General features: G+C 33.7%; 9 protein-coding genes and 1 pseudogene across 11 annotated transcripts; 9 read left to right on the forward strand and 1 right to left on the reverse strand.

Moving 5' to 3' along the window:
* Positions 1-766: 766 nt before the first annotated feature.
* Positions 767-4620, forward strand: LOC114762210 (thymidylate kinase-like; annotated as a pseudogene).
* Positions 4621-9048: 4428 nt separating this feature from the next.
* LOC114762213 (uncharacterized) lies at positions 9049-12241 on the forward strand. 2 transcript variants are annotated; one of them, XM_028951674.1, is made up of 4 exons: positions 9049-9304; positions 9430-9538; positions 11259-11354; positions 11497-12241. In XM_028951674.1, the coding sequence occupies exons 1-4, from the start codon at positions 9249-9251 to the stop codon at positions 12043-12045; spliced, it is 810 nt and encodes a 269-aa protein (XP_028807507.1). In that variant the 5' UTR covers positions 9049-9248; the 3' UTR covers positions 12046-12241. The 2 variants fall into 2 exon arrangements, with proteins under 2 accessions (XP_028807507.1, XP_028807508.1); XM_028951675.1 differs by having other exon boundaries at positions 9051-9304; positions 9430-9529.
* LOC114762212 (putative ubiquitin-conjugating enzyme E2 38) lies at positions 12052-14931 on the forward strand. Its single transcript, XM_028951673.1, has 5 exons — positions 12052-12617; positions 12698-12761; positions 13122-13261; positions 13425-13736; positions 14385-14931. The coding sequence occupies exons 1-5, from the start codon at positions 12327-12329 to the stop codon at positions 14703-14705; spliced, it is 1128 nt and encodes a 375-aa protein (XP_028807506.1). The 5' UTR covers positions 12052-12326; the 3' UTR covers positions 14706-14931.
* A 2805-nt stretch (positions 14932-17736) lies between these two features.
* Positions 17737-20515, forward strand: LOC114762211 (uncharacterized). The gene is made up of 2 exons (XM_028951671.1): positions 17737-19707; positions 19791-20515. Exons 1-2 carry the CDS (start codon positions 18345-18347, stop codon positions 20270-20272), a joined length of 1845 nt encoding a protein of 614 aa, XP_028807504.1. The 5' UTR covers positions 17737-18344; the 3' UTR covers positions 20273-20515.
* Positions 20516-21807: 1292 nt separating this feature from the next.
* On the forward strand, positions 21808-22817 carry LOC114762219 (translation initiation factor IF-1, chloroplastic). The gene has a single exon (XM_028951681.1). It carries the CDS (start codon positions 21928-21930, stop codon positions 22360-22362), a length of 435 nt encoding a protein of 144 aa, XP_028807514.1. The 5' UTR covers positions 21808-21927; the 3' UTR covers positions 22363-22817.
* A 2333-nt stretch (positions 22818-25150) lies between these two features.
* On the forward strand, positions 25151-25633 carry LOC114762214 (prostatic spermine-binding protein-like). The gene has a single exon (XM_028951676.1). The coding sequence runs from the start codon at positions 25151-25153 to the stop codon at positions 25631-25633; it is 483 nt and encodes a 160-aa protein (XP_028807509.1).
* A 1380-nt stretch (positions 25634-27013) lies between these two features.
* LOC114762215 (prostatic spermine-binding protein) lies at positions 27014-27496 on the forward strand. The gene has a single exon (XM_028951677.1). It carries the CDS (start codon positions 27014-27016, stop codon positions 27494-27496), a length of 483 nt encoding a protein of 160 aa, XP_028807510.1.
* Positions 27497-32082: 4586 nt separating this feature from the next.
* On the reverse strand, positions 32083-32999 carry LOC114762221 (dynein light chain, cytoplasmic-like). The gene is made up of 2 exons (XM_028951685.1): positions 32691-32999; positions 32083-32594 (listed from the first exon to the last, which is right to left on the reverse strand). The coding sequence occupies exons 1-2, from the start codon at positions 32946-32948 to the stop codon at positions 32418-32420; spliced, it is 435 nt and encodes a 144-aa protein (XP_028807518.1). The 5' UTR covers positions 32949-32999; the 3' UTR covers positions 32083-32417.
* A 1654-nt stretch (positions 33000-34653) lies between these two features.
* Positions 34654-37528, forward strand: LOC114762217 (thioredoxin 1). Its single transcript, XM_028951680.1, has 2 exons — positions 34654-34972; positions 37053-37528. Exons 1-2 carry the CDS (start codon positions 34717-34719, stop codon positions 37364-37366), a joined length of 570 nt encoding a protein of 189 aa, XP_028807513.1. The 5' UTR covers positions 34654-34716; the 3' UTR covers positions 37367-37528.
* Positions 37529-43800: 6272 nt separating this feature from the next.
* On the forward strand, positions 43801-45886 carry LOC114762216 (E3 ubiquitin-protein ligase RMA3-like). Of its 2 annotated transcripts, none has more exons than XM_028951679.1 (2): positions 43801-43892; positions 44987-45886. In XM_028951679.1, exon 2 carries the CDS (start codon positions 45016-45018, stop codon positions 45766-45768), a length of 753 nt encoding a protein of 250 aa, XP_028807512.1. In that variant the 5' UTR covers positions 43801-43892; positions 44987-45015; the 3' UTR covers positions 45769-45886. The 2 variants fall into 2 exon arrangements, with proteins under 2 accessions (XP_028807512.1, XP_028807511.1); XM_028951678.1 differs by lacking the exon at positions 43801-43892 and adding an exon at positions 43981-44348.
* Positions 45887-63776: the final 17890 nt, after the last annotated feature.

Genomic DNA, 63776 nt, shown 5'->3' on the forward strand with positions numbered 1-63776 from the left:
ATAAATTTTTTGGGCAAGAGCCCAACTTTTTTGAGGCTGGGAGAGCCCAACTTGATTAAATGCTAGTTGCCCTAATTCTCTTGCCATTTGTTGATCGCGGGAGTTCTTGAGAGCGTTTTAAATGATCGCGGGAAATTTTCATTTCAAGACAAGGCGCGAAACACAGGGATTTGGTTATTAGGCGTTAACACTAAATTGTGATCAGCTCCTCACAATATTGATGTCGATTGTTTGTCCCTGCAGTATACACACTACTCCCATTTACCGAATGCTCTTCATTTCTCTTCTTTCTCTGCTTTGTTCCCCTTGTCTTCTTAGCCGATTGGATCGCAATCATCACCGTTTTAATTTCTTTGTTTTATTTTAGTCCAGTTAATGGCTTACTGAGGGTATGCCCTGTTCATCTTATACCATCGTTTCTAAAGCACTGTAAGATATTTCTTTTGGGCTGCTCTATAGAAGTTGCTGAAGATCAGTTTTTGATCGTGGCTCTCCTGCCAGTGTCTATCACACTGTTGTGTTTGAGAATTATCCAAACCCAGAATCAGTGTTAAGTCAAATGGGTGCAAAACTTTTCTTTTGTTCTCTTCCTTGGCTGTCCATAAATCAAATGCGAAGATATCTAGTTTCAATTTCAGTGCTGCTCTATTGCTTCTCAGTAATTGAGCAAGGGATATATGTCCTAGTATTTCAGCTTTTATAATTCTGGATTTCTTGCACAGGAATCTTGGATCTTTAGCTGTGCGAAGGTCACTGAGTTTCAAAGAAATTCTCGTACAAGTATTGTCCTTGGAAGATAAGAATGGAAACGAATTCTAGTCATAACATAGAAGACAGAAGAGTGGAACCTAGAGGTGCTTTGGTCGTCCTAGAAGGCTTGGATCGTTCTGGAAAGTCATCTCAAAGTAGCAGATTAGTTTCATACTTGGAGGGACAGGGATCTCTGCTGAATTATGGAGGTTTCCTGACAGAAGTACGAATGTGGGGCAAATGATATCTTCCTATCTTACTAACGCGTCTCAATTGGATGATCATACCATTCATCTTCTCTTTAGTGCAAATCGTTGGGAGAAGAGGTTGGTCATTCTTCTTCTTCTTTTTAAATTGATCCACAGTCCTTGTTATCTAATTAATGTGCAGGACTTGATGTTTTTCAGTCAGGAAATATTTTATGCTATGTGTGTAGATTTTATTACTAATATACCGGAAAACATTTACCTTGAGGAAGGAGGACTGGGAGCAGAAAACTTGGTTGCAATGGTTTCTGAAGCCATAATCTTCGTATGAAGTTGGTCACTTAACGAGCCCTTCTTCCTCGACCAATCTTCCTTTTGGCACTTGGGTCCATGGCTTTTATATTAGGAGAATGGAATAGCTTGAGAGGAATAGAACAAATTCTTGATTCATGAAACTGGAATTGCTATATTAACTTGAAAGCTTGTGAAAGATTCTATGGAGAGTAGAATAGCATGAAAAGGAAGTCCTCTCTTTTGTTGCTAGAGAACATAACTGGCACGAGAATCCCACCTGTGACAAGGAGAAATGTTATCATAATAACCTTAGAAGTCAAACAAGTAATTCTTTGTGATAACCATTGACCATTGTTTATGTAGATGAGAGCATACTTTGTTTCGTCATTGTTAGCATGACCCATGGTGTTGCAATGAACAATTTTGATCATCACATGCATGTGATCTATGATCATTGCAATGGATGGTTGGGGATGAGCTGGGAAAAACATTGCATTTAGTTGGCTACATGGTTCTAGTGATCATACAGCAAAATTGTTGTGACGTTGATGATATCTGTCTAGGTACATTTTTTTGGGGTTGGGGGGGGGGGGGATATTAACTCATTGTTTTGAGCTTGTTAGGTGTTTACTTCCAGTCTAACACTTAGTGAATATGAAGCATAAAATCAAAGAAAGAAAGGGGGAGCGGGGGTGGTGAGCTATGAAGGGTTGAAAATGTTTTTTGTTTTTTGAACACTTCTCTAAAACTCTTGCTGCTTGTTGAATGTTGATAATGGATGAATATATGAAGCACGGGTTAGGCCAAAAAGCTGCACTTATGCTAGGATTATATGGGACATGTTTGCATCGTAACATGCTTAGATATGTACCTTGTATTTATTTAATCTTCAATCTTAAGTGGTGAGTCAGCACTGGCACAGAAGTAAGGGGACATGAAAAACAATGAGGAAATGGAAGCTTGAGGCATGATGATGGTAGGCATAAGCATAATGGGAAAGCAGGCAGCAATGGCATGGTAGGAACGACATCTATGCCATTAGCCTCAAAATGGGAGGAACACCAAAGTAGTAGTGGCAATGGAGGCAGCATCATGCACAAGTATCTTTAACATCGTGGTAACACAGTAAGGATTAGGAACTTGAAGCATGATGATGGTCATTATCCTTAAAGAAAATTCCCCTACAAATATCCTACAAGATCAAACAAGCTTTTATATTTTTAATAGGTATTAGGGATCAACAGAGAGGATATTATGGCAACCCAACAGATAAGAGAGTATGAGATTAGTATTATATGCATATAATAAGCGGTTAGTAGCTCGAAGAAAATAGGAGCTTAACATTTAGCTGAAGTAAACATATGTGAGGAACGGCTAGCAGAGCAAAAATAGGAGAACAAAATCAGCCAAGGGATTTTGGCATTTAAATTGGTCCATTGTACTAGCTCAAGTAAGCGCCTGAATTAATCTTCTAACTTCCTTGTCCTCTGAAATTCAAAAGGCGATATAATTTAAAATTAATTCTTGCGCTTGTGAAATCTAGTCCGATGACTGGCATGATAAAATGTTAAGATCCCCCTACTACTTTTCTTTCCCTATTTGTGCATCTTTACCAGTTCATCTCCTATATTATGATATGCTTATCTAATGAACTAAATCCCAAAACCTGGCTTTTTTGGCAGATCACTGATGGAAACCAAACTGAAAGCCGGAACAACCCTCATTGTTGACCGATATTCTTATTCTGGAGTGGCTTTCTCATCTTCCAAAGGACTTGACATTGAATGGTGTAAGGTGAAAAGTTTACATGACGATTAAGCCGGGCAGCAATCCATGTTAGAACAGACTAGGTAATGGCTACCTGTCTGGAAAGAAAACTGAATTTTATGTTTTGCAGGCACCTGAGGTTGGCTTGTTTGCTCCTGATGCTGTAATATTCCTTGACATATCACCAGAGGTGAGTATCTTTTCTCATGATCTCTAAATAGTGGTTGTTAGGTTATGTTTTATTTAGGTTATGTTCGATACACCATCTTAAAGCTGAAGTCTTAGAATTTCTAGGTTTCTTTTTATACAATAAAAAAAATTCAAGCATCTATTTATCTCATCACGTGAAACCTTGCTTATTTTCTGAAGTGTATATGTAATCTTCCCAGGCCGGATTTTTCCCCCCTGCTTTCCCCTCAAATACTACTGGTACTTTATGCTCTTGCCCCTACAAGTCTATGGGGGGCCAAAAGGTGGCTTAAGTTAATTATTAGCGGTCTTCTAACTCTTGCTTGATGTCGACTGCGTCAGCCGATGGCACTGCATTTTGTGTAGATGATTTTTTTTTTTTTTTTTGGATGTCTTGTTTCACTGTTAGTTGGTTAGCATGTTGGATCCTGGTCCTTGCATGTAACTCATTTTTGGTTTATTTGTACTCCCTGTATACTGGAAATATGTCAGAAAGCTGCAGAGAGAGGAGGTTATGGGGGTGAGAGATATGAAAAGCTGGAGTTTCAAAGGAAAGTTGCTGAAAGCTACAAAGCTCTCCACGATGCCTCCTGGAAGGTAATTTACCGTTTTACATGGATTTCCCCCCAAAGCAAAATGCCTCTGTTTTTTAATGCTTTTCTGTGGCTGTCAATCTTGCACTATTGGCATGGTCATTTCCTTCATTCAGTTTCTTTTGGCTTGTATGTCTTGTATGCTTAGAAACAAAGTTAAATGTAATTTTTGACATGTGGAAGAGCTCTTTTGTAAGAGTCCACAGAATTTAAATAAATACCCTTGTATAATCATATACTTTTGTTACAAGACTTGATAACAATACCAACAGCATTTTGATCGGCTGGAAGGAAATCAATGCTTCTTAAGATAATATCTTGAGTCTTGTAAATGGAACCAAAAAAAAAAAAAAAAAAGAAGAAAGACTTGGGAAGGATAACCCTCGTTTGGGATTTGATAATATTTGAACCTGAATCTAGATTTATAAAGTGATTTATTTATAAGTAATGAATAGCGCAGCTCACTTCAAACTCTGGGTAAAGCATGTGATCCAGATTATTCTTATTGGTTGGCTGTATACCATATAGTTCTTTACAAAAAAATAAAAAAGGAAAAATGATGATGATGATAATTGCTTAATGGATTGTTGCTTGGAGTCAGTTTTTGTTTGGTGCGGGGGGGGTCCATGCAAGTGTTTAATTTGCAAACTGAACTTGTGTTTCTCATGATGCAGATTGTAGATGCTTGCCAATCCATAGAAGATGTGGAGAAACAGCTGCATGGTATAGTACTTGAAAGTGTCATGGAATGTCGGAAGGGGAAGCCCCTTTCCATTTGTGGCCTCTATAGGTGTCTCTCCTCTTGGCAGCATACCCGATAATTTCTGAAAACCAAATCCAATCAAATTGTCCAAGTATATAAAATTTCTAAAAGACGTGGTTTGATTCTCTGCACAAGGGGATTGTTGTGCAGAGCCTACACAGTGGGATCCAACGGCCATAAATTATTTTCTTGATCCAATGTCCACATAAGTGTTATGTAAACCGCATGATCTTTAAATCAATGCAGACCGTTGAATTTCCACTGCGTAGACTCTGCACGCAAACTGAACTCACACATACTGATGCACTAATCTCAGTCCTCGAACGATTCACTGAATTTATTTTGAATGCAAAAAGGTGTAATCCTTAATGTTATCGTCAAGAATTTGTTTGCTCGGATTAAAGGCTTATTAGTATGTGATCTTGTTCATGTTTAAAACTATAAAAGGATCCTTCAATTTTCATTCGAAGGATTCCACTGAGTCTTACTTTTTTTTTTTTTCCTTTTTGGGAATGAAACTGAATAACAATTCTCAAAAGAAGAAAATACAAGAGATCAAGAGCCTTAATTTGATATGCAGCTTATGCTGGAGCTTTTGGTAAAAACCAAATGATGGCAGCTTAAAACGTGTGGACTGCTGTGCATACACATTCTTTCTTTCTTTTCTTTTTTTTTTTGGGTTCTCCCATACCTTTTTTTTTTTGCCTGATCTCCAAAACATTTCTTTTAATCCTTATTACAAGGTGATTCTAATTATTTTATTGGAACAGCTTTGATGTTAAGCTATTAGTTGTCTGAAAATGAAATAAATTTTCTATTTTATCCATAATTAATGAAAATATTCAAATCGACATTTTATTTTCTCATAATGAATATATATATATATATATATATAATGGTCAAAATTGTTAGGGTATAGACTTTCAAAGTCATTTTGATCCGTTTAAGTTCAAACAGCTTTTACTTTTTCTCAGTCAGTAATGTGAACGTTTGAATTTCATGGTCTGAAGGTTCGTCCGAATAAAGCGCATGTGGATAAAGATGATATTGGTGTTTGGGGATTATCGGCTGCATGTCTTTAAAAATAACAGGGTTAAGAATATTTTATCCTAAAATATCCGCAAAAAATTTGTCGGTATTTGAAAATATCCGCAAAAAACCAACATTGATTACATTTTTTTATAGAAATGATGACATTGCCTGTTTTTCATCACTCTCTTTCAGATGCCTATGACTCCTTCATGAATTATTTTAGGACAAAAAAATTCTAAATCCAAAATAAAATGATTTAAATGGGTCTTCAAATATTTCAAATTAAAATTGTTTTTGCTGTTAGAAAACTTAATCAATCCTTTTGATCGACTTTAAACGGTTTTATTAATAATTGGACAATATTTGTAATAGAAGAATTTAAGATTTTTATATTTTATTATTTAGGACCAAAAGGCATTTGTTTCTTAAATAACGAAATTGAAACGCCTTTACTAGCCTCTTCAACCAATCATTTCGCATTTGGTCATTTAATTTGTATTATTGATAAATTCGTTAATTTATAGGTTGAAAAGTGACATCTAAAACTAATAAATCTTCAATACGCGTGTTGTTGCATTTTTTTTTTCCTTTAAAATTTTTCCCTCTCCCTTCTGAGACTAATGAAGTGTAAATTCTCTATGCCCAAATTGAAATAATCTATTGCTTTAAATTCTTGCTTTCCTTCTTAGTTTGACTTAACGAAATTTTGTCCCTTTCATTTCCTGACGAGCCGACTAAGTTGAATTAGACTGACAATTCATTTCATGCCATGGATACAATGGATCGTAATTTTAAAAAAAAAAATTCCAAAAATAAATGGTAAATAATATTTCCAGCTTATCCATAAAAATTGTAAAGACTCATAAATAATATGATTTATTTCAATTGACAAGTTTTATATAATGAACCATAGAAAGATGATGAACAATGAATATCTTTTCATCTTGATGACCAAACATAAGTTTATAATAAACAAATATTGATGAATAGGCACAGCAAATTATCAGCATAACTTCAAAAACACTGCATAATTTTTCTTACCACAAAAAATTGTTATACTAAAACCCATAAGAAGAACGCATTTAAAAAGGGATTAGAGATTGAACCTATGGCTCGTCTGGATTAGTGAGAAAATAATTGTTAAATAAATTTAATTTATATTTACTGTTTTGAGAAATATATTTTGTTGAGTTGGTATACATGACTTAAAACTAAGGATTTAGGCTAAAATTAATTTTAACATTTTAAGGCGTGTTTGAATTTTTTTTGAAGAAAACCATAGTTTTGTTAATTTTGAATAAAATCCAAACAAATACTTAATCGAAATTTGCTGATAGAGCATGTGTCGTGAGTTTTTGGGTACCTATTATCAATTGTAACTCCTTCCGATATAACCAATTCGTGCCACAATATCTTATAAGCATGTGATTAGGAGAATATTCTTTTTGAAAAACTGGAAACTTGGCAAAAAGGTCTCTCTTAAAAAATTTTACTAACCAGAAAAACATGATATATTTTTATACACAAAAAGTACAAGTATTTTATAAAATTTCATATGCAGAAAGTAACAACATTCTAATTCAGGGCCTCTCTTACTACTACTAAAATTACCAAATGGGAATTTCTTACCAATTTTTTCAAAATTTATTTGGTTCAAATAATCATACTTAGTAGGTGTTTGAAAGCAGCTAAAAAAAATATTTTTATATTTTACAAGACAAAACACGTCATATATACTCAATATAATTTGAAATAAGTTAATCCAAGCATCCTTTAATCTTTTTTTTAAAAAAATCATCTGTAAAACGATTGTTTAACATTATAATTCTAGGACTTCTTGAAATTTCTTTTCTAAAACAAATATATTATTTTTAATGTTAAATATAAAAGGTTTAATAATGAAGGGTATTATGGGAATATTAACATAAAGTGTTTCTCGGTGCTTCGGAGTCCTGAAGTTAGATTTCCAAAACTTATAACGCTCGTTTCATTTAAGATAGTTGTTACTACTTACCAAATTAAGTTTACTCTGCTTGTTTATAAGATATTTCTAATTATTTCAATAGTTAAAAAGAAATTATATTAAGCCATTAGCTTTGTTTGAAATTGAAAAAAATTGAATTTTGCTCATATTTAAACCCTTGCATTGAAAAAATAATCGATGAATTTTTTTTTCCATTTGTATTAGATTGTTTCTCATAATTGATGAGTTAAAATACAGGCAACATTGTAGTTTTGCTTGTTTAACATTTAATACTCTAAGAAGATGAAATTATTTTTTAAATAAACATTTTAATTGCATCAAAATTGGCTAAAAAATAATTTCTAATGCCAAAAACATTTTCCCAGTAGTTACATGTTTATGAGATTGTTATTTTCAGAACATTAATATAAAATATATGGGGAGTTCACCTTTCCAAAAATCATATTTTGAATTTTTTGGGAGCTGGTCCGTTAGGGCTAAACAGGGAGATTCTCGAGGAGCAATAAATATAAAAGTCTCTGAGCTTAATTCACTGAAAAATTAAGTTCCCGAAGAGTTACGAAAAATTTGGCCAAAAACAATTTCTCTGAAAAATAACTTTTCTTAATATTTATTGTATATTTTAAAACTTAGCCCTAAAAATTATAAAATAAATTCAATAAAAAAGCTCTATTTTAGCATTAAAAAATAATATATTTATTTAAAAGCGCTCTAAACTTTTTAGGAAGTTGAAAAAAAAAACAAGTATAAATTTTGTTGCTTTAAAGAAAAAACCCGATAGATTTTGCTGAGAACCAAGCTGACCCCTTATAATTTTTTTAACAATGTTAAAATAAATCATCTAACTCTTTAAGTTTTACTTCCCCATAACTTTCATCACAGCAAGCAATACTTTTTCAAACAAGGATCATAATTTCTTAACAAAAAAGTGATTTCTTCATCAGAAAAAGCTAAACAGGCAATTTTCTAATTAAAAAAATCCATATAGTATTTAATTTGTAAACATGCATTGATTTACCAATTCAAGCAAGTGAATCCAAATCATTAATACACACACGAGTGCATTAATAATAATTGGAAGAGGGGGCAATATTCATAAGTGATAAATAGATATTCATGCAACTAATTTATGTTTCATTTTAAATGCATGAACTATCTCTTATATTAAGTAAAATCATCAATATATTCATAAAAAAATAATAAATTACTGAACGCGCCACCGACCGGTTTCATGCAAAACCTTAACGAGGTGGATCACAAATCATGAAGAGTATAATTATAATTAGAATAAATTGGGCCGAAAACAAAACTAACCGCGGAAGTATCGGGCGCAATTGATCACCATGTAGTGGCACGAACGTAAATTATTGGAAAGTCGCGCCTTTTTTCTGAAAATGACAATCCGGTTTCGTCACCATCTATGTCGATGCACTGCTTCTTCATAAATCATACGGTGAAGGCGCGAAGCCATAAAAGGCTGTTCTTTGCTCTTCCTATGCTATTTCTCACTACGAGTGTCGTTGTGTCTTTTTCTTTCTTTTCCTGCCCGAAAAGATTTTTTTTTCCCCCCGCATGAGATCAAACCGATTTACCTTTAAATTTCAGCGGCTAAGTCGCTGATAGTGGGGGTTGATTCCTCCGGGAAGAAACTTTTCACTTCAAGCTCTATAATGAGCCGATCAATCGAGCTGCCGCCGCTGCCCCAATATTCGTTTCGGAATTCCAAGTCCTTTTCTCTCTCTATTATTGTTGTTTTTGTTTTTATTATTATTTCGTCCCATGAAACCCGCATGAACACTCTCTCCTCACACTTTCGCAGCAATCTTTGTGTTTTCTTTTCGCTCTAAGCAGGAGGAGAGTATATTCAGGTAGCAATTCGGTGTTGATGGACCCTGAGGTTGTGGAAATTCCTCCCCCAATTCATCGCCCTACGAAACTGATGAAACAGAAGGTAGAACCGGTCTGTAAAGTACATGTTTTCTGACAAATTTCGGATGTTTTTGCTTCATGGGTCTGAAAAATTGTGCAAATATTTTATCTTTCTGTTATGGGTGTTCAGAATTTATGTCGATTGCTAATGCTTTGTGTTGACCCGTAATTCATCTTTGCTATGAATTCGTAGTCACGGTCCCCAAATTTTCTCGCTTTATATTTATGGTCGCTATGTGTGAACTTTGTTTAATCTATTATTGCCAGGGACGTCTTGAAATGAGTTGAATTAGTGAGTTGAGAATGCTTGATCGTACCACTGGAAGTTCTGGGCATTTGTTGAAAGTTCCCAGTATTGTTCGCCTGGTATATTAATCTGGGTTGTTTATTTCAAATCTTGAATAGGGATTGCACTATTTTCCCTTAAAGTGGTCGACGTTTAGGGACTCTGTGGCAATCCTGGACTCTTGCTGTAGTGAGGATTTACTATACATGTCACTGTACCTATGATAATAATTTTTAAGGGTTTTGCTCGCAATCATGTCCATTGGTAAACATTATGTTTGGTGGGCTATATTTCAACATGAATTCCTTTTCTTTTGAAATAAACTTTGTAGACTGTGCTACTTGATACGATTAACTCATGATTTGTTATAGATGTTGAGGACATATGAACTTATCTCTGTTATCCTTGGATGATTCAAAATTTCCTTATATGGTTGTTTCTTTCTTCTTCCTGCATTGTTCTAACTTCTTATGCTGGGAATACGTGCCCCACAGAAGGCAAGGCTTGTATGACTGCTAATTTAATCACGAACATTGGCCAAGTTTTTGTTTTATGGATTCCTCTATTTGAATGGGAGAGTAAAACTTGCAGAAGGATGCTATATTAGCAGTTCAGTTTAGCAGTGTAGTGGTGTTGTGGCTGGATTTGTGTGTAGCCTCTTGGGATCTTCGAGGGAATTTGTTTGTCACTGTCAACTTACTGTAGTGGTGTCTATTAACTAATTCGTGATTACATGCTGAAGGGTTTCTCTTTACAAATTTGATTTGATCATTATCAGTGGCCTTGTTATTTCGATAGCTCTTTTTTTTTTTTTCTGTCCATTACTCAATTTCAAGGCAAAACAATTTCTCTTAGTTTGTTGAGTTTGTTGAATAGTTATTCTACCATGAAAATGCACGAGACATTCTGCCTCTAGGACGTAGCTTGGACTTTCGAGTTCTGATCATTGCTTATCCTCATATTTATAATTAAATCTTCAAGTCCAAAGGTTTTGGCAAAGGGTGGTTGCATTAGAGATAAATTAATAATGCTAATAACCATTTACTTTCGTTCTCTTTAACAACTTAAATGTATGAAATGAATTATTTCTTGACGCAGTTGATATTTTCTGGTTTGCTGAGGACCAAGAACCAACACAAAATATTGGAATTGCAATATTCCTTTGTATCCTGTGTTCAATATGATATTGGAGACTATCATTTGATATATAGTTCCAAACAGCACTGGACAGTTTCTGGTGAATGAAACTTGCCCATAGAAAGCTATCGTCTCTGATTAATTACATAATTCTATTTCTGAAATTTTTCCTTCACAAGTTACAAAAGTACAAATGTTTTCTGTATTGCTCATTGGATCTATCTTGCTTGCTGCCTTGTTTGTGTAAGATTCCTTGGATGTCTCTAGGAGTCTATCTCTTCTTTCTCAGATATCTCTGACTCTTAAATGTTTTCTTTGACTTCTCTAGGCTATTATTAGTGATGTGATTGACGTCGACAATGATGAAGACTCTGCTGATTTAGTGTTTATTGGTGAAAAAGTTGGCGGAAGCAACAAGGGAAAGGTAATTGAAGTTGTTCATAATAATGGCTATGGTGATCATCTAGCTATGGTTTGTCAATAAGAATTTCTACTTCATGCGCCCGCTTCATTTATCTTCACTAAAATGAAATATGGTTTAACATTTTGCTTGGTTTCCTTTTCAGGAGATGTCTGATGATGTTTGTCCCCCTCCTACTCTGGAACAATTTGGGCCAGCTAGTGGGCTTGAGTCCTCCAGTGGTTATGCTTCAGTATCACATAATATAATCAATGTCGATGGTCACAGTTCTGATCTATCAAATGATGATGATGACTACAACGATCATTTTGCTGATGATTTCATGGATGTAGATGAGTACGCCATGTTACAGGCACACTTTGACAGTGTGAATATACCTGCTGGAATTGAGGCACCCATACCCTGGATGTCAAATTTTGATATAGATTTGAAGAAATCTGGAAGTAGTTCTTCGAATCCTTGGGGTAATATGCAGTTAGATGCTAAAAGTTCTCATATGACAGACTTATCTCAGCTTTCGTGGGCAATAGAATCTTCTGACCTCATCCAAGAAACTCCAGTATGTAGTTCTAGTTCACAAACAAAAAATGCTGCTGTCAATCCTCCTCCTCAAAACTTGTCTTCTCAGTTGCATACTGAAGCTGCTCTTGGTAAAAGCAATCAACTTTTTCACAACTTGATGGGCTTAAGCTGAACTTGAATCTAGCACTAGGGGCAGATTCATCTAAGCCTCATTGGTTCAAAGGACCTTTCAGTCGCAAGAAGAAGCTTTCTGTTTTAGGTGATTTTCAAAGTGATTCTTCAGCACACAAGTCAGAGCCCTTGAAGCTGCCACCTGGAGGTGAACCTCCTCATTGGGGCAAAGTTAAAAGTGCAAAAAAGGCACATGGGAAAGATGTTTTGTTCCATTCAAATTTCTTTCCACCTTTTGAAGGGTCATATCATATTCCTGGATTGGAATCAGCAAACTCTAATATGTGGAAGAAACCTCCTAACCCGCCTTTTACAGACCATTCAGATAATTTAGGCTTTTATTATCCATTTGATCCTCTTGATGGCCCTCTTCCGCCAATGTTTGGTAATGCTTGGATTCACAATTATGCCAATGATGAAAAGAATGAAACTACTACTACTGCCCCGGTTGTTACAATATCTGATGAAGATAGGGATGAAATCTTGAGGAAATTCCAACATTTTAAACAGTTTGACACAGTTGAAGACACTTCAGACCATTACTATAATGGCAAAAGTTATTCCTTGAAGCAGGTAGTTTAGTTTCCAAGGAACAGTCTCTTTCAGTTCTGATCTTAATATTTTGGTTTTTCATTAAGTGATTTTTCTGACAGCATTCAAAGAATTGGTCAAAGAAAATTCAGGAAGAGTGGAGAATTCTTGAGAAGGACTTGCCTGGTAAGTGTATTTTAAGTGTTACTGTTAGTTACAAAATGTAACTGATATTTTTCTAATTGTATATCTTTTGTTTCTGGTTTTCTTTTCAAGCTGATGATCCTCGGACACTTGTATGTCTCTGGTTTCCATCTTTGTTGTTGAGATTGAAGCGAGAACCTTTTAGATCCATAAGCCACTTGGAATGTATGCATTTGAAATAATGTCATGTTATTATTATAATTGAAATACGCTGGGTGCCTGAAGCAGTGTTAAAAATAGCTGTAACTGGGTATTGTAGATTACAGTGTGCAACCTTTTACTATATTCTTTGCAATATGTCTCACTGTTTCTTCTTCGTCGTCTCCTCATTGGTTTCGTCAGATACAATATTTGTTAGAGTTTATGAGTCAAGGATGGATCTTTTGAGAGCTGTAATGATTGGAGCAGAGGGAACTCCTTATCATGACGGTCTCTTCTTTTTTGACGTTTTCTTTCCCAATGGCTATCCCAATGTGCCACCGGTATGGAGTTTAAGTTACGCAACTATATCTTATTGACATCAGTAATTCAGTATCATGTTTTCTCCCTTTAAGTTACGCAACTATATCTTATTGACATCAGTAATTCAGTATCATGTTTTCTCCCTTTATGTACAAGTCTTGCTTATGGGAAATTTCATGGCAGGAAGTCCACTACCACTCTGGTGGTGTTAGGATCAACCCAAATTTGTATAACTGCGGCAAAGTATGCCTCAGTCTGCTTAATACTTGGTCTGGCGATAAGAATGAGAAGTGGCTTCCTGGTGTTTCAACAATTCTACAGGTTCTTGTTTCTATACAAGGTTTAATCTTGAATACAAAGCCTTATTTTAATGAGCCAGGGTTTGCTCATACGAGTGGTTCTGCTGCTGGCGAAATGAGGTCCCTGCAGTATAATGAGGATGCATTTATTCTATCATTGAAGACGATGATGTACGTGATGAGAAAGCCTCCAAAGGTATGATTCTAGTGACTATATCAAGCTTAATTTTTAAACCTTAGTCAATTTTTGTGCATATTCATACTATACATGTGCACACAAGTGCTTATATCAAGTGAGAAGAGTGATCGTATGTGACATAAGTTAAAATAATGACTTTTAAATGAGTTTACTGCATCGAACAAGGTACATTAGTTGTCACTAGGATGGTTTTTGCATGTGGCGAAATTCATAACGTCTATAGTCTATCCACATAAGCTTCCTAGGAAACATGGATACTGACATGGATGTGGTGATTTGAGAAAATCTGATGTGTTCAAAAGTCTTTTAAAGTATTGCATTGTATCTGTTATAAGTATCAGGCACGTTTCAGACAGATATAACTCTATGAGTGCATCCATGTTTCGTAGTAAATCTGGTTTTAGATTTCTATACTTTCTTTATATGGCATAGCATCAAAAGGGCATGATCCCGTTATGTAATTTATTTAGTCATGAACACAGAACTAGTTGAAGATTACATAGATCCTTGAAATCATGGATGTAGAATGTGGCAAGTGCTAGAACATGCAAGTGTTTTTCTTCATTATAGCCATAAACTTCTTACTGTCTCTTCTTCTTTATGGGGCTCAAAATCTAACTGTTATGGCCTTTTTTTTTGCCATAGCATTTCGAGGACTTTGTTGCGGGGCATTTCTGCACCCGGGCTCATGATATTTTGGTGGCGTGTAAAGCATACATGGATGGTGCTCAAGTTGGCTGTTTGGTCAAAGGTGGAGTGCAGGATGTTGACGCAGGTGACCGGAGCTGCTCAAGGCAGTTTAAGGAAACCTTAGCTGGATTTGTGAATAGGCTTGTCGGAGAATTTTCCAAAGTTGGAGCTAAGGAGTGTGAGAAATTCTTGCCGCAGGCGGCTACAGCAGGTAACATGTCAGCAGGTTGTAACCCTGATGCTGCTGGTGCTGCTGCTCCTGCTACTGCTACTTGAACTCTCCCCTGATGAAGCCCAATTTTGAGACTTGATACATATAGGAGGCATATTTAAGCTATACCTAATAGCTCCCTGTTTTATTTCAAGATAATAGCCAAAATCTGGTGATGGTCCATCTTATGTTCGTTCACATTGGAAAAACATGCCTGCACATAATTTTGGTCATTGTATATAGTTGCGGATGATGCTAGTACATTGTTAGTATGACTCATGGTTTAAGTTTCCAGCTCTATATATATATATTATTATATATATATATATATATTCCCCTTTTTTTATTCTGAAGGTTCGAGTTATATTATTCTCTGCTGATATTTGCAAACAAGTCTGAAAAACAAATGATTGAAGAGAAGCCTATTGGTAAAACGGGCTACATTATATAATTATTTGGTCTAAAAGAATGACACTAGGCATATTTGGTAATGGGGAATGTGCGAGTAATCTCACTGGCTGGTGTGGAAATGGAGACACAAGTGGGGCTTGTTCATCTGAACCTAAGATAAGCATAATGTATTAGCGTCTTCTGCATGTATTTATACCAGCTGAAAAGAAAAGGCTCAAGTATAAACCAATCAATAATGCTAATTATGAGTATAAAATTATCTAATGAAACTCAGGGTTATATTGATGACAGATTCAAAATTACTCAAGTTTGAAAAGATATAAGAAAATTGCAGTTTAGATTCCTGAATTTAGGACATTCATTCAAAAATACTCCTCCGATCCTTATATAAGACCCATTTGACTTTTTATTTGGTCCTAATTATAAGACCCAATCCATTTTCTTTCTTATATTTATGCATTTTTTTTCAAGATATCCTTCTAATAATGATAGTTTTAGCCAATATACTTAATTAGCAAGGATATTTTAGGAATAACAACACTTATTTATTATAAATAACTAACTTAACTTACTTCTTTAATCTCCTCAAATAAGTCAATTGGGTCTTATAATTAGGACCGGAGGAGTACTTCAAATTCAATATGATTTTGAATGATTGGTAAAAATTTGCCCACATAGATGAAGTTTTACACTGTTCAATTTAACATTATCAACTTAAAATATTTAATTTCAATGTAATAATTTTAACAAAATGTTTAAATTTACCTTTCCTCTATTGGTTAGGACTTTGTCAAAGAGACAAGGTCATAAATTTGTTTGGAATTTACCGATGGAGAGCAAACGATGTTTGACATTTGAGTGATGCTATATCCATGAAATTTTCCTTTTTTTCAATAACTTGTGAAACACAAGGTGGCCGTGACTTTTCAACGCCGTGGAAAATACTTTGTGGATGACGATTCACGACAATTTCTTAGACTCCAGGGTCTTTGCTAGAGTTGACTCAAAGTCAACTTTAGTGGTCACGAAGCCACTCAAATGCCCGTTTCTCACTCTAATAAATTGTAAATTTTAGCCTGTGAAGTAACCTTTTGACAAATATAGTACTACTTTCTGTTCTTAATATAAGAATTAGTTTGATTTTTATTTTGTTTCTAAATATAAAACTCTAATTTATTTTGTCTCTCATTTATCCATTTTTTCCCAAGTCTCTGTAGTAATGGTAATTCTAGTTAATACACTTGATTAGCAAGGATATTTTAAGAAAGATAATAGCTATTTATTATAAATAACTAATTTAAATAGTTTTTTAAAATATATTTAAATTAGTTAACTAGTTCTTATATTAAAGATCAGAGTTAATATTATAATTTATTCTTGATATAATGACGCAGTTAGTTGTATCAACATTTAAACTCTAATATATAATAGGCTAAATTACATAAAACTTTCCTAAATTTTGGAACATTAATACACGAGTAATTTTTTAAATGTGAATTTCTCAAGAAATTATGACTTTTAAGCACTCCATGGACAATTTTCTAACGTGGGCTGAAATTAAAGGCACCTTGACTTGATTACAACCACATAACGTCTTTAGCGGTGTGGAGATAATAACTTACAAATTGCATGAAGCTACGTGATAATTTCCTTCTTATAAGGCATACCAATATTCAAAACCTATTAAAAATAAGTAATATATGGATGGCAACTTATCAAATACAATGAAAAAATAAAATTCCTAATAAAATACTAAGAAGAAGATTAGAATAATAAAAAAATGAGGGGAAAATTCAAAAAAATCTCCTATGAAAAATCTATTTAGTACGAATCACCTCGTAATTTTTGTATCTTTTCTGACTTAATTTCTTCTCACCAATAATATTTTTAATGGGACATTTTTTCATTTTTTAAAAATAGTTTATATTTTTAATTTTTTATTCTAAATTTGAGGATGGATAAATCAAATTATTGTTTTTTTGGGAGAATTGCAATGAGATTTTAAAGAAGAAATTCACATAAAATTTTTCTAATAACTGAGCAGCTTGTGATAGCAAATTACAAAACAGGAAATAATATCAGATTCCAATTGCTCACTTGTTATTAAATTTTTTTGAATAATTTTTTGTTTTATCTCGGACTTCACAGTAACTCTGCATTGTTTCTTTACCTAATATGCTTTTGCATTAATAATTTTCATCAATAATTAGTATGGGGACTAGGCGGGCGACTTGTATATAACTACCTCTACTCTTCTGCTTCTGCATCTGCATCTGCATCGTCCTCTGCTTCTCCTTGAATTTTCTTTGCCTCGTTCTTAAGCAATGAACACGCTTCTCTTCACTCTCCTCTTCCTTTCCACCTTCTTCTCTTTCAACTTTATCTCTTCTGCCTCTACACCTCTCCTTACCAAGTTCATTGTGCCTCTATCGTCCCTGAGTCCATTCCCATCAAGTTCAAGCCCTCTGCTTTCCCTTTCCTCCTGAGCTTCACACAGGTTACTTCAAAGGAGGCCATAAAATCCTCAGAACTAGCTCTTCTTGGCAAAAAACACCTTTTCTCTTCAAACCAACAGAGTACACCAGACAGAGACTTCTGGGTTGATCAAAATTGAAGCTACTCTTACGTTCGTGAGCAGTAATAGTTATTACTACGGGGAAACCTCCAGGTTCGGGTCTTAAGTAGAGATAGTGGCAAAGTCGTCTTCAAGCTTGATGGGTTCTGGTCTGAATCATCAGGAAGGCTTTGTATGGTTGGGAAAGGGAAAGGGCATTCCCAAGAGGGTGACTTTCTTCATCTCGATGCTGTTTTCAAACTGAGTAATCTGTTCAACTCGAGTAACGTTACTGCTCTTATCCATGGAAGCTTGGAGAGCTTGAGTTCTGCAGATGTTCAGGAACGTTACTTCGAGAACCCATTTCTGTTCTGATGCTTCCAAAGAAGAATTACAAGTATAGCTTGGATTCTAAAGAAGTTGAACGTGATTTTGCTTCTGATGAGAATGATGCTGAGCAGGTTTGCCACTAGATCCCTCATCTTTTTGCTCACGTCGAGTCTCGTCGGCAATTAGATGGCTTCATCTGGAACACCCTATAGATTGCCATCTTAATTCTGCAAAGAACTGTAATCCCCATGGTGGGGTTAGTGGATCATCCCGTGGATCTATCATATCTTTGGATGAGATTGGATGTTCTTCCAATACTGACAAGCCCAGGCTTCGAGTTCTGGTGCAATTTCCTTATGATGATTATTATTATGGTTTCGAGCGTGTCAACGTTACTGGACAAACACCAATGTTTGTAGGTGAAGGATGGTGGGATGAGGCGAAGAATCAAATACGCGTTGTCGCTTGCAATTTCATGGGAGTGACGGATTCTTCATCATCCTTGGCTGGGGCTCATGTTGGTGATTGCTCAATCAGATTAAGGCTCAAATTCCCCTCTGTTTTATCCATCAAAAACACCAGCAGAATTGTGGGCCAAATCTGGAGTAACAAAACTGAGAAAGGTCTGGTTAACTTCAACGACGCTTTGGAGCGTTCTAATGTGGTTTTTCAAGGCTTGAAGTATGAGTATACCCAGTTGGAAAGAGTCAAGAAATCTTGCCCAAGCAGCCACTATCACGTCAAGAACCAAGAAAACAGGTATCCAGATGTTTCTTACATGAACAGTCATTTATCTGTTAGAGAAACCAAGAAGAGAATAGGTTGGGGTTATTCATCTCCATTAGCCGTTGGTGAGGAGATATACAGAGATCCACACATCATTAGTTTTGATTCCGACATAGACACCTCGATTTCCCAGACTTATGAAGACATTAGCAACACTACCTTGCTTAATCTTAGCTTCACCATGACCTTGTACTCTAATTCAATGTTAGAGGACAAGAAATCTCTGTTCAATAAGTCCTTTGAGTCAGTAAGGATTTCTGCTGAGGGAACCTATGATGCTGAGACAGGAAGCTTGTGTATGGTTGGCTGCAGAAATCTTGTCTTAAACTTTAGTGAGACCCCAAAAACTGAAGATTCTCTAGATTGTGAGATTCTAATCAAGTTTGAATTCCCACCATTAGACGCTGCAAGAAGAAGCAGTCACACCAAGGGAAGCATTGAAAGCACAAGGAAAAGTTCAGATCCTCTTTACTTCAAAGTCCTGAACTTAACTGCATTTGCTTATTACACACAAGGAGCAGACACAGCATGGAGAATGGACATGGAGATTATAACGGTTCTTGTATCAACAACTCTAGCATGCGTTTTCCTGATATCACAACTCATCCATGTGAAGAGGCATCCCAATGTGCTTCCCTTTATATCATTTACTATGGTTTCAATTCTCACCTTGGGCCACATGGTGCCTCTTGTTCTTAACTTTGAAGCTGTGTTCACTCAAGATCCTAACAACAAAAACTTTGTGTTTAGAAATGTTGGGTGGTTTCAACTTGAGGTGAATGAAACAACTGTGAGGCTGTTAACTATGGTAGTTTTCCTGCTACTACTTCGTTTTCTGTGGATTACTTGGTCAGCAAGAAAGGTTGACGAAGAAAGCCACAAGAGCCTCTGGGTTGCTGAGAAGAAAACCGCATGCGTCATTCTCCCCTTATATGCATTATGCTTCTTAATTGCTCTATTACTAAAGTCAAAAAACAACTATGAAGGTATGATTTTCCAGTTATATTCCCTGAATTGCTAATTCTTTCTTAGTTCTACTATAATCTCTAACAATATAATGGTGATGCAGCATCATCATTTCAGAGACATTCATCATGGGAAAGCTTGAAACGCTTTGGAGGTTTGGTTTTGGATGGCTTTCTCTTGCCCCAGATCGTGTTTAACTTGTTCTCAAACATGAAGGATAATGCTCTGTCATGTTGGTTCTACTTTGGGACAAGCTTTGTGAGAACGTTACCTCATGCTTATGATCTTTACAGGGCTCAAAACTATGATGAGCAAGATAATGGGTTCTACTATTATGCTGATCCAACTGCAGATTATTACTCCACTGACTGGGACATTGTCATTCCTTTGGGAAGTCTTCTATTTGCTGTCATCATCTTGTTGCAGCAACGTTTTGGAGGTTCTTGTGTTCTGCCTCGTAGGTTTAGAAGGTCACAAGAAGGATATCAGAAAGTGCCAATGGCGACCATACCAGAAGAAGAAGAAGAAGGAGGAAAGGAAAAGGAAAAAGAAAGAGAAGAAGCAGTAGAGGCATGCAACGTTTGAATTAAACTTCGTGTAATGTCAAAGTGCAAATGGCCTCAGTTGTTATGATGTCGTGTGGTAGTTATGAAGCTTGTGTAATGAAAATCTTATAAATAAACAAAATGGTTAGTACTTAGTAGGGTATTGTGGCTGATTTAATGAGGCCTTGTATGTTAAAGTTGTGTGTAGAAAACTTGACCTTGTGTTAATGGTGGTTCACGTAAAATATATGTATGACAAGGATGGAACTGTATGTGAGGGAGAGTTCTTCCCCTCTATTAGGCAAAATCGTGACGCATTAACAAATGAATTATATCACATGAACAAAATTTATGTGATCTATAACTAATTAGGACTTTCTCACATGTTTTATCGTAATGATTTCTATTTTGATAAAATGGGTTAACGAGGAACTTTTAAAATCTAATTCACTTTTTTTTTTTTGTTTAAATTTCACAAAAGTTGTCTCTCTCTCTCTCTCCCCTTCTCACAAAATGGAGTATTGAAGTTTATTTCAACTAGTTTTAGAACATATTTACCGGAGGTAGTATTAATATTCCCCCCACCTCTGTGCATGCATTTATTAGCATTTGTACACGTACAAATGCCAAATTAAACACATCTTAAATGGATTAATAAACATGTTTATGCCATTTTGATTGACAAAAAAACTATAAAATTTAATTAAAATATTATAATGAAAACAAGCATGCGATTTTCTTAAGCGGAAAATTACATAATATTTTTCCAAACAATATTGTAGCATACCACTTTTCTTTTGATCACTGTGACATACCACTTTTTAGGACTTACTACAATAAGATCTATTTTTTATTTGATTAGTTTGCTTGTATTTTAGATTGTGAAATTATTATAACAAATCAACTTTTATTTTTGAACAAATCTAAAAGCATAATTTTTGAGAGAAGAATGTCTTCACTAGCCCCTCTCTCCACTTAATATTTTCATCATTAGATCAAACTTCAATGGCTAAGATTCACTACCTTCGGTTTTAATTATAAGATCTCATTTATAGTTTATAAATAAGATCTTATAATTAGGACCGGAGGTAGTATTTAATAACATATTATTAAAAATATATTATTAAAATATTAAATATTAAATAATAAAAATATATAAATAAATATACTGTTAAGTGTTAAAATTTGATATAAGTAGTTTAATATGATAAATTTTTATCATGTTTAATATTATAATAATATTTTTACTCAATTTAAATCTCAACCACTGGGAGTTAATCCAATGATAAAGAAATTAAGTGGATAGGAAGTGATAAGAAAAGTTAGTGGAGACATTCTTCTCTCATAATTCTCGATTCATTAGGCCAAAAATATTAGACAGAACTATGACCTAAAATTCTAAAATAACTCCAAAAAAAAAGCCCCACACTTTAAAAAAAAAAAAAAAACTTAGAAGATGTTTCGCATCCTTGAATTACAAGGTCTTAGCATCTTTCTTGCTATTCATGTTAAGAGGAATTTTAATTCATTTTCTCGATATCTCCAAATTTTCTTTAGCCCGTTAAACCTTATCCCCGCAAATTCCCTGTACTTCTATCCTATGGCTTCAACTAGGCAAACAACAGCTTAACACGAGGTCTCGTATCATTCTTTCTTCGACCCCATTCACAACGAAACCTCTCCATTAACGCAGAGATGTTAGCCTCATCCTCGTTCCAATATCGCACTCCAATCCTCCATGCCCATCTTCTTCCTTCTCCGAGACCCGCTTTTGCCCCGCTCAGACTTCAATCGAATTCCATTTCCCATTTTCGCAGCCCCCTTTTCCTTAAATCTCATCCATTATTGGAGACTAAGCCTCTGGAAACTCTTCTCGTTCAGGCCAAGTCTCCTCCTGCTGACCGATCCAATGAGTCGAAATGGGTGCACGAAGGCTTGATTACTGAGTCCCTTCCCAACGGCATGTTCCGTGTACGTCTCGATAATGAGGATTTGATTCTGGGTTATATTTCTGGGAAAATCAGGAAGAATTTCGTTCGAATTTTGCCGGGAGATAGAGTCAAAGTTGAAGTTAGTCGGTATGACTCGTCTAGAGGTCGCATAGTTTATAGATTGCGTGGGAGCTCTTAGCTTTGCAAAGATTGCCCATAAGGTGTTTGTAAAAAGTACTGCTTGGGGGATTCTGTTTGAACCCAGATAGATAGATTTTGGTGGTTCTATGTGTTTATGGGGGAAATGATGTGGGTGGACTGATAAGAGTGGTGATTGAATTGGGTGTGTCGAAGATTGCGGAGGAAAGGAATTCATGGAAGAGGATTTGACGGTGGTGAAGACTGAGGATGAGGAGAAGTATATTTATCGTAGCCTCTTTAGGTAATATGCTCAACTGTAACTTAAATTATGAAAAGCTTGATTTGGTTGTCCTTTGGTTTTTCTTTCCGAACGTTTTGTCTAGAATCAAGTTCCTCAATGATTTTGCACTGTTCAACTTTCTGGGGCAAGATAATTTTTGTCCAAAATTTATTATTAGAATTGGCTGGTTGATTCGTAGCATCTATCTTCCTATTTTTCTTTTAATGCATATTCAATATTTGTACTGAGCCAATAAGTACGTTACTACGTTTAGTCATCGATTTCTTTGTATTAGTTTGGCTAGAGGAAATGGTTCACCATGAATGAGACTCATTCAGTTATGAGCTGCATGACTCGGGGCCATGGGCCAATGGGTATTTTAGTACGGACACTGACAGTAACACAAATAATGTATTATGACAAATTTTGAGGTGTTCATACCTACCAGTAATTAGAGGCGGTATGTAGTGTGTCTTGTTATGTGGCACACAAACATAGCTCTGTTTCCAGTTCCTGGGTAATACGAAACCCATGCTGCACGTTAGAAGGAGAAAGAAACTGAAAATCAATTAGCATTTCTTTATTTCATAGTTTTTGAAGTCCTTATTCTTCTGCTACTTAAATTTGAATTATTTGAGAGATTTTCGTAGTCAAAAAAGGATCTATATTATTGTTAAGGGATTCGAACGTCCAACTTGATGATTTTAAGGATTATTTCTGAATTTTATTTGATGATTTTAATATAATTTCAGTCTATAAATAGACTAGCCGCTAGTCCCTGAAGTAATGACATGAGTTTTATGGTATCCTTTAGAGATTCTTCATATTATTGGTCTTGAAACTGTATAAGGATAAAACTCATGTCATTGCTTTTGTGACCAGCTCTATGATATGATGGCTACTCCGTTTATGAATTGAAATTATATTAAAATAGTCAAATAAAATCCGGAAATGATTTCTAAAATCTTGGAACTGACTCTAAAAACTAAACAGTAATGTTGGGAGCCCTTAACAACAATGTGAGTACTAATTTGATGATGAGAATCTCTCAACCATAATTTAAAATTAAGCAACAGCAAAATAAGGAATTAAAAATTAAACAAAAAGTGCTGTTTGGTTTTCTGTGCCTTTCTCCTTCTAGCGTAAGTCAGCGTGGCTTTCTTATCACTTGGATGCGTAGCTTATGAGTTTGACGGGGTGTTCGTAAATGATTTGACAACCTTATTTACTAGATAATTAAGGGTTGTTTGGTTTTTCTGAAAGCACTTTAAAAAGTGCTTTCACGTATGAGATAAAACTCTTTTTTGTAAAATTACTTTTAAAAGCATGATTTAATTTCTACTCAACTACTCTCTAAGTGAAACTTGAATATGCCAATATAGGCCTAGTTGGCAGAAGTGCTGATAAATCTATGTAAATTGTTTAGAGTAGTTCTGCTATTGAGCTGAAGCCAATATAGCTCATCTGGCATCAGCCTCAATTTTGAAGATTGAGATGGACTTTGCGTATTGGGTCTGGTTTCTATATCCCTTTACCTACTCCCTCATCAGGACATGTCTTGTGAAGATTTTTGTTCACTGAGGAGGCTTCATTTATTTCTGTTAACAATTATGCAGGCACATCCATTGTTGTCATTTGAATAGTTAGTGTTAGCCCCTGTTTAAGAAATCATTCATATATCATCTTGCATGAGAATGAACTTGGGGTAAGGTTTAAAGTCAAGGATAGGACCAACTTGGTACCATTCCTAATTTTTTTTATGCTATTAGACTGTTAAAGTAAGAAGGAGGGTTGTGAATTCACTGTTTAAAAACATTGCTTCTTTCACTTCTGTGTCTCTTTTCTTAATGGGCATCTGCCCGTTTCGAAAGACTTGTAAAACTCTAAAATTCAATTTAAGGCACATGGAGGGCAAAATGCTGTAATTGGATGTTCAAATGAACTTTCTCTTGCTCCTTTGAGAATCAATTTCGGCAACATCCGAAATTGTTTGTAAAACATTAATAAAAGAATAGGAAACGACTAACCGCAACTTAGGATAGCAGTTGACAACGTTTGCTGGTGAACCTTAAGCATGCGCTTTCAGATGATGGTGTTATTGCATGTGTAGGAAATGGAATTACCTATATATTTTTTCCTCTTCTTTAATAAAACCCATATTATTTTCATTTTATGGCTTACGACTCAGATTTTGACCAGGTTTAAATTAAAATGGTGGCATTTACGAAGGTTAAACATTTCATAAGTTTGACATCAATTATAAATATGTTGTTTTTTTTTGCCGGAGTTAGTTGTTTAATATCAAAATGATAAATTTCAAGATGCCTAGGCAATGCAAATTCAATTACATTATTATTTTAGGGTTATTGCTTGCGTCAAAAAGAAAAAGAAAACCGATCCTTTTGATACACGTGGCAAATAAGCATGAAGTCTCTAGAACCTGCCCTTTCCTATTAGAGGGGTGTAGCACGTAGGCGGCCGCACTCACAAACCCTAAACCCTGCTTTGTTTGGTTACTCTTTAAGTAACCCTTCCCTGTTCTGCTCTCAGTCACAGTCTCTGCAAAATGGCAACACGATCGCTCCTCAAGCCCCACTCCAATGTCACTTCCCAATTCCTTCGCAAACCCTTCCGCCTCACTACCCCTATTGCTCAATCAACAGTCATCGACGAATCCCTTCGTCTTCTTCTCGCCGAGAAATCGCAGCTTCCACCTCCTTCTCCTACGTTTTTTCTCTCCGATTTTGTCGGAGCAAACCAGAAGCTTCTAGTTGATGAAGAAGGCCTTCACAGCGCCCGTCAGTGCCTTCAGACAGCAGGTTCTGCTGTCGGCGGATCTCTGTGGGCAAGGGGTCGAGGAGGCTCGTCGTCATCTCGAAAACAGATCGATAGTGAGGAAGAGTTCGACGACGATAACGTTGTTGATGAGTTCGATGATGATGATGATGATCTCGATGAGGACTTGGATGAGTTCGATGGCAAGTTTGGTGAGGACGTTGACGATGACGACGAAGAGGAATTCGATGACAAGCCTAGGAGGAAGAAGTGAGAGAAACAGGCATTCAGTACTAAACACCTATCATTATAGTGTTACGAGTTTCATTAATCAGTGTCTCTTTTATGTGCTTTGCTTGATGAAATCTTACTGTTTGATCCCTCATTATTTTTATTGTGGACTCTTCATGTCTTAAACATTTAACACCTAAGTCAAATAATCTCACCTATTCATTTTATGTTCATTAGTCACATAACTTTTATTTCCTATCAAACACACTATATATGTATATATGTTTTGTTTGTGACATATTGTTCATAATCATATCCTGCATCCTTGTCGGTCGTATTTCTTGTTTTCTGGTAGAGGCTTTCTTGTTGCGGTTGATGATGTCTTTAGAAGAACATAGTTTGTGAATCCCCTGCGTTTTCCATTTGCTATAAATTGTCAATTGGGGCTCCATTTCAATTAGATGCCATCACTTGAATCATCATCTGCAACTTTTAAAAAACTGGCGAAACTGAAATTTGAGAGTCGTGTTTTGTAAAGTTTGTTGACGTAATATATAGAAGCAGAAACAGAGGACCAAGTATTACTGAGATGAAACTGATTTTATGAGTAAGGAAGACCTCAACATGTCTTCATTAAGAAAGCGAGCGGCCATTCAACTTTATGTGAATGTGAGCCCTTCTCAGTGAAGGGAGTGAGGTGCCAAGCTAGTTTTCTCTCATGCTAAGCAATACTGTTTAAGTTATTATTCTATTCTAACAGAGTGTTTGGAAGGACAAAATGCTGTAATTGGATGTTCAAATGAACTTTCTCTTGCTCCTTTTCAATTTCGGCAACATCCGAAATTTTTTTAAAATTATTATATAAAAGAATAGGAAACGACTAACCGCAACTTAGGATAGCAGTTGACAACGTTTGCTGGTGAACCTTAAGCATGCGCTTTCAGATGATGGTGTTATTGCATGTGTAGGAAATGGAATTACCTATATATTTTTTCCTCTTCTTTAATAAAACCCATATTATTTTCATTTTATGGCTTACGACTCAGATTTTGACCAGGTTTAAATTAAAATGGTGGCATTTACGAAGGTTAAACATTTCATAAGTTTGACATCAATTATAAATATGTTGTTTTTTTTTGCCGGAGTTAGTTGTTTAATATCAAAATGATAAATTTCAAGATGCCTAGGCAATGCAAATTCAATTACATTATTATTTTAGGGTTATTGCTTGCGTCAAAAAGAAAAAGAAAACCGATCCTTTTGATACACGTGGCAAATAAGCATGAAGTCTCTAGAACCTGCCCTTTCCTATTAGAGGGGTGTAGCACGTAGGCGGCCGCACTCAAAACCCTAAACCCTGCTTTGTTTGGTTACTCTTTAAGTAACCCTTCCCTGTTCTGCTCTCAGTCACAGTCTCTGCAAAATGGCAACACGATCGCTCCTCAAGCCCCACTCCAATGTCACTTCCCAATTCCTTCGCAAACCCTTCCGCCTCACTACCCCTATTGCTCAATCAACAGTCATCGACGAATCCCTTCGTCTTCTTCTCGCCGAGAAATCGCAGCTTCCACCTCCTTCTCCTACGTTTTTTCTCTCCGATTTTGTCGGAGCAAACCAGAAGCTTCTAGTTGATGAAGAAGGCCTTCACAGCGCCCGTCAGTGCCTTCAGACAGCAGGTTCTGCTGTCGGCGGATCTCTGTGGGCAAGGGGTCGAGGAGGCTCGTCGTCATCTCGAAAACAGATCGATAGTGAGGAAGAGTTCGACGACGATAACGTTGTTGATGAGTTCGATGATGATGATGATGATCTCGATGAGGACTTGGATGAGTTCGATGGCAAGTTTGGTGAGGACGTTGACGATGACGACGAAGAGGAATTCGATGACAAGCCTAGGAGGAAGAAGTGAGAGAAACAGGCATTCAGTACTAAACACCTATCATTATAGTGTTACGAGTTTCATTAATCAGTGTCTCTTTTATGTGCTTTGCTTGATGAAATCTTACTGTTTGATCCCTCATTATTTTTATTGTGGACTCTTCATGTCTTAAACATTTAACACCTAAGTCAAATAATCTCACCTATTCATTTTATGTTCATTAGTCACATAACTTTTATTTCCTATCAAACACACTATATATGTATATATGTTTTGTTTGTGACATATTGTTCATAATCATATCCTGCATCCTTGTCGGTCGTATTTCTTGTTTTCTGGTAGAGGCTTTCTTGTTGCGGTTGATGATGTCTTTAGAAGAACATAGTTTGTGAATCCCCTGCGTTTTCCATTTGCTATAAATTGTCAATTGGGGCTCCATTTCAATTAGATGCCATCACTTGAATCATCATCTGCAACTTTTAAAAACTGGCGAAACTGAAATTTGAGAGTCGTGTTTTGTAAAGTTTGTTGACGTAATATATAGAAGCAGAAACAGAGGACCAAGTATTACTGAGATGAAACTGATTTTATGAGTAAGGAAGACCTCAACATGTCTTCATTAAGAAAGCGAGCGGCCATTCAACTTTATGTGAATGTGAGCCCTTCCCAGTGAAGGGAGTGAGGTGCCAAGCTAGTTTTCTCTCATGCTAAGCAATACTGTTGAAGTTATTATTCTATTCTAACAGAGTGTTTGGAAGTACCTAAAAGTGCTTTTCAGAGATATTTTTCTGCAAAACGAAATAACTTCTTTCACATATTTATTTCGTACACTGTAAATATATTTTTAAAATTATGGTTTTGATTCTATCTAAATATTTTCTAAGTTGGCACCTCTCTTGTCCGGAATTTCAACCTTGGTTTGGTTCATCCGGCGGTATTTTGGAATTATTCTAATTTCAAAAATGCTCAAATTTAGAAGGTGACTGTTGTGTTTAGAAACCAAAATCCGCGGGGAAGATTGTACCAAAAACAAAATGTACTCCAGTCGATTGGGTTGGGTCCCGCCCGTCCCTATGTGTGTCGGCCCATTCAGAGTTGTTAATAGATTATCATGCAACGATTCTTCAGAAAATATTTATGTAAATTTCTGTAAGCTCATAAATCCCTCTTAACATTTTCAAATGGCTTTCCAATAATACAAAATGCATTTAGTCGTTTTTCGCTTCCTTTTTGGTATATTACTCATTTTGATTGGAATTTTGTATTTTATTATTTATTTTTAGAGCGTTAGACGTACTTAGATTAGCAGAAGAAAGCTTGAGGAAGGTCAGCCCAAAAATGACTGTAACCAGGGGAAGGTCCCCTTGGCCAATTAGGATGGACACATGGCACCGGTGGTATGAGCCCCAACAACAAAAGATATCACCGCGTAGCCCTCTCAAGTCTCAACCCCCTCGTGTCAATTTCATAAGCCTCTTATTTGTGATGGTGTCTATTACTGTGATCAAATATGTATTGTCCAGCAAACGGGAGTTTGATTTAGTGAAAGAAATTACTGTTCTAATTTTTATTAGGAAAAGTATTATATTTAGTGTTTGATAGTACTCTGAATATGATTACCTTTAATAAAAAAATATGCATTGTCCAAATACAATTTCAACTGTCTATGTACAAAATTTTTAATAATAAAATCATATTTAAAAGACTGATGGTTAAACAATTAATTCAATTTTACTTTATATTTTTACCCATTTAAAATATATTTTTTCCAAAAAGTTAAAAAAAATCTAGACTATCTGTGTCTCATTCTACAATCAGTGTTTAGATTAAATTTTTGGAAGTAGTTTTATAGTTATGAAGTACTACCTCTTAGTGCGAAAGGTGTCTTAGATTGTATTGCTGGCACTGCTTAAAGTTTGTAACCGCTTACTGTAAATATTTTGATTAATATATTCCTTTTCCACTCAAAAAAAAAAAAGTAAGTACTACCTCTTATTCTTAATATGAAAACTAGACAACTAATTTAAAAATATTAAAAAAAAGTTAAATTAGTTATTTGTAACAAATGCATATTAACTGTTCTAAATAATCCTCATTCAATCATATACTATTTTTAATACTTAATATAAGAGCTCATTTGACTTTTGTGTTGGTCCTAAACATAATATTCAAATCTATTTTGTCTCTCATGTTTATTCATTTTTTTTAAGGTAGTCCTTGTAATAATAGTAGTTCTAGCAAATACATTTGATTAGCAAAGATATTTTAGGAAAGATAACACCTATTTATTACAAAAAACTAACTAAACTAATTTTCTTAATCTATTCAAATTAGGCAACTAGCTCTTATATTAAGAACTGGAAGTAGTACATTGAAACTATACTTGGATGTAAATACCTTACAATCAATAAGGATTTTTTTAGAACATATTATAAATTTAAGAAACAAAACGAATTAAGATATTATATTTGAAACTTTCAACTAATTTGTATAGTTAAAACTTGGGGTAGTATATAAAAAAGGAAGAATTACAATGAGATCCCAGCTCTCAAGTAAGGAAAACAATTGAAAAACAAGTTCCAGAAGTTATTATTCTTACCATAGGACTTCCCATTATAAACTGTTGAGGTTGTTATTGAGACCTTTTGATAATTATTTCTCTTTTGTGCGATTTGATTATAAAAAAAAAGTGTTACCTCAATTTATGTAAAAATAATTTTGAAAAGTTAAAACAAATTAACGCCCCTTTGATCACGTGCCACTAAATGGTTCTTTTTTTTTTTTTGGAATGCTTTCAAATAGGAGCTCTTTTGACCAAAAACAAAATAGGAGCTAAAAAGTTCTCCGATTGGCTTACTTGTTGAGTCTCACACGACACGGCATGGACATAAATTTTGATATTCTCAATGGCCCTTCTGCATGTATATGAACTTGTGTCAAAGAAAAAAAAAAAAAAAGTATCTGTTAATAAAGGTACGGAATGTGTCTCATTTAAAATTTTTTTTCAAAAAGTGGAGAAAAAAAATCTCGACCATGTGTATCCCATTCTACGTATCTGGATAAACGTTTGGAAGTAGTTTTTAGTTACAAAGCAAGCACTACCTCTTATTCTTAATATGAAAATTAGATAACTAATATGAAAAGATTAAAAAAATTAGTCAGGTTAGTTATTTGTAATAAATGTATATGACTTTTATAAATTATTCTCATTCAATCATGTACTACTTCCGGCCCTTAATATAAGAGCTTATTTGACTTTTATTTTGATACTCCCTCCGTTCCTTATTATAAGAGACAAATAACCAAATTACGTTGATCAAAAAAACAGTTAAAATTAGTTGGGGACAATTAATGTGTAAAAAGTATAATGTTTTTTCCAACAATGCCCCCATTAATAAGGAGAGAGAATATGAGAGAGAACAATTAAATTATTAAAAGAAAGAGAAGTGGGAGGGAGAAAGAGTGTGAGTTGGAGACAAAATAAATAGGGGTAAAATAGAAAATCAATACAAAAAAATAGAGACAACTTTTAAGTGTCTCTTATATATGGGAACATGCCATAAGCATTAAATGTCTCTTATAAGAAGGAACGGAGGGAGTATTAAATATAAGATTTCAATCCACTTTGTTTTTTCATATTTATCCATTTCTTTAAAATAGTCCTTATAATAATAATTGTTGTAGTAAATACACTTGATTAATAAGGATATTTTAAAAAAAGTATTTATTTGTTACAAATAACTAACTTAACTAATTTTTTTAATCTATTTAAATTAGGCAACTGATTTTTATATTAAGGACCGGAGATAGTACATTAGAATTATACTTGAGTGTAAATATCTTACAATCAGCAAGGATATTTTTGAGAACACAATATAAATTTTAGAAACAAAATGAATTGAGATCTTATATTTAAAACTTTCAACTAATTTTATATTTAAGACTGGAGGTAGTATGTAAGAAAAGTGTTATCTCAATTTATGTAAAAATAATTCTGAAAGTTAAAACCAAAAAAGGTAGGAGCTAAAAAATACTCTGATTGGCCTACATGTATATGAACTTGTGTCAAAGAAAAAATTAAGAATCCATTAATAATGGTTGGTACAATTACCAAAAAATAACTCACATTCCATAGGCTATATAGGTTCCAATCTTGTCGTCGATGCAAGGCTTTCATTAATGGGCGATCTAAATGCTCTTTAAATCCTAAAACAAACCTTAATGGAGTTTCCAAACCTAATTTAACTAAACTTTTCACCGTCAAAGAGGCGAAGAGTCCCGAAAGAAAGTCATATTGAGAAGATTTGAAGAACGTGGGATGAATAATGGCGTACAAGCATCATGAAACATGGAGAACATGGCACCCAGAGAGCAAAGACCAAAATTTTAGGGAATTGTAAGAGCTAAAAGATAAACCGCTTCTATAAATGGCAAATCAATGGGACATCCCACACTCTCTAGCTAGCATCAGGACAAGACGACACACCAATCCCTACATAACTGACACAAAACCAACCAGGCCAACATCATGTTTTTCATATTTTCATCAAACTTACCTGTGAATCATATCTCTCTTCGCCAAGTTTCTCATCATAATGATCACCAGTTCATGCATGTGTCTTTGCATAGCTAAAGCAAGTTTTCATTTTTATTCCTTTTCATGAATCACCAGTTTCCAACAATATTGTTGGAGTGTCAAATTCAAGGTTTGCAATGCTTAGACAATGCCATGTTCATTTGAAAGTTTCGTTAATTGTAATACAAAACTCCAAGAACCTATTTTTTCTCACCCAGATAATCTGTCTTCTGTCATCAGCCCAATTTTCTCTCTACGCGACAATCTCTCTGTGCATAACACTTCACTATAACTAAAGTATTAAGACTTACGAAATTCATAGTGCACTCGTTCAAAAAAAAGACAAAGCTTTACAATTAAGAAAAGCCAATAAGATCATTTAGACAAAATGGGTGGTGGTTGCGTAACCAAGTGGACCTCCGTTTTGAAGAGAAGGACGAAAAGCGAGTCAATGGAGAAGTAAACGAATCCACCCGCCGTGTGAGTCACGAACGACCCGAAACTCTTCCCTATCACACAGTGCCACGCCGGTCCATACACCGAGTCAAACTCCTATCAACCCGGCCCAGACCGTCCGTTGTCATTCAAACCAAACAAGCTAGGATCAATACAAAACAATCATTAGATGAAATGTTTTTTAAAAAATACCTTTTTGAGAGCTCGAGCTAAGTGGGTCGGGTTGTGACGGGGCTTCGAGGAGGAAGGAGATGGATCGCCGACGAGTGATCTGGTGTATCGCAGAGCATGCTCTTGCATGTTGAGGGGCATGTCCGATGATCTCAGCCGTGCGTTGAAGGTGATGGCTAGTGCAGCCAGTCGAACTTCATGGCTCGCCTCGCGTTGCTTGAGCTTGTTTTGCTCAAGCCTCTCCTCTCTGAGCTCTTGGGTCAGCTTCGGTTCCTCCATAGCCAGAAGCGCAGAGAGAGAGAAACAGGGGGGGGAGGGGGAGAAGCAAGAGGTGGGGGGGGCCAAAGGAGGACGATGAATGGAGAAGTTGGTATACGGCACTTGAAGTTTGACTGAGGAATTTTCTTTAGAAAAGAAATGGTGATGATGTTCACACGTTGGCAGGAGAGTGTGGCTAGCACAGTCCAATGGGCTGGCGCGTGGTGTTGAGCCATGAGTTTGAGAATACTGACACGAGGGAAGTGTGGTTGATGGTTTGACAGAGGTTATGAAGAGGAAAAAGAATATGTTTGACCCGATCTGTCATATTTACTGTTTTGCCATTAATTTGTGGGAAGGAAAACTCCACCCAGGTGCCCAACATCCAGGCGAATCCCCAAGAACAACAACTTTAAATGAGTTAAAAGTCATGGTAATTTAGCATCAGATGACTAATAAATCTTAACTTAAATTTTAACTCGAAAATACTAAAATCATCAATAAAAAAAATCAGTAATAATTGTGGTTGTTTAAGCAAAGCGAATTTAATCAAGTTTGAGCATTGAAGCGTAATAATTTCGTGTGAAAAATGAAAATGTTGAACAAGATGGGTCAGGTGAGTTGGTAGCGAAGGAATCATGGAAATGTCAGGAAATGTGTGCTCCCGCGCCTTCATGTCCCCTTTTGAAAATTAGCGTTTAACACGCTTATTTATCTCTTGTTTGTTTGGTGAGTGCATGATTATTTATACATATTTGCATATCAGTAGTACTCCTATATTATAGGGCTAAGGAGGTTCTGAAAGTTTCTGTTCAGTGACCTTGAGCATTTAAAAGTTTTTTCATTTAATATTATCTTAAAAATTTAAAATCATAACAATTTTACTTTTTATTATTAAAATAGTAACATTAATTGTTAACATTTTTAATGATGATAAGAAGTAAATTTAAGCCAGAAAATTGGGATAAATTTGTACATTAACTCTATTACCTAGGGTATCAACGATTTCCAAGAGATGTAGCAATAATTTTCAAGATGCAATAGCTTTTTTAATAAAAAAAAATACCTCATTAAAAATTTTATTGGTTAAAAAGACTTGATTAATTTTTATACACAGAAAGCAAAGCATTAAGTACTCTGTAAATTTTGCATACATAAAATATTATTGCTCTGATTTATAATATTCTTTTCATCCATAAAATTTTTAATGAGAGATTTTTTTTTCTCCCAATTTTTCTAGTTGTTTGGACCTCTTTTTTTCACTATGTTGGGTTTTTTTTTCTTTCGCTAAAGCATAGATATCTTTTTATGAAAGCAATCCTATTCGAAATACTGTCAGTCATTAAATGTGAGCACCTCTTTCAATGAGAATTTAAACCTTAACTTGTCATGTCATGATCAATGAGAATTTAAATCTTGACTTGTCATGTTATGAAAAACTAATCATTTTGCCTATATCTAGCCTTGTTGGTCACTATCTTTGGATGGAAGCGTGTTTTCCCATAGCTCCTGACTCTTGCAGCCCCTGGCAAGGATGGCCCAATTTTATATGAAGATTTGTGACCTAGATTGGGTCTGATTGGGCCTGTCTGAGTTGATTATCCCAAAACCGCTTTTTAGAGCGGTTTGATTGGGGCGCTCAGCACCTACCAGGTTCTAGTTCTTCCCATCCATTCCCACTTGTTGCTTACCTTATTATTCGCCTCTTAAATTTCTATAGAAAAAGTTTCTCACAATTTTCGTTTCTCAATTCTTCATTTTCGTCAAGATCTCCCTCCTACTTTCGTCAATGGCCACTCTTCTGGATTCACTCTGCGTTTCCCGTTCCTCCACTCCTCCTTCCCTTTCCTTCTCTCAGAAGATCTCTGCTTCTTCGGTTCCTTTGCCCTCCGCCCGTCGCAGCTCTCTTAAGTTGTCGCAGTTCAGAGGCCTTAAGCTCACACCCATCTCAACCACTCGCTTCTCCTCCTCTCCGGCTTCGCGCTCGAGAACCGCTCGTCGCGGTGGGCGTGTCGTGTGCGAGGCTCAAGATACCGCCTCGGGAGGTGTGCTTTTATTTTTTGCGTATGGGTTCTGTTTTGGTTAAGTTAAAAGGTTTTAGATTTTTTTGTGGGGCTGATTTTATTCATTGTAGTTTCTTTCTGGATTTAATTTCATGGCTATAGAAACTTCAGAGCATCTGCAAATGGTTTTTTTTTTTTTTTTCTTGGACAACTATCTGAAGATGGTATAGTGAGAATGGAAATTTGTATTGTAGTGTTAGTGTCTAGATTGATGTTAATAATTCTGAGGATAAAAGTGAAAGAAATTTTTTTCATCACCTTGCTCTCTAGTCACTCTTCTAGATGATGGAGTTTATGTGAGCCAATACTTAACTTCCATCGTACTCTGGACGTGGACCAATTGAGTATTATAAATCAATTCATCATGCACATATAGTCATTTTACACTTGCAATTTCAAATTGGATCAACACTCAATGTCACTTTGACTTGGCGTATTTCTTTTCCCCTTTGGTACCCGCGCATATGCAATCCATAAACCAGAGTGGCAGAGTCCAAAATTTAATTTCCTTGCAAAGCCAACGTTATTACTTCTACAAATTGATTGTGGCAACCAGGAGAGTTGTCTCTATTGTATCATGAAGAGGTGGAGAAATTGGTGAGGGAATTTGGGTGTAATCCATGAATTTACGTTTTTTTGGGGATTCAACATTGATGGAATGGGACACTTTGATGCTAGATGTCGATATCCGTCAAGGAGAGGGGAGCAAAAGAAAAACTTCTTTGGTTGAACTCTGAGTTAGATTAGAAACTCAGACAAAATCAACGTGAAATATCTGCTTCAATTCCAGTTTTTGGGTGACTTATTTCTTTCTTTTCTTTTCTTGAGTCATGGGGAGATTGCTCTAATTTATTGCTTAATAGTTTCAGCCAATATAAAATCTACCACACTACTTTGACTTTCATCTCCTGCTTGCTATAGAAAGACATATGGTGCAAACCTGACCCATCATTAAGAGAATTATAAAAGTGGAACCAATAAGTCATCAAACTGATATAGTAATTTCCAGTTTTCCACTTACGTGGAATTAATATAATCTTGAGAGCTATTGCAGTTGTTATTCCCAGAGTGGCTGACCATATTCAATGCATGATCTCTTTTACTTTAAGTGTCCAGCACACTGTTAGATTTGGGGTTTAAGTTTTATGCCATTATGGGAGTGGTTATAATATCAATATAATGTCTTGTTGATCCAAGCCATTCTAACACTCTGAGCCATTGGGGGCATTCTTCCCTTTTTCTCATGCAACTTCAATATTGTGCTGTAAGAAAGATTTATTAAGTTCCTCCATCATTAATGGTTCAGGTCAAAAAAAGGGCTCAGATGCTGTCCTAGGGTGTCATTCTCATTAAGAAAAATGCCAGTTAGGTATAGCTATTCTAGTATTTTACTTTAAAGGGACTAGTTCTATATATGTTTGCAACAGCTAACAGAACTGATTAGCTTAACTTAATGCATACTGTCAGCTCACCTTGAAGTTTTGATGGACCCGGCACTACAAAAGAGCAAGTATGCATGAGGAGCATGCCCAAAACTGACTAAAACACTCGATCACAGGAATTGGGCCCAAGACAGGACCTACCACCCCGAGTTCTATCAAATTTCTCTAAGAATGAGATTATATATTGATGGGCATTCAAGTAAGTTGGGTAACGCCTCCCCTATTGAGGTGAGAGAACCAATTCATTCAAGTGCTCAAATGTAGAATTTAGACATCTCAATGCCTTGGGGTTAGTTGTGGAAATTGGAAACTAGTATTCCCAGTTTCAGTTTCTGTCGGTGCGAAGCATTTGCAGTTGCAGTGTATTCTGGCATGCCTATGATTGATAACTTTCGTGTACCAAGTTAGTCCTCTCTGCATTGTGTTACTAAGTTATTGACTAAATGTAACCGGTCTCTGACCCTGCCTTCTTGTGCTGATGCCTTGATTTCTTCATGATTGTAGTGATACCGATGAATGCAAATCCTTGTGATCTCTTTCTTTGTGTTTCAATGGATTTTTCACTTGTCTGAAAGAATTAGTAACTGAAGACAACCTTTTTTTAAAATGAAATACTGCAGTGACTTCTATTACTGAGGCAAATTGGCAGTCACTAGTCCTGGAATCTGAATCTCCTGTTTTGGTTGAATTCTGGGCCCCATGGTGTGGCCCCTGCCGTATGATTCACCCTATAATTGATGAAATAGCACAGCAATATGCAGGAAAGATGAAGTGCTACAAGCTTAACACTGATGAGAGCCCTTCGGTCGCAAGTCAATACGGGATCAGAAGTATCCCAACCGTCATTATCTTCAAAAATGGTGAGAAGAAAGAAGCAATTATTGGTGCTGTGCCCAAATCAACGTTGACCACCAGCATAGAAAAATTCTGTTGAGATGATTAGCATATAAGTTGTCTGTTGGAAGTAAAGCTATTGTTATTTTTAGCTTCTTTCATCTTAATGCAGATGTCTTAAGTTTGGATAATTTGCTTTGTTAATATTAAATTTGCACAAGTTTTCTGGCGAAGGAAGTTTGGGAAAACCATTTTAGAGTTAGTTATACTTTCCTTCAATTTGTTTTACAGCTCCTGTACGGAGCCTAACAATACTAACAGAATAAAGTTATTGGGCCAGTAGTGCTAAAAAAGCAAAATTAAAGTATTTGGTTAAAAGAGAAAAATATACGGGTATCAAATAAAAAATTTAGGAAAAATCTGATGGCTTGTCCATAAAAGTTTGGGAAAATCTCACAAAAAAAGGTTTAAAATTATTAAATTTGAAATAAGAAATTCTTACAAAAATATATTGTTATTTGTAAGTCAAGGCCTGTCAAGAACCTAATTTGAGATGTTTGGTAATTTCAATTTTTTTTTTGAAAGTTTTTTTCTAAAAAGTTTTAACAAGCTGGGGTAATTACTAATCACAAAGTTTGAGGATTAATATTATATAAATTTGCAAATTAGGAGATAAAAGCTAGCCTCTTTGATAGTCACTCACGCCTGAGAAAATTAACGTCAATCATGGGTTAGTGAGGTTTGGAAAATTAAACGAACAAGCTGCGCTGCATCTGTGTTAAGTGTGCTTCAATTGAAGCCAAATTTGATAGTCAAAAGTGTGCCTCAAATCAAGGTCATTATCAATGGATGATAATCACAGTAACATGTATGTTTATTGTTGTGATGAAATGTAGTTCACATAAATTTAATTTAGACAGTGCAAATTTAAAATTTTAGTTTGTCTTTTTTTAAATGATGGATCTATTTTTATAAAAAAGTGACACCTAAAATAAAAAATTACTTGAAATATAAAAATAATAAAGCTTCTCCATTCCCTAAGTCTGCGTTAAATAAGATAAATAAGCATGACTAGATTTGACCCGATTAAAGGCGTGATTGAAGAAGTGTTGTTTGAGAAGACTGACAGGTCCTGGTTGTAATTAAGAACATAAGGAGTTTATACTAGAATGCCCTTATAATTGAAAAATAAAAATAGCCACCCAAGCCTGAAAAAAAAAAAAAGATGATCGTCATAAATCTATAAACTTAAATTTCACCAATGTAATTTAATCATATCTATATAAAATTATAAGTTTTTTTTAGACAGCCTAACTGCTAGACAAGTATCCTCCATCACATTGTGTGTTTTAAGTAGCTTGGGGATGTAGACTCAGCACTATTTTGAGATAATATTAATGATCTAGAGTCCTGATAAAGCAACATACAATATCGCTAACAGAGTCTTGATAATATAAAATTTTAGCTTGTGGTCTGTTGTCACTGTGCTGGGATTGTGCTGCAGCCTTGCTCAGAAAGGCATGGAGAATTAACAGGGTCTTGATAAAGCTAGATACAATGTTCTAAGTGCCCCAAATACACAATGCTGAAATATATAGGACCATGAGCTACATGGGTTTTACCTTAAAGAGAGCTTGGGAAAAAAGGCCTCTGCAAGATTAATTGCACTGTGCTCTCACTCAACGGAGGCAATATCGTTAGTTCATGCAAAGAGATTGGCAGGAGGCGGAACATGAATACTGAGGCAGCTTGTCTCGCTAACAAAGCTCTTTCAGGAGCGCTTGGCCTCTCTCTCTCTCTCTCTCTATATATATATATATATATATCTATGTCCTCTTCCTTTAGATCAGATTGATTACTTGTAATGTTAGAGTAGTTCTGTTTGTTGTTTCTTTTCATTTCTTGTTGGTTTTTATCAAAATAGGAACATGCCAAGCTTGAAGAATCAAGTAATCGTCATGGGGACTATAAAGGGTTTCAATTATGCATTGCCCTAGTAAATGTCCAAAAAGTCTCCTTGAGGGTCCTCAATTAAATGTCATTCTCAATCAAGGCCACATCCAATAATTGTTGAAGATTACTTCTCTAGCAAGTATGCCCTTGACTGAGGTCTTTGGGAGTAACAAGTTAGTTAAAGTTTGGTGTAAGGTCCTAAGTCTATATTAGGGTCACTAGCTCATGGATTGACATTTAGGAAGGCTAAACCTCACCTTATTTAAGAATTAGGAGAAAAAAATAACAGGAAGGTTAACTAGGTTCTCACCTTTTATTACTTTTTCAGAATGCTTTGGGGTTTATTGCTTTCACTTGGGTTCCATGATTGTTTATCTCATTTCACTGCTAGCTCTGTGCTCCACAGTCAAATCCAAATGGGCAAAAGTAAAGTGCCTCTCTTTTGCAAGCTACAAAATCACGTACCAAGTTTATAACATGAAGTGAAACTATGGGCATAATTAAAATGGTAGATCAGACTCCACAAAATGATGATGTTTGACTTTGTTGTATCATTTGCAGCTTGCTTGAGGCCAAAAGTAATCCTCCTTCCGGTCTTTATTACACGTATCTTTTAGAAAACACGGATCATTCTTATTATAAGTCACTTTATGAGACATTAAGCAGAATAAACAAATTTATTACATAAACAAATAAACGTAATGGCTTAACCATCTCTCATTAGTTTCGATGAAATGGACAGAGAAACCTTAAAATGAGGGAGAATAACGATCGTGGAAAGAAAAAAAATTACAAAACAGGTTTTAGAAGTTGTCATTCTTCACTATAAAACTTGTTATTACAGACTGTTGAGATTGCTATTGGGACCTTTTAGTAATTATTTTTCTTCTATGAGACTTGATTGTAATTCTTCTTTAAAATAAGGACCCGAGAAAATAGTTTAGAAAAGATTAAAGTTATGATCACGGATGCTTTCAACTATTAGATTTAGCCTTGGTTAAAGCGCACTTTGATTGATTGAGAAAGAAATGGGAAGGACTGGCTTCGTTGTAAAATTGATTGCGACTCCTTTTGATATGATACAATATCTCAACCATTATCACTAATTAATTTGAGTATTGTGTAAGGAATGAAATGCAAATATTCCTAACTTCATCATGACTCCAATGCAGCGCTGGATAATGTATAAATTTTGTTGATCACAGGCATTATTAAATAAAATCCCTAGCTACTTCCTAAATACTACCTCCAATTCTTAATATAAGAGCTAGTTTGACATTCAATTTGATATTAAATATAAGACCGCAATCTACTTTGTCTCTGATATTTATTCAATTTTTTAAAGTAGTTTTTGTGATAATTACACATGTTAAAGGTTCCATCAAATGAAAGTTCTAAGCTAATACACAGGATTGGTAATGATATTTTAAGAAAAATAATACTTGTACGTATTTATTATAAATAACTAATTTAACAAACTTTATTAGTCTACTCAAATTAATTAACTTGCTTTTATATTAAGTACTGGAGGTAGTATTAGTCATTAGCGGTTCTTAATCAATCAGAACAGATCCAATTTAAAATCACATACATAATGGCAGTCCCATTCGTGCAATTATGTGGTCATGGGGGATGATATTCCACTGATTTGTCTGCTGATTAGGTATCTCATTATAGTGCAAATAAATTAGATGCTATTTGATTCCATTTTTGTGGCCTCATCCTCACTGCCATCCGCCTAACATTATTTGTCTTTCTCCCTTGTAATACCACGGGTTAAAATTGAGCCACACCAATTCTAATCAAGTTAAATAACATCATATCAGTGTATAATTCTTTTAATATTCTTATGATACTTAATATAAGACCTATTTAATTAATTTGATTAGATTAAAAAAGTTAGGTAAGTTAGTTAATTATAAGAAATATGACATTTTTTCTTAAAATACCATAATCATTTTCCTTAATATCATCTCTCCTTTTTCTACTTGATTATGGTTAAAGGAGTATCTATATAGGTAATTTAGAAAAAACTGATAAATATGATAAATATGTCTTATATTTGGGACTAAAATCAACTCAATAATTAGATCCTATATCAATGACCAGAGGAGTACTAATTTTTCTTTACACAAAACTCCAACTTAATACTTCATCTAAATGAAAAAAAAAACCTTCATTTACTTGGATCAAATACTTTTTTTAGGTACACATATTTTTTTTATTAAAGTTACTCTTATTTAAAATACTGTTAGATATTAAATATAGTCGCTCCCTCCAGTAAAGATTCACTATTTTGTAAGAGACTAATCTTTTCAATCTGACTCAACTCAACCTCTCAATCCTATTAATAATTAGAATGATAACTATTCAATTGCAAAATACTCTTCCGGTCTTTAATATAGGACCCAATTCTTGAGTTGATTTTGGTCCTAAATATAAGACCCATTTCTCATATTTATCAATTTTCTCTAAATTACCCCTATGAATACTCCCCCAACCATAATCAAGTAGAAGAGGGAGATGGGGTATTAAGAAAGATGATTATGGTGTTTTAGGAAAAATGTGTCACTTTTCTTATAATTAACTAACTTACCTAACTTCCTTAATCTAATCAAATTAATTAAATGGGTTTTACATTAAGGACCGGAAGAGTATTAATTATTGATTTTCTAAACTAAGATTGGAGATTGCTAATCCTAATCAGACAAGTGTCATATTAATTCTAATAATTGAATCGTATGTCAAATCAAAGTGAGAAACCAAAACAGCAAAACTTATAATCTAAAATTTGAATGATTAAAAGTAAAATGAGAATAAATTGAAGTAAATAATGATTATATTAATTTGTTTCTTTAGAAATTGTTTCCTACTCAAAAAAACAAGAATCATATGCCAAGTCAAATCACCTACGTAAAAAACAAAAGCACATCTTAAATTTGCCTGTAGTTTACCTTATTCTTGATGCTATTGGATGAGCTGGAGACAGAAATTGAAAGGGCAAAAAGACATACATGCCCTTGAATGTGTGGACAGAAAGAATAATAATAATGGGCATGCCATAACAAAGTGGGCGACCAATGATGCATCCATCACCTTCAATGGCACGATGATCGTGAATATTCAGAATTTATTATGCCTCTCCACTCATCCTCATCTTCAATTGATTCAGAATTTTTTATTAAAGTATTTATAGTCAACTCGATTTAAAAGGAAAACAAAAATCTATTCGGCTCCCTGAGATCTCTTCTTCACAATTCCCAAAATATCAATATCAATGGGGTGTTTGGATAGAAACCAAATCATGATTTCAGAAGTACTTTTATGGTTTACGAAGTAAATACGTGGAGGAGTTTGTTTTGTTTTGCGGAAAAGTGCTTCTGAAACCATGATTTAAAGGTTGTCAAACACCCTCCAAGCTTCCAGCTTCTCATCTTTTTTCTTTTTTTTTTCCTTTTAAATCTCATTCGCATCTTTAAATAAAAGAATAGATGACTTAGAATCAATATTTTATAAAATTATTAATGTAAAAAAAAAAACCTCAACTATAAAACAGAAAAGGGAAAAAGGGAAAATTATAAATTGTTATAATAATGATTTTGTAAAACATCAAAAATCTGAAGTATTCGTTTTTAATTAAAACCGTAAAATTAGAGTTGGGATTTTGAGAAGGAAAAAAATGGAGAAGAAAGGGAGAGGGAATCCTAGGATCAATCATACAGGGTGTTTTCTTTCTTTCTTTTCTTTTCTTTTTTTTTTTTTGTAGAAAGAAGGCGTTTTCGCGTTTAGAAGATAGAGATAAATAATCTATTTTATTTTATAACTTGTCGTCCCCATTAAAATTTAAATATAAATAATAGCTTATTTTATTCTAAAATTTGTTATCTTCATGCATATTAAAAATATAAATATTAATTTATTTTTATCCCAAAATGTCTCACGTGTTGCAAATCAAAATGTAAACAAAAAACTTATAAATGTACATCAAAATTTAATATAACCAATGCAAGGCCCACAAAGCAAATAACATGCAAGAGGAGGCATTATTTAGCTTTTTTTTACACCTTGTCAATGTAATGCTAACTAAAAATATAAACACCTTACTTTATTTCTAAACATATTTAATTGAAATATTGTTTTAAAAAATAAATTAAATATATTTTAATATGAGATGATAAAAATTTAATAGAAAAATATTTTAGCCGTAGCCTTTTCTTTTCTGCCATTTATTCAAATAGAGACTTACACAAATTCCTCTCTCTACCATTCACAGTTACTTTTGCGGTATGATTCTAATCATATTATGAATAACAAGAGAAATCATAAATTTTGATATTTGAAATATACTTTTGTTTTTCGCATTGCTATGCTTTTATTTTATTTTTTCATGTGATCGGAAATATTATTATTATTATTATTATTAATTAATCATACAATTGTGCGTGGGTCCTGGGGCCAAAAACTAGTTAACAAAACATTGTAGTTGACGCTTCACTTTCCTTCTGTAAGATTAGGGTAATCTCTACCGTCCGTAAAAGGTGTCACCACCACCTCCTTCCCCTCCCATTACTTCATCTGTCTCTCCTTCTTTCCCTCTCCTCCATGCATTTATTCACACTCCATTTCTGAGTACCTTGCTTCTTCTGTCTCTTCTGGCATTTTCTTTCTTAGAGGTATCTTCTGTTTGCCCCGCGTTTTAGCTATTTTTGTTCTCTCTCTTATCTGATATTGTCTTCTTTATGAATGGAGGGAATAGTTTTACTCCCCGCCCCCCTTCTGGTCTTATTTTTTCGAATTCATATTGGGTTTTTCTTCTGGCGTATCTTGTTTTGCTCTTGATTAACCTCGATACCGGTTTTTGTTTATTGTATTCAAATTTTAAGCTCTGATTCTGCATGTGCTTTGGTTGAATTTGTTTCCTGAAGAAGTTCCAAATAATGGAATCCAGCTGTATCTTCGTATGCCTTCAAATATCTTACTTTCTATTCTTTTCATTACTATTGCCGGCGCCTTAGCGTGAAAGTCTTCTGGGATTTTGTTCCCTTGACTAAAGCTATTATTGAGAAGCGTTTCTTTGGATGAACAATGTTATCGCTTTTAAATGAAGAGCTATTTCCTTCTCTTTCATGGTACATTGAATTCAAAGTTTCTTCGTAGCTTAATGTGTGTGCAATTTCGTTTAATTCTTTGATATGTTTCTTCTTCTTCTTCTTCTTCTTCTTTTTTTGGTGATACAATTCTTTGATATGTTTCAGTTATATAGATCGAAGCTATCATTTTTCTCTGAATAAATTACATAGATTTGTGTTTCCTAGCAATATTTTCAACTTGATTTTCTATCAATTTCTTTCAAACCCTTTTCCTCTTCCTTTCTTTCTCTGCATGGAGATGACGATTTCATCTATGGATTATTTTCCATGATAATTGGATCTAGGGAACTTTTAAAGTTGGATCTGCTTTGATATATTTGATCCAGTATGGCTCGTTGATATGTTCAATTTTTGAGCTTATTATCAATTGTTTTACCTAAAACAACAGAAAGGAAAGAGAAATGTTTGGTGATATCTTCCGCATTGGTGACATATGCATATTCTTTTGCCTTGCTATGTTGCTGCATGTAAATGTTATTTCTTCCATATTGAAAACAAAAAAACATATGTTCTTGTTATATGCTAAAGAGATCTTGCACTCATTGAAACTACATATATCCACCCAATTGGTTTTTTTCCTTGGCCCTCTCTTAAAGAAAAGTTAAAAGTTGTTACAGGGCAAATTGCTGTAGAACTGGAAACAAAAATGGAACCGGCGTGCTTTGACTGTAATGGGGGTGTCTCAAGGAGGAAAAATTTGAAATCAATTTCTTCACAGACTAGCACTGCTGATAGTGACCATGGTTGCTTTGAGTGCAACATATGTTTGGAGTCAGCTCATGATCCTGTGGTCACTCTGTGCGGTCACTTGTACTGCTGGCCTTGCATATTCAAGTGGCTTCAAGTTCAGGACTCTTCCGATGAATCAGACCAGCTGCAACCTACATGCCCAGTTTGTAAAGCCGATCTCTCTCATACTTCATTAGTCCCTCTTTATGGCAGAGGTGCGCATAGTTCGGATTCTGAGCCCAAGAAAACCCAGATGGATATAGGAATACCTCGTAGACCGCCTCCTCACACATCGAATGCTACCTTAAATTCTCCAAGTGCATCTACTTCTCAACTGGGTCAACTCCCAAGCTACTTCCAGTCGCAAACGCAGCAATACTTGCCTCACCTTTATGGAGGATATGCTATTAATAGAACACCATATCTTGGTGTTGCAGCCCTGACTAGTCTCTCCTATCCTATTATTGATATGTTCAGGGAAACGGTCTTTGCAGGGATCTTTGGGAGTTCCGGTTCTAATTCATTGGCGCATCGTTATGCCCGTTACTACCCTCATATTAGGAGTGACAGTCATAGAATGAGAAGGCAGGAAATGCTCATTGACAAGTCTCTGAGCAGAGTATCTTTCTTTCTCCTCTGTTGTGTCATTCTGTGTCTTCTCTTGTTTTGAAGATATTAATGTAGACTTTATAGACAAATGACTTGTGTAGTCCTAGATATTAAGTACTGTTTAGAGATTGGCTGTAGGTTATGTGAATAGTAAATAGCATGTCTTGGTTTGATTTTTATCCCCCTCACTGTCTAGAATAGCAGAAAGAGAAAGCATAGATAATGCTTTATCCTTTTTTTGCCCAAATATAATGTATTATATATGTATTATATGAAAGTGACTGTAGATTAAGTTTCATATGCCTGATTTGGAGCCAAATGTGTCGTGAGGTCTGTGGACTAGATTGTTATGGGGAAGTTGAAGGGAGAATCTTAACATCAGAACTCATTCGTGTATGGTTGATGCCAAAAACATCGACCCTTTTTGGATTTTGTGTTTGAGCTGTGTTATATCTATTTGTAATGAGGATTGTGAATCTGGATGTTTTATATTCTTAAAGATGAATGTATTTAATATATTGAAAAAGAAATAAAGAAGAAAGATATGGTGGGTGTAAAGATGAAGTGTGAGTTCATACATAGTCACATTCTTTTTCGTCAGTTTTTGTCACTTGTCGCTAAATTCTTGAATGTGAAAGATCGAATTTGCAAGATTGTGTGTTGGCTACACTTGAGATTTGCATCGTAGCATATCGATGAAACATGGGTGGAAGCAGTAATCAAGTGTTTGATAATTTTTTTCAATCCTTCTATTAAAAGTAATCTTGTTCGCTGGGTACTAAATATTGGCTTTTTTAAGTGCGTTTACAAGTTGTATTAGGCTTTTGAACTTGTCAAAGCTTATCTGAGTTCTTCAAAAATCACAGCTGCACAACAAAGAAGGTTAAACTGGAATGTTGGGTGAACGGTCAGCATCACCAGCTCATTCTTAACTGGTTTGACATGCCTCCTTTGAAGAATTATAAACACTTCAATTTTTTATTTATTTATATTATCATCCAACTAATCTGGATTGTAATTCGTAGCTTTGTATCTCTACAAAAGTTTCTCTTTTGATACTTGAATTTGAGACCAAAAACATTTAGCGAGATTTTACATCACTACTAGATTATTTTTTTTATTGGTATGAACACTTTCAATTCTTACCTTAAAATAGAAGTTAATATACTACTCCTAACTATCTCATCTAAATCAATAAAAAATATGGTTAAATCATTAATTTTATTTGAAAATAGAATAAATTTCTGATTCTCACTCATATATTTTTTTTTTAAAAAAAGCTAGATTTATATTACATTCTCTCTCTCTCTCTCTCTGCCTACTCACACATATTTTACCCGCTTCCTCTCCAAAAGTAATTACTCCTCCACTCCTAAATATAAGACTCTCATATTAGTATATTTTTATACATTTATTTAGTTTAACAAGCCTTCAGTTTATCTATATCTTATATAGAGGTTTTGAGCAGTACTTATCAATATGAGTCATGTGCTCAAGAAACTAAGAGAAGCATATGAATGTCATTAAATACATTCCAAATGACCCCATTCATGCATCATTAGAAGGTTTGAACATTGAATGCAATTTACTAGCCATTATTTTTGGACCCATAACTACCAATATTTTTAAAACTTTCTACCATTTTTTTTCCTTCATATCGGTAGTGTTAATTTAGTTCCCCTTTTAAACCACACCATATATACACACACACACATATGATAACATTCCACAACAACCATCCAATAACTAATTTGAATCGTTATAGTTTCTTGCCTCTGATCAACTTGGAGAATGGCCAAGAACATAATTTCTTCAGTGCACGTTCTGCTGTTTGTCCTCATCGTTGTTTCAGGTTCGATAGCTGATTAATAGAGTTGGTTTCGTATTAGAATATACAAAATCAGATAAATGAATTGCATTATTTATAATTTGTGTGAGTTTGTGTGTATAAATATTTGCAGCCATGAGGGCGTCAAGTGAGGAGGGGAGCCCGAACTGTTCTGAAATAATCGGTGAAGGGAGTTGCAAGGTGGAAGACTGTACGAAAAAGTGTAAAGAGAGACATGGAAGCTCAGCCAGAGGAGATTGCGTTCCCGTTGACGACACTGTTTATTGTAATTGTGTCAACTTTAATTGTTGACCAAACTTATAAAACTATTATATGAGCATGTGTTATTGAGCCGTCCTATTAAATAAATATATAAATAAATTGTTATCGGTTGCTCATTCTTAGTCTTTCAATTCCTGTTGAGGTACTGATATTGAGGCGGACAGAAGAGATTCATGGTGCTGGATATTTAGTTTTAGAGTATTTATTTTGTCTTTGTTGTTGTTTACTACTATTTAGCAGATTTCCACTACTACTTTTGTGTTTCTTGGATCCCTTAATTGAGATTTGACACTTCTTCAATTAAGTCTTAATTAAAAAAAAATATTAGCTATTAGATTGTGATTTAACCATGTTGAGCGTGGTGTCACAAGTTTATTTTACAAAAAAAAGAGCAGAGGCTATCAGCTAACATGATAATTTGACTAATGGTGACAATCAGGAAAACTTCGTAAAATAAAACAAAGATACTACTTTGTCTGCTCTAATCTCGAGATAATAAATAATTAGTTAAAAATAATAAATAGGTTATAAATATATTTTTATTTTCAGATATATCCTTATAATAAATGAGAAAAAATATGAAAGGGAATATGTGTGTAAATGTGATAAGAGAGAAATAATTAACAGCAATATTAAAAAAAATATTAAATAATTTAAGACAAATCCAAATTAAAACTTACAGAATGGACTATATTCCTTTTCAAATTTAAAGCTTATAAATAGTATAAGAAGAAGTATTTTATTAGAGACAATCATGCTCGTTACCTACTAAATATCAACTTCTTTTTTTTTTTTAAGTGTATTTACCGGTTGTATTAGGCTTTTGGTCTTCTCAAGGCTCATACGAGTTTTTAAGAAATTGTAGTTACAACAGGAAGATGGCCAACTCCCGGCATCCCCAACTCGTTTTTAATTGGTCCACGTACCTCCTTTGAAGAACAATTATTTTAACATGTTTGTATTAGGTAACAAGCCTGAAATATAATTGCCATGACAATTTTTTTTTTTTTTTGTTTATGAAGCTGAAGAAATATATGAAGAATCAACAAGCGGAGGGTCAATTTTCACTTTTTGCTATAAAGTTTGAATCTGGTCCATTTCCTACTTCATTTTTTTTTCCAATTTTTTTAATTGCTAGTCAAAATTATGTTATTTTTAAGTGAGTTTTTTCTTGTATAAAATTATTAATACATATGGGTTTAATTTGTTATCATTTAATTTAAGCAATATAATACTTCAATATATCAAATTAAATTATACTACCTCCGATCCTAATTATAAAACCTCGTTTATAAACTATAAATGAGGTTTTATAATTAAAACTAGAAGTAGTATTATTTTAATTCCTGCTTGTTTTAATAGCCATCAAACCGTTGGCAAAAAAAAAAAGAATTAATAGCCATCAAACTAACTAATAAATTTTGAATCCCTATTTCGTTAATTAGTTTAATCGCCTAACCTGATTCCAGGGACGGGGATTGGGAGAGGCTCTTCATAGAAAATTGGCCATTGCAAAACTGGGGCAAAATGACATTTAAGTTTCTTATTAGAGAGTGGGTTCTTATTTTAAATATAAGTTAATATAATACTTCATTATTCCTTCAATCCCTGTTACAAAGCGCCACTGACTATCTCTCCTAAATTAAAAAAAGGTCGGTAAGTTATTAATTTTACCTGAAAATAGGGTAAATTTATATTAATAGCTTTTATTTTAAAATAAGAACCCATTCTGATTTTACCTAATCGAAAATATTTAAATTTATAATGTATTCTCTCTTATTTTTTCCTAATCACACACTCTTTTACGCACACCCTCTTGAGAAATATCGACATTTCTAGAAAATAAAATATGTTTTTATACATTCAACTTTTAATCAATTTTGACCAACTTTTTTAATTATAATTCGACCATGTATACTACCTTCCATTCATAATATAAGTCACTCTCAGAAAAATGGTTGAGTTTAGAATACAAGTCACTAGGTGAGTAATTAATGCTTATTTATTAATTTTGTCCTAGCAATTAATACTTAAATATAATTTATTGTGTTTTTCTCTCTTTCACAGCCTCATTTTGTTTGGGTAAAGTTGAAATTTTTTTTGAAATTGAGACATATATTTAATGAGCTAACTACCATTTTTTGATCTTCATGAATTAGTTAAAATGATGTATATTGTCGACTAAAGCGGTACTTATTATAAGTTTCAATTAACTAGATTACATTCAAGGTCCAAAAAAATTAACTAGATTACATACAACAAAAAAATTAGTTATAAAAATAAATAGTTTAAAAATATACTTTTGTTCTTAAATATACTGTTATAATAGATGAGAAAATAAATGAAAGAAAATATATTGGAAAATGTGATGAGAGAGAGAGAGTATAGCAAAGAAAAGAACATAAATAATCAAAAGCAAACTTTAAAAACACTTAATATTAAGACAACTTTAAATTGAAAGTAAAATTTTGTTTTTATTTGTAGGTCACTTGTAGAAATTTTTCTTTTTCAAAATATAAGTCACTTGAAGAGTAATTAATGAGCTTTTTTTTTAATTTTACTCTTATTGACTTAATAAATATAGAGACAAATAAAGTAAATAAGTGAGAAAAAATATAAAGCATATTTTGAATACTTTTTTTATAATAAGAACAAATATAGAAAACATTTTAATACATTTCTTAATTTGGAGGGGTATAGGATACACAGAGAAATATGATCTTTCCAAATTTGAGAGACATAAATGTCATTAAATACATCATTCCCAATGATCCCATTCATGCATCATGACAAATTTGGAATCCCCAGTATTTATTAGCCATTAATTAGAGTCTTGTGCTCAATTATTAAATATTAATGTACCTACTATACTGATGTATCCCTCTCCCTCTATATATTCCAATGAACAAAATTACAAGAAGCATATAAAGTACAACTATAAACTGCTAGAGTTGAGACTACCGTTGGCAAAAGAAACAAAAAAGATAGAGTTGAGACTACGTTGGAGATATGGCTGCGAAGACGATTTCGTTCACCAACATGTTGCTACTGCTTCTCATTGTCTCAGGTTCATGATTTTCTTCATTCCTTTCAATTAATGTTATCTTCTCTATTAAAAGTTTAACACTGATCATTAACAATTTCAATATAAAAAAAAAGAGTATCATTGTTCCTTTTAAAAAAAAAACTCCTACGCCCATGGCTCCTTCCTGAATAATTTCAGAGTAAAAATGAATCTTGTTAACCCAACATTGAATATTGCAGTGGTGATGATAATGTGGGGATCAAGTGAAGCGAAGCCAAACTGTAAAGAAGTAAGCCCTGTGCAGGGATGCGAGCTCTTGGCCTGTGACATCGCTTGCAAAACGAGACATCCTGGCAATGACAACTACGGAATTTGCGATGTCTTTGGAAATGTTTACCATTGTGTTTGCTATTACTTTTGTGCCAATGCCATGGCCTCACCTCCTGCTCTTTAATGACTTGATGGATTCATGAAAGGGGAAGGGTAAAAAAAAACTACCCCAGGGAATTATTATTACCATTCACAAATAACATTTGTCATTCCTCTCCTAAATGTACTATCTTTGTTCCATCGTTTTAGTGATGCCATTATAATTGTTCCAAGTTTTTGTCTTTTTAGTCCAAATGAGAGAAACATGAGGAGATAATGGCTACCTTATTTGGTTTTTATTGTGAATGAGCTTTTGCAATATTTTGAGAAGAAATTGCTCCGTGTTCGCACCACAAATATACGGGTCATATTCTTGACAAGTAATACCAATAAAATGATAAGAAAAGTATTGTCCTCATGAAGATTTGTTTTCAAAACTGTATTAAATATTGAATATCAGACTTTTGCCTAATTTGGTCAACACAAATATTAAGAGGGAAGAGAAATTATTTTCAAAATCAAAATTTAATAAAAGAAGTATTCTTGAACTTCAGTGACAAAATGGGACTTAAGATTATTTATCCCACTCGTATTTTAAGATTACTCAATTAATCTCCATTATATTTATTTTTTAATTGTAGATCATGAGTCAAGGACACTCAATTACTTATAAACGCTCAATCAAGTCTCCAAGGAGGTGTTTAGTTCAACTAATTCATTAATCTCTTCATTAATTAATTAAACCTCAATTTTCATTGCAAATTCAATATGCCTATGTGAGATTAATGACTATGTCCCTATGTCATTGACAAAACTATACAATTTATAAAGGTTACATCTATGAACTATCCAATTCATGCTGTGAGGTTAATTTTACCCGTTCATGTGATTTATAAACTATCCAATTTATAAATGTAACCTTCCGAATGATCCCATTCACGCATCATTAGAAGGTTTGAACATTGAATCCAATTTATTAGCCTTTTTTTTTAACCTATAACTACCAAATATTTTTAAAAATTTCTACCAATTTTTTCAAATTGCTATTAATTTAGTTCCCCTCTCAAACCACGACATATTTGTATGTGTGTGTGAGAACATTACTCAAAAGCCATCAATTAATTAATTTGAAACGTTATAGCTGCTTCTGATCAAGTTGGAGAATGGCCAAGAATATTTCTTCAAGTACACATGTTCTGCTGCTTGTCCTCCTCGTTGTTTCAGGTTCAATAGCTGACTAGTAATATCGTACTAGAAATTTAGAATATACAAATTCAGATAAATAAATTGATTATTTATTAGGAGGGGGTATAGGATGTTTCAGGTTCAATAGCTGACTAGTAATACAGTTGATTTCGTATTAGAAATTTAGAATATACAAATTCAGATAAATAAATTGATTATTTATTTGGAGGGGGTATAGGATACACAGAGAGAAATATGATCTTTCCAAATTTGAAGCTTTGTGCAGAGAGGCATAAATGTCATTAAAAACATCATTTCCAATGATCCCATTCATGCATCATGACAAATTGGGAATCCCCAGTATTTATTAGCCATTATTAGAGTCTTGTGCTCAATTATTAAATATTAATGTACCTACTATACTGATATATCCCTCTCCCTCTATATATTCCAATGAACAAAATTACAAGAAGCATATAAAGTGTAACTATAAACTGCTAGAGCTGAGACTACCGTTGGCAAAAAACAAAAAAAAAAAACAAAAAAGATAGAGTTGAGACTATACGTTGGAGATATGGCTACTAAGACTATTTCCTTCACCAACATGTTGCTGCTGCTTCTCATTATCTCAGGTTAATAATTTCTTCATTCATTTGAATCTCATGAGCTAGCTAGGATAACATGGTAGCTTGTCAATTTGAGAGTGATACAGAATATAATACTAGCTTCGGCCCTAAATCAAATGAGATCAGTACAATGTTGGATATTATATATGGAATGAATGATTAAACATTGGATATTTGCAGGGATGATAATGTGGGGATCAAGTGAAGCGAAGACAAACTGTAAAGAAATAGACCCTAAGGTGGGATGCGACCTCGAGGATTGTGACGATATCTGCAAAATGAAACATCCTGGTAGTGGAAACTATGGAAACTGCGACATGATTGCAAACTATTATCATTGCGTTTGCTATTACTATTGCGCGATGGCACCTCCTGCTCTTTAATTAATGGATTCATTAGGAGGGGAAAAAGGAAAAAAACTACCCCTGATAATTATTATTACTATTCAAAAATAAGATTTCTCATTCCTCCTAAATGTATCGGTGTTCCATCATTTCTTTCATTCTGATCACTTGAAACTTTGCTTGCTTCTGCCATTACAATTGTTCCAAGTTTTCGTCTTTTTAGTCCAAATGAGAGAAACATGAGGAGATAATGGCTACCTTATTTGCCTTTCATCGTGAGTGAGCTTTTGCAATTTTTTGAGACCAACTTGCTCAGTGTTTGCACTACAAGTGTACCGGTCATACTCGTGACAAGCAATACTAATAAAGTGATGAAAAGGTATCATTCTTACAAGGATTTAGTTTCAAAACCTAATCACTTTCACCTAATTTGTGTGACACAAATATTAAGAGCAAAAAGAAACTATGTTCAAAATCAAAATTTAACAAAAACAAATAATTCTTGAACTTTAAGAACAAAATGAGACTCAAGGTTAGTTATTCTCCTTGTATTTCAAGAGTACTCAATTAATCTCCATTATATTTGCTTCTTAATTATATATCACGCTAGTCAAGTACACTCAATAAGTGCTCTTTTAAGTCTTCAAATAGATGTCTAGTTTAGTTAATTCATTAATCTTTTAATTAATTAATTAACTAAATCTTAATTTTGACTGTAAATCCAATATGGCTATAGTGGGTTAATGAGTATATCTCCATCTCATTGACAAAGCTATCCAATTTATAAAGGTTACATTTATAAACTATCCAATTCATGCTATGTGAGGTTAAGTATGCCCATTCATGCAATTTATAAATGTAACCTTCCAAATGATCCCATTCATACATCATTAGAAAGATTGAACATTGAATCCAATTTATTAGCCATTATTTTTTGACCTATAATTACCAAATATTTTAAAAAATTTCTACCAATTTTTCAAATTGCTATTAATTTAGTTCCCTTTTTAAACAACACCATATATATAAGAACATTCCTCAAAAACCATCAACAAGTTAACTTGAATCGTTATAGTTCCTTCTCATCAATCTGGAGAATGACCAATAATATTTCTTCAGTACACATGTTCTGCTGCTTGTCCTTCTCGTCGTTTCAGGTTCAATATATAGCTGACTAATAATACAGTTGATTTCGTACTAGAATATACAAATTCAGATAAAGAAATTAATTATTTATAATTTGTGTGAGTTTGTGTATGTGCGCGCGCGCGCGCACACACACATATAGATCTGCGGCTATGAGAGGGTCAAGTGATGAGGAGGGGAACACGAACTGTTTTAAAACAATTGGTGAAGGGTATTGCAAGAAGGAAGACTGTACGGAGAGGTGTAAAGAGAAGCATGGAAGCTCTGCCACAGGAGATTGCGTTCCCGTTGACAACACTGTTTATTGTAATTGTGTCAACTTTAATTGTTGACCAAACTTATACATTGCTCCAATCATAAATATAAGAACCATTTTATAGAAATACTATGATATTATGCGGTCCTATTAAATAAATAAATTGTTATTATTATTGGATGCTCACTAGCTCTCAGTTCTGTTCAGTTATTGATGCAGATAAAAGGAGAGATACGAGATGCTGGATAGTTTCATTTCTTTGTTGTTTCTGTTTCTTTTTATAGTTGGCTTTTACTATTGTGCTTGGATTTGGATCCCTCAACGAGACTTCTTTAATTAAGTCTTAATCCAAAAAAGAAATGCTAGTCATTAGATTGTGATTTAATGATGTTGGGAGGGGAGTATTAAATTTATTTTAAAAATATAAACAAAAGTATTTAATTGCACTAAAAATTTTGAGATGAAATTAAATAGAGAATTTAAAAAGTAAGATAACAGACGAGCGATGTCAATTTTGGTACTCATCTTGATGAGGTTCGCACCTTACAAATAAGGTTTTAGTAGTTTAAATTTAAAATTTTGAACTAATAATTTTAAATAAAAAATTGACAGCTAAAAAATTATTTATATTTTAAATTCTCAACTCATTAAAATAATTTATTTAAGGGAGAATGACAAAAAAAAAAGTCATAGAATTGTAAAATCTTAAATCAGGTATTTTCACAAAAATGTGTTATTATTTGCAAAAATTGTTATTAGAAACTATTGAAATGTCGTAACAAATTCTGATTTGTGATTTTACAAATTTTAGGGTCTTTTTTGTTATTTCTTCTTTTTAAAAAAATAAAAATAAGAAAATAAATAAATATGTATCAAATTTCGGTGCTCATCTTATAAGCATCAAAACTATGCCTCAAAGAAACTCATATAGACAACAAGGCAGCGACGTGAACGATGGAATGAGCTGGCGTGGCTGGGGGATTTGGTCATATAAGCCAGGATGCAGCCCAAGAATGAACAATTTTCGCCATTAATTCATATAACAATACACTAAAAGGTTACTCCCTCTGTCTTTTTTTTAAGCGACAATCACTATGTCTCTCTTCTCCCTAGATATAAGTAATATTTATAAATCGTCTTAAAATTTTGTAACAAATTCTCTATTTTGTCTATATTAATTACTTATTTTAATATTCAATATATTTATTATCTTATTTCTCAAACTATCATCTTTCTCCATCACACATTCTCTTTTTAATAATTCTTTTTATTATAATAATTTTCTTATCTCTTTCCTCATAAATAAATATATTATGAAAAAAGAACTTTCAATTTCTATACATTTATTGTTTTTAATCAATTTTAACTAACTTTTTGATCTACATGATTGAATCTAAGGTTGTTTATAAAAAGGAATGGAGGGATTAACAAATTTAAGCATAAACCATGACATTTGAAATCATTTGAAATCAGTCCAACTATAAAAGGAAAAAAGAAAAGGAAATTGTGTCCATATAGAAATAGCTAATAGGCCTAATAATACATGTATAAATACGTGTGAAGCATAGATGTAGACCCATATCCTAGATGCAGCAAATTAAGCATGAAGCATTTTTTTTTTAAAAAAAAACAACTAATAAAAGTTAGTTCAATTGGTAAAGAGTTTATGCATAATTCACAAAGTTGTGAATTTGAATCCCGCTGTTGATATGAAAACATTGTTGGGGGACGATGTACAATATCTCTATAAGTATTTCCTAAACCTGAAATAATACCTTAATTCTCATGACTCTCTAAAACTTAACTCATCTAAATTTTGTTTGTAGAAGGAAAAAAAAAACACATCTTGAGGTTTAATAATATTATCTCATTGTTCAATGTGAAAGCCAAAGATGACGCACATAGACTCATCAATCCATATCATTATTAATGTAAGTAGCGTACTGATCTCTCCCTCCCTCTCTCTGCCTAGTCTCTGTATATGTTATATTCCAATGAACAAAAGAAGCATATGAACTGATAGACTTGAGGCTACGCTGTAGATATGGCTGCTAAGACTGTTTCCTTCACCAACCTGTTGCTGCTGCTTCTCATTGTCTCGGGTTAATAATTTCTCTACAAGCATTCATGAACGAATCGTGGGTATCCATGACATTTTTTTTCCTCACTCAATGTCACTTTGAAAATGTTTTTAAAAATGACAAAAAAAAGCAATTTTATCTTCTCTATTAAAAGTATAACATTGATCATTAATACTTTCAATTAAAAAAAAGTATCTTTGTTCCTTTAGAAAACAAAAACTCATATACCCATAGCTCCTTCCTGAATAATTTTAAAGTAAAAGTGAACCTTATTAACCCAACATTGAATATTGCAGTGATAATAATAATGTGGGGATCAAGTGAAGCGAAGCCAAACTATAAAGAAGTAAGCCCTGGGGAGGGATGTGAGCTCTTGACCTGTGACATTGCCTGCAAAACGAGACATCCTGGCAATGACAACTATGGAATTTCCGACGTCTTTGGAAATGTTTATCATTGTGCTTACTATTGCTTTTGTGCCAATGCCATGGCCTCACCTCCTGCTCCTTTAATGACTTAATGGATTCATGAAAGGCGAAGGGGGGGGGACTACCCCAGGGAATTATTATTACTATTCACAAATAACATTTGATATTCCCCTCCTAAATGTATTATCTTTGTTCCATCTTTTAGTGATGCCATTATAATTGTTCCAAGTTTTCGTCTTTTTAGGCCAAATGAGACAAACATGATGAGAGAATGGCTACCTTATTTAGTTTTCATTGTGAATGAGCTTTTGCAACTTTTTGAGAAGAAATTGCTCTATGTTTGCACAGCAAGTGTACAGGTCGTATTCTTGTCAAGTAATACCAATAAAATAATGTGAAAAGTATTGTTCCTATGAAGATTTGGTTTCAAAACTGGATTAAATATTGAACATCACATTTTCACCTAATTTGGGTGACACAAATATTAAGAGTGAAGAGAAACTATTTTCAAAATCAAAATTTAATAAAACAAATGATTACTTATTTTAATATTCAATATATTTATTACCTCATTTCTCAAACCATTATCTTTCTCCATCACACATTCTCTTTTTCATAATGTTTTTATTATAATAATTTTCTTATTCTTTTTCCTCAAATATAAAGGTATTTTAAAAAAAGAACTTTCAATTTCTATACATTTATTGTTTTTAACCAATTTTAACTAATTTTCTGATCTATGTGATTGAATCTAAGGTTGTTTATAAAAAGGAATGGAGGGATTAACAAATTTAAGCAAAAACCACGACATTTGAAATCAGTCCAACCATAAAAGGAAAAAAGAAAATGAAATTGTGCTCATATAGAAATAGCTAATAGGCCTAATAATACGTGTGAAGCATAGACGTGTACCCATATCCTAGATGCAGCAAATTAAGCACGAAACATAGTTTTTTTTTTTTAAAAGCAACTAATAAAAGTTGGTTTAATTGGTAAAGAGCCGATGCATAATTCATAAAATTGTGAATTTGAATCCTGCTATTAATGTAAGAATCTTATTGTGGGCAATGTGCAATATCTCTATAAGTATTTTCTAAATCTGAAGACATATCTTAATTTTTATGACTCTGTGAAACTTAACTCATCTAAATTTTGTTTGTAGAAGGGGAAAAAACCACGTCTTGAGGTTTAATAATATTATCTGATTGTTCAATTTGAAAGCCAAAGATGACACACGGAGACTCATCAATCCATAGCATTATTAATGTAAGTAGCGTACTGATCTCTCCCTCCCTCTCTCTACCTAGTCTCTGTATATATTATATTTCAATGAACAAAAGAAGCATATGAACCGATAGATTTGAGGCTACGCTAGAGATATGGCTGCTAAGACTACTTCCTTCACCAACATGTTGCTGCTGCTTCTCATTATCTCAGGTTAATAATTTCTCAGGTTAATAACATTTTTTTCTCTCACTCAATGTCACTTTGAAAATGTTTTTAAAAATAACAAAAAAAACAATTTTATCTTCTCTATTAAAAGTTTAACATTGATCATTAATACTTTCAATAAAAAAGAGTATCATACTATCATTGTTCCTTTTTTCCAAAAAAAAAAAAAAGCTCATATACCCATAGCTCATTCCTGAATAATTTTAAAGTAAAAATGAACCTTATTAACCCAACATTGAATATTGCAGTGATGATGATGATGTGGGGATCAAGTGAAGCGAAGCCAAACTATAAAGAAGTAAGCCCTGTGGAGGGATGCTAGCTCTTAGCCTGTGACATTGCCTGCAAAATGAGACATCCTGGCAATGACGACTACAGAATTTGCGACGTCTTTGGAAATGTTTATCATTGTGCTTGCTATTACTTTTTTGCCAATGCCATGGCCTCACCTCCTGCTCTTTAATGACTTAATGCATTCATGAAAGGGGAAGAGGGGAAAAAAAACTACCTCAGGGAATTATTATTACGATTCACAAAGAGCATTTGTCATTTCCCTCCTAAATGTATTATCTTTGTTTCATCGTTTTAGTGATGTCATTATAATTGTTCCAAGTTTTCGTCTTTTTAGGCCCAATGAGAGAAACATGATGGGAGAATGGCTACCTTATTTGGTTTTCACTGTGAATGAGCTTTTGTAACTTTTTGAGAAGAAATTGCTTTGTATTCACACAGCAAGTGTACAGATCGTATTTTTGACAAGTAACACCAATAAAATGATGTGAAAAGTATTGTTCTTACAAAAATTTGGTTTTAAAACCAAATTAAATATTAAACATCACACTTTCGTCTAATTTGGGTGACCCAAATATTAAGAGTGAAGAGAAACTATTTTCAAAATCAAAATTTAATAAAACAAATGATTCTTGAACTTCAATGACAGGATGAGACTTGGGATTATTTATCCCATCTGTATTTTAAGAATACTCAATTAATCTCTATTATATTTGTTTCTTAATTATAGATCATGCTAGTCAAATACACTCAATTACTTATAAGTGCTCTCTCAAGTCTCCAAAGAGGTGTTTAGTTCAATTGATTCATTAATCTCTTAATTAATTAATTAAACCTCAATTTTCTTTGCAAATTCAATATGGCTATGTGAGATTAATAAGTATATCTCTATCTCATTGATAAAACTATACATTTTATAAAGGTTAAATCTATAAACTATCCAATTCATGCTGTGAGGTTAATTATACCCATTCATGCGATTTGTAAACTATCCAATTTATATATGTAACCTTCCGAATGATCCCATTCACGCATCATTAGAAGGTTTGAACATTGAATCCAATTTATTAGCTATTATTTTTTAACCTATAACTAACCAATATTTTTAAAAACTTCTACCAATTTTTTCAAATTGCTATTAATTTCGTTCCCCTTTTAAACCACGCCATATTTGTGTGTGTGTGTGTGTGTGAGAACATTACTCAAAAGCCATCAACTAATTAATTTGAAACGTTATAGCTGCTTCTGATCAACTGGGAGAATGGCCAAGATTATTTCTTCAAGTACAAATGTTCTGCTGCTTGTCCTCCTCTTCGTCTAACTAGTAATACAGTTGATTTCGCATTAGAATATGCAAATTCAGATGAATAAATTGATTATTTATAATTTGTGTGAGTTTGTGTGTATGTGTGTGTACATATGTGAGAGTGTCAAGTGAGGAGGGGAACACGAACTGTTTTGAAATAACTGGTAAATGGAGTTGCAAGCAAGAAGACTGTACGGAGAGGTGTAAAGAGAAGCACGGAAGCTCTACCACAGGAGATTGCGTTCCCATTGACAACATTGTTTATTGTAACTGTGTAACTTTAATTGTTGGCCAAACTTATAAACTATTACGTCTAACGAAGTTTTATAATTAAGACCGAAGGTAGTATTCTGATTATAAATATAATACTCATTCTGTAATGTAATTTATACTATAAAATATGTCTTATATTTAATATTAAAGGAATATTATGTTATTATGCAGTCCTATTAAATAAATAAATTGTTATCCTTTCTACTCAAAAAAAAAAAATTGTTATTATTATTAGGTGCTCAGTCTTATTGGTGCAGAAAAAAATAGAGATGCTTGATGCTGTATAGTTTCAGTTCTCTTTTGTTTCTGTTTATAGTTGGTTTATATTGTTGTGCTTGGATTTGGATCCCTCATTGAGACTTCTTTAATTAAGTCGTAATCCAAAAAAAATGTTAGTCATTAGATTGTGATTTAATGATGTTGAGAGGGGAGTATTAAATTTATTTTAAAAATATAAACAAAAGTATTTAATCGCACTAAAGATTTTGACATGAAATATTAAATGGAGAATTTGAAAAGTTAGTTAACAGCGATACCAATTTCGATGCCCAGATGAGGTTCGCACCTTCCAAACACGGTTTCAGTAGTTTAAATTTAAAATTGTGAACTAATAATTTTAAATGAAAAATTGACAACTAAAAAAAATTATCTATAGTTTACATTCTCTACGTATTAAAATAATGTAAGGGAGAATGACCAAAAAAAATCATAGAACTTGCAAAATATTAAATCAGGTATTTTCATAAAAATGTGTTATTTGCAAATTACTACCTCCGGTCCTAATTATAAGACCTATTTGATTAATTTGAGGAAATTAAGGAAGTAAATTGAGTTAGTTATTTGTCTTAAATAGATATTGTCTTTCCTAAAATATCCTTACTAATCAAGTGTATTGACTGGGACTATAATTATTAGAAGGACTATATTTGAAAAAAATTGAGTAAATATGAGAGACAAAATGGATTGGGGTCTTATATTTAGGACCAAAATAAAAATCAAACAAAGTCTTATATTAAGGACCAAAGGTAGTAATTGTTATCAAAACCTATTAAAGTGTTGTAACGAATCCTGATTTAAAATTTTGAAATTGTTAAAGTCTTTTTTGGTTATTCTTCCTTTTTTCAAAAAAATAAAAGTAAAAAAATAAACAAATATGTACCAAATTTCGATGCTCATATGATGAGCATCAAAACTAATTCCTTAAAGAAACTCATATAAACAATTAAGGCAGCAGCTAAATTACATGAAATAATTCCAACGATTAAAGGGCTCTCAGACTCAGATATGTATGAGCTGATATAGTTGAGGGATTTGGTCATGTACAGGTCAGAATGCAGCCACAGCTGGCAACTATTTCGCCATTAATTCACATAACAATACACTAAAAGGTTAACAAATTTAAGCAAAAACCGTGATATTTGAAATTATTTACATAATCAGTGGAACAATAAAAGGAAAAAAGAAAAAGAAATTGTGTACGTGTATAAATAGCTAATAGTTCTAATAACACATGTATAAATACGCGTGAAGCATACAGGTGGAAAGACGTATGCCTGTATCCTGGATGCCGCAAATTAAGCATGAAACATGAATTTTTTTTTTTTTTGAAAAAAAACCACTAACAAGATAACCTAAAAAAGTTATGCATTCGAATCTCGTTACTAAGGTAAGAATCTTGTTTATAGGCGATTTGTAATATTTCTGTAAGCACTATCTGAGTCTGAAAGCTAAACATACTCGCTGGTTTTTGGAATTCGACATCAGGAAGTGTTTTCACACCATCGACCGACACCCTAGTCCTGATAAGTAATTCTAGGACCTAACTTATCTAATTTTTTTTGGAAAATGCACGTTTTGAGGTTTAGGTTAAATAATAATGTTATTTGATTGTTCAATTTGAAAGCCCAAGATGACTCATATGGACTCATCAATCCACAGCATTATTAATGTAAGTAGCGTACTGATCTCTTCCTCTTCCCCTAGCTAGTCTCTGTATATATTCCAGTGAACAAAAGAAGCGTACAATCGAACTGACAGATTTGAGACTACGTTGGAGATATGGCTGCTAAGACTATTTCCTTCACCAACCTGTCGCTGCTACTTCTCATTATCTCAGCTTAATAATTTCTTCATTCATTTGAATCTCATGAGCTAGCTAGTATAACATGGTACCTTGTTAATTTGAAAGTGATGCAGAATATAATTCTAGCTTTGATCCTAAATCTAAGATCATTACAACATTGGGTATTATGGAATGAATGATTAAAAATTGAATATTTGCAGGGACTATAATGTGGGGATCAAGTGAAGCGATAATAAGAAGATAATGGCTACCTTATTTGCTTGTTATTGTGCATGAGCTTTTGCAACTTTTTGAGAAGAAATTGCTCTGTGCTTGCACCACAAGTGCACAGGTCACACTCATGACTCATGACAAGTAATACTAATAAAGTGATGAGCAAAGTATCATTCTTATGAGAATTTGATTTGAAAACCTTATTTCTTTTGCCTAATTTGAGTGACACAAATATTAAGAGCAAAGAGAAATAATTTACAAAATCAAAATTTAAAGAAAAGAAATGATTTTTCAACTTCAAGAATAAAATGGGACTCAGAATTATTTATCCCCCTTGCATTTTAAGAGTATTTGATTAATCTCTATTATATTTTCTTCTTAATTATAAATCACGCTAGTCAAGGACACTCAATAAGTGCTCTCTCAAGTCTCCAAATAGGTATTTAGTTTAATTGGATTTGGTCATATACAAGTCAGAATGCAGCCATAACTGGCAACTATGTTCGCAATTAATTCATATAACAATACACTAAAAGTTTAACAAATTTAAGCAAAAACCATGATATTTGAAATCAGTCCAACCATAAAAGGAAAAAAGAAAAAAAAATTATATTCATATATAAATAGCTAATAGGCCTAATAATACAGGTATAAATGCGCGTGAAGCATAGGGGTGGAAAGACGTAGACCCATATCGTGGATACAGCAAATTAAGCATTAAACATGATTTAAATTTCAATTAGTAAATAGCCTATGCATAACTCATAAAATTATGAATTCGAATCTCGCTGTTGATATGAGAACTTTGTTAATGGGTGATCTACAATATCACAATATCTCTATAAACATTTCTTAAACTTGAAACATGTTCCGGTTTTGAC

The sequence above is a fragment of the Neltuma alba genome, unplaced genomic scaffold (genome assembly GCF_004799145.2).
Source record: "Neltuma alba isolate B1F8T4 unplaced genomic scaffold, ASM479914v2 tig00011200_pilon, whole genome shotgun sequence".
NCBI lineage: Eukaryota > Viridiplantae > Streptophyta > Magnoliopsida > Fabales > Fabaceae > Neltuma > Neltuma alba.

Excerpts from the sequence above, each read along its gene's own strand:
- LOC114762221 (XM_028951685.1), bottom strand. The coding sequence starts at position 32,948 with ATGGAGGAACCGAAGCTGACCCAAGAGCTCAGAGAGGAGAGGCTTGAG. Across the intron at positions 32,595-32,690 it reads TAGCTCGAGCTCTCAAAAAG|GAGTTTGACTCGGTGTATGG; the intron begins GTATTTTTTAAA and ends CCGGGTTGATAG.
- LOC114762213 (XM_028951674.1), top strand. The coding sequence starts at position 9,249 with ATGAGCCGATCAATCGAGCTGCCGCCGCTGCCCCAATATTCGTTTCGG. Across the intron at positions 9,305-9,429 it reads TATTCGTTTCGGAATTCCAA|GAGGAGAGTATATTCAGGTA; the intron begins GTCCTTTTCTCT and ends CGCTCTAAGCAG. Across the intron at positions 11,355-11,496 it reads GCGGAAGCAACAAGGGAAAG|GAGATGTCTGATGATGTTTG; the intron begins GTAATTGAAGTT and ends TTTCCTTTTCAG.
- LOC114762214 (XM_028951676.1), top strand. The coding sequence starts at position 25,151 with ATGGCAACACGATCGCTCCTCAAGCCCCACTCCAATGTCACTTCCCAA.
- LOC114762219 (XM_028951681.1), top strand. The coding sequence starts at position 21,928 with ATGTTAGCCTCATCCTCGTTCCAATATCGCACTCCAATCCTCCATGCC.
- LOC114762212 (XM_028951673.1), top strand. The coding sequence starts at position 12,327 with ATGTGGAAGAAACCTCCTAACCCGCCTTTTACAGACCATTCAGATAAT. Across the intron at positions 13,262-13,424 it reads GCTATCCCAATGTGCCACCG|GAAGTCCACTACCACTCTGG; the intron begins GTATGGAGTTTA and ends ATTTCATGGCAG. Across the intron at positions 13,737-14,384 it reads TGATGAGAAAGCCTCCAAAG|CATTTCGAGGACTTTGTTGC; the intron begins GTATGATTCTAG and ends TTTTTGCCATAG.
- LOC114762211 (XM_028951671.1), top strand. The coding sequence starts at position 18,345 with ATGTTTGTAGGTGAAGGATGGTGGGATGAGGCGAAGAATCAAATACGC. Across the intron at positions 19,708-19,790 it reads GTCAAAAAACAACTATGAAG|CATCATCATTTCAGAGACAT; the intron begins GTATGATTTTCC and ends ATGGTGATGCAG.
- LOC114762217 (XM_028951680.1), top strand. The coding sequence starts at position 34,717 with ATGGCCACTCTTCTGGATTCACTCTGCGTTTCCCGTTCCTCCACTCCT. Across the intron at positions 34,973-37,052 it reads TCAAGATACCGCCTCGGGAG|TGACTTCTATTACTGAGGCA; the intron begins GTGTGCTTTTAT and ends GAAATACTGCAG.
- LOC114762215 (XM_028951677.1), top strand. The coding sequence starts at position 27,014 with ATGGCAACACGATCGCTCCTCAAGCCCCACTCCAATGTCACTTCCCAA.
- LOC114762216 (XM_028951678.1), top strand. The coding sequence starts at position 44,321 with ATGAAGAGCTATTTCCTTCTCTTTCATG. Across the intron at positions 44,349-44,986 it reads CTATTTCCTTCTCTTTCATG|GGCAAATTGCTGTAGAACTG; the intron begins GTACATTGAATT and ends AAGTTGTTACAG.